General features: G+C 55.3%; 5 protein-coding genes across 5 annotated transcripts; 2 read left to right on the forward strand and 3 right to left on the reverse strand.

Annotated features, from left to right (window-relative positions):
* Positions 1–17,840: 17,840 nt before the first annotated feature.
* Positions 17,841–26,666, reverse strand: STXBP2 (syntaxin binding protein 2). The gene is made up of 19 exons (XM_047777229.1): positions 26,539–26,666; positions 25,168–25,217; positions 24,797–24,878; positions 24,242–24,318; positions 24,014–24,092; positions 23,819–23,922; positions 22,982–23,130; positions 22,689–22,773; positions 22,471–22,601; positions 22,265–22,372; positions 21,937–21,994; positions 21,721–21,786; positions 21,545–21,625; positions 21,074–21,212; positions 20,223–20,332; positions 19,382–19,477; positions 18,568–18,653; positions 18,298–18,455; positions 17,841–17,989 (listed from the first exon to the last, which is right to left on the reverse strand). The coding sequence occupies exons 1-19, from the start codon at positions 26,573–26,575 to the stop codon at positions 17,904–17,906; spliced, it is 1,782 nt and encodes a 593-aa protein (XP_047633185.1). The 5' UTR covers positions 26,576–26,666; the 3' UTR covers positions 17,841–17,903.
* Positions 26,667–30,434: 3,768 nt separating this feature from the next.
* PCP2 (Purkinje cell protein 2) lies at positions 30,435–32,771 on the forward strand. Its single transcript, XM_047777276.1, has 4 exons — positions 30,435–30,889; positions 31,452–31,566; positions 31,823–31,947; positions 32,596–32,771. The coding sequence occupies exons 1-4, from the start codon at positions 30,806–30,808 to the stop codon at positions 32,713–32,715; spliced, it is 444 nt and encodes a 147-aa protein (XP_047633232.1). The 5' UTR covers positions 30,435–30,805; the 3' UTR covers positions 32,716–32,771.
* A 12-nt stretch (positions 32,772–32,783) lies between these two features.
* LOC125125782 (protein PET100 homolog, mitochondrial) lies at positions 32,784–34,312 on the reverse strand. Its single transcript, XM_047777281.1, has 4 exons — positions 34,157–34,312; positions 33,394–33,480; positions 33,209–33,241; positions 32,784–32,928 (listed from the first exon to the last, which is right to left on the reverse strand). The coding sequence occupies exons 1-4, from the start codon at positions 34,181–34,183 to the stop codon at positions 32,845–32,847; spliced, it is 231 nt and encodes a 76-aa protein (XP_047633237.1). The 5' UTR covers positions 34,184–34,312; the 3' UTR covers positions 32,784–32,844.
* A 138-nt stretch (positions 34,313–34,450) lies between these two features.
* On the forward strand, positions 34,451–43,778 carry XAB2 (XPA binding protein 2). The gene is made up of 19 exons (XM_047777199.1): positions 34,451–34,543; positions 35,632–35,780; positions 36,036–36,159; positions 36,385–36,582; positions 37,520–37,654; positions 37,739–37,903; positions 39,134–39,278; positions 39,695–39,846; positions 39,937–40,056; positions 40,145–40,276; positions 40,370–40,501; positions 40,595–40,708; positions 41,989–42,151; positions 42,252–42,442; positions 42,638–42,760; positions 42,856–43,027; positions 43,203–43,332; positions 43,449–43,558; positions 43,662–43,778. Exons 1-19 carry the CDS (start codon positions 34,493–34,495, stop codon positions 43,721–43,723), a joined length of 2,568 nt encoding a protein of 855 aa, XP_047633155.1. The 5' UTR covers positions 34,451–34,492; the 3' UTR covers positions 43,724–43,778.
* Positions 43,779–44,911: 1,133 nt separating this feature from the next.
* Positions 44,912–60,584, reverse strand: CAMSAP3 (calmodulin regulated spectrin associated protein family member 3). The gene is given in 19 exon segments (XM_047777181.1): positions 44,912–45,463; positions 45,544–45,662; positions 45,740–45,852; positions 46,201–46,300; positions 46,636–46,943; positions 47,021–47,160; positions 48,477–49,932; positions 50,030–50,099; positions 50,397–50,470; positions 50,601–50,655; positions 50,735–50,828; positions 50,921–51,060; positions 51,649–51,787; positions 52,044–52,091; positions 53,233–53,328; positions 53,410–53,532; positions 53,821–53,937; positions 53,939–54,075; positions 60,378–60,584. Coding segments are annotated over 19 exon segments (3,783 nt in total). The 5' UTR covers positions 60,526–60,584; the 3' UTR covers positions 44,912–45,157.
* Between the last annotated feature and the right edge of the window lie 364 nt (positions 60,585–60,948).

Genomic DNA, 60,948 nt, shown 5'->3' on the forward strand with positions numbered 1-60,948 from the left:
GTTTTAAGATTCATCCATGGGAGTACCCGTTGTGGCTCAGCAGAAATTAATCTGACTAACATCCATGAGGAAGCAGTTTCGATCCCTGGTCTCGCTCAGTGCGTAGGGATCCGGCATTGGCATGAGCTGTGGTGCAGGTCACAGACATGGCTCAGATCCTGAGTTGCTGTAGCTGTGGGGCAGGCCAGCAGCTACAGCTCTGATTTGACCCCTAGCCTGGGAAGCTTCATATGCCGCAGGGCAGGTACAGCCCCCCCCACACACACAAAAATTCATCCATGTTGTAGCATGGATCAGAACTTCATTCCTTTTTAAGGCAAAATTCAATTTTGTGTACATACCACATTTTGTTTATCCATTCATCTGTTGATGGACTGTTGGGTTGTTTCTACATTTTGGCTGTTGTGAATAACGCTGCTGTGAACACAGGTGCACAAGTTTTCTTTCAAATACCTACTTTGGTCATTTTAGGAGTAAACTCGGGCATGGAATTGCTGGATCATATAGCAACTCTACACTTAACTTTTTGAAGGACTGCTAAATAGTGTTTACATTTTTCAATTTTTAAAAATTTATTGAAGTGAAGTTCCTTTCGTGGCACAGTGGTTAACGAATCTGACTAGGAACCATGAGGTTTTGAGTTCGATCCCTGGCCTTGCTCAGTGGGTTAAGGCTCTGGCATTGCCGTGAGCTGTGGTGTAGGTCGAAGACTCAGCTTGGATCCCGCGTTGCTGTGGCTCTGGTGTAGGCCGGTGGCTACAGCTCCTATTCAACTCCTAGCCTGGTAACCTCCATATGCCACGGGAGTGGCCCAAGAAATGGCGAAAAAAGACCAAAAAAAAAAATTTATTGAAGTATAGGGAATTCCTGTTGTGGCTCAGTGGTGACAAACCCAAGTAGTATCCATGAGGACTCAGGTTTGACCCCTAGCCTCACTCAGTGGGTTAAAGGATCTGGTGTTGCTGTGAGCTGTGAGCTGTGGCCCACAGCTGCAGCTCTGGTTTATCCCCTAGCCTGAGAACTTCCATATGTTGCATGTGCAGCCCTAAAAAAAAAAAAAAATCATTGAAATATAGTTGATTTACAGTGTTGTATTAATTTCTGCTGTTATGTATAGCAAAGTAATTCAGTTAGACATTCTTTTTCCTACTCTTTTCCATTGTGGTTTATTTCTGTATATTGAATATATTTCCCTGTGCTATACAGTAGGACCTTGTTTATCCATCCTATATATACTAGTTTTCATCTCCTAACCCCAGACTCCCAATCCTTCCCTCCCCCACCTGCCTCCCCTTTGGCAACCACAAATCTGTTCTCTAAGTCTGTGAATCTGTTTCTCTTTTGTGGTTAAGTTCTTTGGTGTTATTTAGATTCCACATAAAAGCAATATCATATAGTATTTGTCTTTCTCTTTCTGACTTACTTAGTATAAGAATCTCTAGTTCCATCCATGTTGCCACAAATGGCATTATCTTATTCTTTTTCATGGTTGAGTAATACTCCATTGTATATCCACATATTTTTAGAATTTTATTTTTTCAATTTATCTTTTATTTTATATCAATGTATAGTTGATTTACAGCATTGTGTTAGTTTCAGGTGTACAGCAAAGTGCTTCAGTTATATATATATACATATATCCATTCTTTTTCAGATTCTTTTCCCATATAGGTGATTACAGAATATTGAATATAGTTCCCTATGCTATAAGTAGGTCCTTCTTGATTATTTTATATATAGTAGTATGTGTATGTTAATCTCAACCTCCTAATTTATCCCTCGCCCCCACATTTCCCTTTCGTAACCATAAATTTGTTTTCTAAGTCTTTTTGTAAATAAGTTCATCTGTATCATTTTTTTAGATTTTGCTTATAAGCGATACCATATGGTATTTGTCCTTCTCTGTCTGATTTACTTCACTTCCTATGATAATCTCTAGGTCCATCCATGTTGCTGCAAATGGTATTATTTCATTCTTTTTATGGCTGAATAATATTCCATTGTATATATAAACCACATTTTCTTTATTTATTCATCTGTCAACAGACATTTAAGTTGTTTTCGAGTCTTGGCCATTGTAAATAGTGCTGCAGTAAACACTCGGGTGCATGTATCTTTTTGAATTATAGCTTTGTCTGGATAGACGCCCAGGAGTGGGATTGCTGGATCATATGGTAACTCTATTTTTAGTTTTTTGCAGGCTCCCCATACTGTTTTCATTGGGGCTGCACGAATTTATATTCCTACCAACAATGTAAGAGGGTTCCCTTTACTCCACACCCTCTCCAACACTATTTGTAGACTTTTTTAATGATGGCCATTCTGACTGGCGTGAGTTATAGTTTTAATTTGCATTTCTCTGATAATTAGTGATGATGAGCATGTTTTCACATGCCTCTTAGCTATTTGTATATCTTTGGAGAAATGTCTACTCAGGTCTTCTGCCCATTTTTTTGATTGGGTTGTTTGGGGGGTTCTGTTATTGCATTGTATGAGATGTCTGTATATTTTGGGAATGAAGCCCTCGTTGTTCACATCACTTGCAAATATTTTCTCCCAATCTATAGATGGTCTTTTCATTTTGTTTCTTGTTTCCTTTGCTGTTCAAACGCTTATAAGTTTGATTAGGTCCCATATGTTTCTTTTTGCTTTTATTTCTATTGCCTTGGGAGACTGACCTAAGAAAATGTTGGTATGATTTATGTCAGAGAATGTTTTGCCTGTGTTTTCTTCTAGGAGTTTTATGGTGTCATGTTTTACATTTAAGTCTTTAAACCATTTTGAGTTTTGTGTATGGTGTGAGAGTGCATTCTAACTTTATTTATTTACATGTAGTGTTCCAACTTTTAACACCACTTGCTGAAAAGACTGTCTTTTCCCCATTACATATCCTCGCCTACATTATTTTTTCTGGAGGTGACAGCAGCATGCGGCAGTTCCTGAACCAGGGATCTAACCCAACCCACAGCAGTGACAATGCTGAACCCTTAATCCCTAGGCCACCAGGGAACTCCTTTTTTATTTTTTATTCTTTTTATGGCCGCACTCTTGGCTTGTGTGAGTTTCCGGGGCAGGCATTGTATCCAGACCATAGCTGCAACCTATGCCATAGCTACAGCAACACCAGATCCTTTTTTTTTTTTTTTTTGCTTTTTAGGGCCACGCCTGCAGCATATGAAGTTGCCATGTTGGGAGTCAACTCAGAGCTGCAGGTGAGGCCTATGCCACAGCCACACAACACCAGATCCTTAATCCACTGAGCACAGCCAGAGATCAAACCTGCATCCTCGTGGATACTAATTGAGTTTGTTACCAATGAGCCACACAGGAACTCCCGTCAAACCCTTCAGTCCTAGAACTTTTCAGATAAAACTGTTGAAGGGTGCAAAAGAAGTGGGCAGCCCGAACTACAGGCAGAGTGAAAAGCAAGCAGGAGTGTGTGGAACCCTCTGGGGTTCCTTGGGGACTCAAGTTTGAAAACCCTTCATTCAGTATTAGGAAAGAGCCATACGTGCCCTGATAAAAGAAATGTTCACATTTTGAGGTCTGGGGAAGCCATTCTGGCTTATACTTGAGTCAACGTGAATTTTATGCTAGCTGAAACAGCCTGTTTGTGGCCTATCAAACATACATTGTACATCTGCTTTGATTGTTAAAGAGAAGGACGAATTGACCAGAAGTAAAGAATCTCTATGTTCAAAATAAAGATTAAATGCCTCTCTTCCTGGGATGCTCATGCTGGTCCTCCTTTGATGGTAAGACTCCCTCCCCAGATGCCACGCCCATACCTACTGCCTTGCTGTGCATGTGCTGATCCGGGTGTTTTTTTTTTTTTAAAACCTTGAAGGAATGCCTCCTTGCCTTGTTTAATATTCCAGCAAGACATAAAACTATGCTGAAAACCATGCTTCTCCAGAGTAGTTCCTCAGGGTAATATGAGAGGCTATCTTCCAGACTCTAATCCTATTATAGGTGGTTCATTGATGATTTTCTTCAACAGCTCCTGAAATCTCTTTTTTAAAAAAATCCTTGCAGGAGATCCTGCTGTGGCACAGTGGGTTAAGAATCCAACTGCAGTGGCTCAGGTCACTGCAGAGGTATGGGTTTGATCCCCGGCCTGGTGTAGTGGGTTAAAGTATGCGATGTTGCCACAGCTATGGCGCAGATCGCACCTGCAGCTCAGCTTCAATCCCTGGCCTGAGAACTTCCATGTTTCATGGGTTTGGCTGTAAAAAAAAAAAAAAAAATCCTGGAGTTCCTGAATCCGACTAGGAACCATGAGGTTTCGGGTGTGACCTCTGGCCTCAGTGTGTTAAGGATCCTGCGTTGCCATGAGCTGTGGTATAGGCCACAGACTTGGCTGGGATCTGGCATTGCTGTGGCTGTGGTGTAGGCTGGCAACTGTAGCTCCAATTCGACCCCTAGCCTGGGAACTTCCATATGCCGTATGTGTGGCCCTAAAAACCAAAAAAAAAAAAAAAAAAATCCTTTTGAGAAATTCCCACATGGCACAGGGTGGTTAAGGATCCCACATTGTCACTGCAGCAGCTTGGGTCACATCTGTGGGATGGATTTGATCCCTGGCCTGGGAACTTCCACATGCCACGGGTGTGGCCAAAAAAAAAATTCCTTTCATTCTCTCTCATTTCTACCAGCAAAGTTGAGCTCTAGTGGCCTTAATTTTGCATCTAATACTACCTAATAAAATTCTAGAGCCAGATCTTTAAAAAGTACAATAGGGCAATCAAACAATTACAATTTTTAAAAATTAATTCCATTGAGGTATAATTTCCATACAATAAAATGCATCTAAAGTGTTTGGTGGGATGCATTTTTGCCAGTCTATATATAACCTGCATGCTGCATGAATGTTTTGTTTTTCCCAAGTATTGGTTTGCTGTTGTTTGGCTGTACCTGTGGCATGTGGAAATTTCTGGGCCAGGGATTGAATCCGTGCTACTGCAGTAACCAGAGCTACTGCAGTGATAATGCCAGATCCTTAACCCACTGAGTCACCAGGGTGGAACTCCTCAAGTATTTGTTTAAAAAAAAAAAAATCAGTTGGGGAGTCCCCTGATGGCCTAGTGGTTAAGATTCAGCCCTTTCACCTCTGTGGTTGGGGTTCAATCCCTGGTCTGGGAACTGAGATCCCACGTCAGACCACTGCACACTGTAGCAAAGCAAAAAAAGGAGAGAGTTCCCATTGTTCCATTAGTTGGAAACAAATCCAACTAATACCCATGAGGATGGAGGTTCAATTCCTGGCTGGCTCAGTGGGTCAGGGATCCCTAGTTGCCATGAGCTATGGTGTAGGGCACAGATTCTGAGTTGCTGTGGCTGTGGAGTAGGCCTGCGAACTTCCATATTCTGCAAAAAAAAAAAAAAAAAAAAATCAGGAGTTCCTGTCGTGGTGCAGCAGAAATGAATCTGACCAGGAACCATGAGGTTGCTGGTTCGATCCCTGGCCTCACTCAGTGGGTTGAGGATCTGGTGTTGCCATGAGCTGTGGTGTAGGTCACAGACGTGGCTTGGATCTGGTGTGTCTGTGGCCTAGGCCAATGGCTATATCTCTGATTAGACCCCTGGCGGGGGAACCTTCATATGCCGCATGTTTGGCCGTTAAAAAAAAAAAAAAAAATCAGGTGTAATTTACATACAGTAAAATTCACTCTTTTTACTGAGTTCTATGAGTCCTGACAAATGCATACAGTTGTGTAACCATCACCACCAAATACTCATAAATTTAAATTATAATTGGGGGGGGGGAGAGTTTCCCAAAGATCTGAAGGCAATCTGTGTCCTGAAGCCCCAAAGAGAAAAGATTTTCCTGCCGAGATACAACCGGTTGTCCTGTGCGCCGCAGACCTTGTGAATATTCATAAGTGTTACCAGCCCGTTCTCGCCTCTGTTAACATACATCTGTCCTTGAAGCTATTTTGAACAAAGGGGCTCCTATCCCTTCCTAAGACCTAACTTCCTGTGAAACTGACTGGCAGAGGCAACCTGCGCTTCTGATTGGTTGCCTTGCCCCATCTCTTGCCTGGTGATGATGTCCCATTGACAGGTGGCTCTCCAAATCAGAAGAGAAGCATTGACATTTGCTTCCTGTTCCCCATGAATGTGAGAACATAAAAGTCAAAGTCTCAGAGCATTACCAGATTTCTCTAGCAAGAGCTGGAGAGCCGGGCTTCTTTTCCATAAACACTTCCGACCTGGGAGGCGGGGTGCACCTTGCAGAATGGGAGACGGAGCGGCTGCGGGCAGCACAGTCTGGAAGAGGCTCTGGCAGAAACTGCTGGGGCCAGACTGAGCCTTGAGACTGGGTAGTGAGAATCCTGGTGATGCCCAATGTTAACTACTCAGAGATTTTCCTCTGCAAGGACCCATTCTGGCCTCTCAATTTTTCCATGGCTCTTTGAGCCTCTTGCCTTTTTTTTTTTTTTTTTTTTGTCTTTTTACTATTTCTTGGGCCGCTCCCACGGCATATGGAGGTTCCCAGGCTAGGGGTTGAATTGGAGCTGTAGCCACCGGCCTACGCCAGAGCCGCAGCAACGCGGGATCCGAGCCGTGTCTGCAACACCTACACCACAGCTCACGGCAACGCCGGATCGTTAACCCACTGAGCAAGGGCAGGGATTGAACCCGAAACCTCATGGTTCCTAGTCGGATTCGTTAACCACTGCGCCATGATGGGAACTCCCCTCTTGCCTTCTTAAAAAATAGGATCCATCTTTTACTTTGGGGCTCTCTGATGAGTTCTGAGATGGTCACATCTACCACTTGTTGAATACTTAATCCTGTGTGTTGAGCAATTTACGCATATCACCTTGTTTAATCACCACATCCACTCAGATAGTTATGATTGTTATTGATATTATTGTTTTTGGCTGCACCCACAGCACAGGGAAGTCCCAGGGCCAGGGATCAAACCCATGCAACTGCAGCAATCAGAGCAGCAGCAGTGACAATGCTGGATTCTTAACCTGCTGAGCCACCAATGAGCTCTTGGACAGTTATGATTATTATCTCTATTCCACAAAAGGGGATGATAAGGTCCAGAGAGGCCAAGTGACTTACCTGGGGTCACACAGGCAGTTGGCTGAGAAGCTGGAATTTGAACCCAGGCAGTGTGGCTCCAAGGTCTGCACATTTTAGCCCTAAGAAGTGGAATGGCTGGGTTCCCTGGATGGCCATAGCCACTGTCCCAGCTTTTCTTTAAAAAAAAAAAGGGGAGGGGAGTTCCCGTCGTGGCACAGTGGTTAACGAATCCGACTAGGAACCATGAGGTTGAGGGTTCAATCCCTGCCCTTGCTCAGTGGGTTAACGATCCGGCGTTGCCGTGAGCTGTGGTGTAGGTGGCAGATGCGGCTCGGGTCCCGCGTTGCTATGGCTCTGGCATAGGCTGGTGGCTACAGCTCCGATTCAACCCCTAGCCTGGGAACCTCCATATGCCGCGGGAGCGGCCCAAGAAATAACAACAACAACAACAAAAAAGACAAAAGACAAAAAAAAAAAAAAAAGGGGGGAGTTCCCGTCGTGGCACAGTGGTTTACGAATCCGACTAGGAACCATGAGGTTGCGGGTTCGGTTCCTGCCCTTGCTCAGTGGGTTAACGATCCGGCGTTGCCGTGAGCTGTGGTGTAGGTGGCAGATGCGGCTTGGGTCCCGCGTTGCTGTGGCTGTGGTGTAGGCCGGTGGCTACAGCTTCGATTCGACCCCTAGCCTGGGAACCTCCATATGCCGCGGGAGCAGCCCAAAGAAATAGCAAAAAAAAAAAAAAAAAAAGGAAAAAGAAAAAAAAACAGTGCTCTTTTGAGACTATTCCTACAGCTTTTTTTTTTTTCTTTGAAAGAAAAAGAAATAAAATGTAGCTATTTAAAAGGAAACTCAGAGAGTTCCCTGGTGGCCTAGCAGTTAAAGATATGACTTTGTGACTGCTGTGGTTCTGGTCATTGCTTTGGCTTAGGTTCGATTCCTGGCCTGTGAACATCTGCATGCCCAGGGCGTGGCCAAAAAATAAATAAATACAAAGGAATTCAAAGAATATAGAAGTTTAAAGTTCCTTCATATTCCTACTCACCCAGAGTGATAAAGAAATGGGGGGGAGCAGTTCCCATTGTGGCTCAGCAGAAACAAACCCAACTAATATCCATGAGGATGCAGGTTCGATCCCTGGCCTCACTCAGTGGGTTAATGATCTGACATTGCTGCAAGCTGTGGCATTAAAAAAAAATTGGGTGGGGGGGTTTAGGAAGTACCATGCACACACACACACACACCATTGAGGAACTGTGAATACAAGGGAATGGTGGGAGTTCCCCCATTGTGGCACAGTGGTAACAAACCCACTAGTATCCATGAGGATGTGGGTTCCATCCCTGGCCTTGCTCAGTAGGTTAAGGATCCAGCGTTGTCTTGAGCTGTGGTATAGGTCACAGACAAGGCTCAGATCCTGTGTTGCTGTGGCTGGCAGATGCAGCTCTGATTAGACCCCTAGCCTGGGAACTTCCATATACCGCAGGTGTGGCCCTAAAAAGACCAAAAAAAGGTGTGGGAGGGGGAATGGTGTAGGGATGGAAAGAGGAGTCTGGCTGCAGCTTTCTTACAGCCTCCACATCAGTCCCCATTTCACAGGTGGGAAAACTGATTGTGGGTGAAGTTGAATCACTTTCTTTTTTGTTGTTGTTGGGTCATTTTCAAAGTGGAGATTTCAGATTTGTCAGATACCAAAGTCCTTACTTTTTTTTTTTTTTTTGGCTGCACCCACAGCCTATGGAATTTTCTGGGCCAGGGATTGAACCGTGGCCACAGCAGTGACCCGAGCCACTGCAGAGACATCAGCAGATCCTTAACCCACTGAGCTACAGTGGGAACTCTCAAGGCAAGAACAGTCTTCTGAAATTCCCTCTGCTCAGCCTGGTGCTTGGGGCCCTGGCCACCCAGGATGAGCTGTCTCCCCAGCCCCTTCCTGCCATACCCGCCTCCCTCCCCTGCAAACAACAAAAGCAGATGCCAGGGAGGTTCAAGGATGCTGTACGGGTTATGCCTGAGGAGGCTGCAGCCCCATTTCTGGGAGAACCAGCTCAGCCACTTACTAGCTGTATGGTTTTGAGCAAGTGGCTGAGCACCTCTGGGCCTCAATTTCCCCATCAGTAAAATGGGATTATTCATATTGGCAACTTCACAGGGTCTGGGTGAAAATCAAGTATTTTTTCCCCCTCAGATTTATTGAGATACAACTGACATAAAATGTTGAGTGAGTTTAAGGTGTACAATGTGATGATGTGATACCCGCATCTATTGCAAAGTGATTACCACATAAAGTTAGTGACCATCTCTGTCATCTCACACAATTACCATTTTGCATTTGTGTGGTGAGAGCATTTAAGATCTACTCTTTCAACTTAAATGTCCATCAACCGATGAAAGGATAAAACAAACGTATATGTACACAATAGAATATTACTCAGCCATAAAAAAGGACAAAATAATGCCATTTGCAGCAACACAGATGGACCTAGAGATTATCATGAGACACCCCCCCACTTCCCCGTCCCTCAGCTCCTGGTCACCACCATTCTACTGTCTGTTTCTATGGCTCAGTTTTATTAGATTCTACGTATAAATCTTAAACAACCAAACTCACAGAAACAGAGAACAGATTGGCAGTTGCCAGGGCCTGGGAGGTGGGGGAAATGGGCGAAGGTGGTCAAAAGGTACAAGCTTCCTCTTATAAGGAAAATAGAGTTCCCGTCTTGGCTCAGTGGTTAATGAACCTGACAAGTATCCATGAGGACATGGGTTCGATCCCTGGCCTTGCTCAGGGATCTGGCGCTGCCGAGAGCTATGGTGTAGGTTGTAGACGCAGCTCCCATCTGGTGTGGCTGTGGCTGTGGTGTAGGCCAGCGGCTACAGCTCTGATTCAACCCCTAGCCTGGGAACCTCCATATGCTGCGGGAGTGGCCCTAAAAAATAAATAAATAAATTCTGGGGGTGTAATGTACAACATGATGGTGGTTAACAATATCGCATGTTGTATATTAAAATTTGCTAAGAGAGGAGTTCCCACTGTGGCTCAGAGGGTTAAGAACCTGGCGTATCCATGAGGATGCAGGTTCCATTCCTGGCCTCACTCAGTGGGTTAAGAATCCAGCGTCACCATAAGCTGCAGCGTAGGTTGAAGATTCAGCTTAGCTGTGGCTGTAGTGTAGGCTGGTGGCTGCAGCTCCAACTCGACCCCCAGCCTGGAAACTTCTATATGCTGCAGGTGTAGCCCTAAAAAGAAAAAAAAAAGTTGCTGGAGTTCCTGTTGTGGCTCAGTAGTTAATGAATTCGACTAGGAACCATGAGGTTGAGGGTTCGATCCCTGGCCTCGCTCAGTGGGTTAAGGATCCTACACAACTGTGGTGTGTGTAGGTCTCGGACGAAGCTCGGATCTGGCATTGCTGTGGCTGTGGTGTATGCTGGCAGCTGTGATTCCGATTGGACCCCTAGCCTGGGAACCTCCATATGCCATGGGTGCGGCCCTAGAAAAAAAAAAAATGTTGCTAAGAGAGGAGAATTTTAAAGTTCTCACCATGTATGCACAGTAACTCTGTGAGGGGATGGATATACTATCTAAACTGATTGTGGTTATCATTTTGCAATGTATTGTCAACAAAAGTAAGCAATAAACTGGAGTTCCTTAGTGGCTCAGCAGGTTAAGTATCTGGCATGTTCACTGCTGTGGCTTAGGTCACTGCCATGGTTTGGGTTCTGTCCCCGGCCTGGGAACTTCTCTGTGCCTCAGGTGTGGCTCAAATTAATTAATTTAAATTTTTTTGAAAAATAAAAGCAATAAACAGCTAAGACAGCCTTTCAGATAACTCTGAGGAACTGCTCCAGACAAGTGTGGTTTTCAGCACAGTGTTATGTCAGAACAAAGAACCTAAAACAAGGCAGGGAGACATTCCCTCAAGCTTTCCCAAAAAACCAGATCAGCATGTACACAGCAAGTCAGTATGGCCTTGGTGCCAGGGAGGGAGTCTTATCATCAAAGGAGGAGCAGCATGGACATCTTAGGAAGGAAAGCGTATAATTTTTTTTTTCTTTTTTCTTTGGTCTTTTTAGGGCTGCACCTGCATCACATAGAGGTTCCCAGGCTGGGGGTCGAATCGGACCTGTAACTACGCCACAGCCACAGCAACACAGGATCTGAGCCAAATCTGTGACCTACACCACAGCTCACGACAACGCCAGATCCTTAACCCGCTGAGCAAGGCCAGGGATTGAACCTGTGTCCTCATGGGTGCTAGTTAGATTCGTTCTCCATAAGCCAGGACAGGAACTCCTAATCTTGTTCTTTTTTGAACATGGACAGTCTTTACTTCTGGTCAGTGCACCCTTTTCATTAAGACCTTTTTCTGGGAATTCCTTTGTGGTGCAGCAGGTTAAGGATCATTGTCACTGCAGCAGTTGGGCACAGGTTCAATCCCTGGCCCCAAGAACTTTCACGTGCCATGGGCCCAAAAGAAAAAAAAAAATGTTTTTGTCCTTTTTTAAATTATAATATAGTTTTTTATGATGTGCTAATTTCTACTATACAGCAAAACTTTTCTTTAAAAATCAAAGCTGATGTACATTGTATGTTTGATAGGCCACAGACAGGCTATTGTAGCTAGCCTAAAATTCAAATTAACTCATGTGTAAGCCACAGTAACTTCCCCAGATCTCACTATGTGGACATTTCAGAGTTCCTTGGTGGCCTAGTGGGTTGGGGATCGGGGGTTGTCACTGCTGTGGCATGGGTTCAGTCTCTGACCCAGGAACTTCCACAGGCCTTGGGCATGGCCAAAAAAGTAAAAACAAACCCAAAAAAGGGCATATTTCATTTATCAGTGTGTATGTATTAAATCATTAACTTGTACACCTTACATTTAACAATGCCGGAGTTTCTGCAGTGGGGCAATGGGCTCGGCAACATCTCTGGAGCGCTGGGACGAAGGTTCGATCCCTGACCTAGCACAGTGGGTTAAGGATCTGATGTTGCTGCAGCTGTGGCTTAAGTCTCGACTGTGGCTAGGATCTGAATCCTGGCCCAGGGAACTCCATACGCTTCGAGGTGGCCAAAAAAAAAAAAAAAGAAAAGAAAAAAAAACTTAAAGCTGCAGAGGAAATATAGATTCCACATATAAATGAGATCATACAGTTTTTCTTTCTCCATCTGACTTATTTCATCCAACGAGTAATTTATGGGAATCTGCATAGATGCAGAACGGAACACAACACATAGTGAATGCCTCATAAATGTGTCCCCCCCCCCCTTTTTTTTGGTTATGGTTTTTCTCAGGATTTCCCCAGCTACTAACACTGAGTGGTCTCCAAAGGGAACTGTCGTCACCCAAGGTCCAAAGGGCCCCCAGCCAGGACTTCCTGTCCAGTACCTACTGCACCTCAGCCCTGGAAGCTTCCCACTCACGGGGCTATTTCCTCACCCCCAGATCCCTTTTCACAATATTCTTGGCAGTAGCTGTTGGTTAACTTGTGTTTTCAGATTTTGAGCAACTTTTCAAAAAAAAAAAAAAATAGGGAAGCTTGCCTTGCTTGCTCCACAATGGGGCTCCCCGGGGACCCTGGCTTCCCTTCTCCGGGGTCCTCACTGTCACAGCTTTCCTTGAGTCACAGTCATTTCCTTTTCCTGCTACTCAGCCCCTCCCCCTGAGACCTGGGGCACTTCTTGCTCTGCCAGAGTCCCAAGGGTTTCACCAGATCCTTAACCCACTGATCAAGGCCAGGGATCCCACCGGCATCCTCACAGAGGCAGTGTTGGGTTCTTAACCCACTGAGCCACCACAGGAACGCCTCCCTCTTTTGTTCCTTTTCAAAGCAGCTTTATTGAAGTATAATTTACATACCAGCGTTCCCACTGTGGTACAGTAGGTTAAGAACCTGACTGCAGCGGCTCCAGTCGCTATGGAGGTACAAGTTTGAACCCTGGCCAGAAACAGTGGGTTAAAGCAGTGAGGTAGGTCGCAGTTGTGGCTCAGATTCAGTCCCTGGCCGGGGAACTCATATGCCATGGGTGTGACCATAAAAAATAAAATAAAAACAAAACAATAAAACAGTAGTTCCCATCGTGCCTCAGTGGTACTGAACCCAACTAGTATCCATGAAGATGCAGGTTCAATCCTTGGCCTCGATCAGTGGGTTAAGGACCTGGGGTTGCTATGAGCTGTGGTGTAGACTGCAGATATGGCTGGGATCTGGTATTGCTGTGGCTGTGGCATAGGCTGGCAGCTACAGCTCGAATTTTACCCCTAGCCTGGGGACTTCCATGTTCGGCCCTAAAAAGACAAAAAAACTTCCCGTTGTGGCTCAGTGGAAACAAATCTGACTAGCATCCATGAGGACACGGGTTCGATCCCTGGCCTTGCTCAGTGGATTAAGAATCTGGTGTTGCTGTGAGCTGTGGTGTAGGTAGCAGACATGGCTCAGATCTGGCGTTGCTGTGGCTCTGGCGGAGGAGAGCAGCTACAACTCCAATTCGACCCTTAGCCTGGGAAACTGCATATGCTGCAGGTGCAGCCCTAAACAACAAAAGGATCCTCCCCCCCAAAAAAATACATACAACAAAATGCATCCATTTACTACTCAAGGATCTGTAGTAAATTTTATCAGGTTGCACAGCCATCACATGATCCAATTCTGTGGCATAGGCTGGCAGCTGCAACTCCAATTCGACCCCTAGCCTGGGAACCTCCATATGCTGCAGGTGTGGCCCTATAAAGCAAAAATAAATAAATGGAGTGATACAATATTGTAATCTTTTTGCATCAAGCTGCTTTCACTTAACGTAGCATGTTTTTTACTTGTTTTTTTGTTTGTTTTGGGTTTTTTTTTTTTCTTTGGCTGCCTTGGTGGATATGGAGTTCTGAGGCCAGGAATCAGACCCAAGCTGCAAGTGTGGCAACACCAGATCCTCAACCCACTGTGCCGGGCTGGAATTCGAACCTGCATCCGAGAGCTTCCAAGATGCAGCCGACCCCACTGCGACACAGTGGTAACTCCAGCAGAGTGTTTTTTAAAGGTTCATTCATTCATGCCCTAACATATATTTTGGTCCTTGACTGAGCAGTGTTCCATTGCATGGATATACCCTATTGATTTCTATTCACCAGTTTTTATTTTCAGCCATGCCCTCCAACATGCTGAAGTTCCCAGACCAGGGAACGAACCCTCACCACAGTAGCGACAGGAACCACTGCCGTGACAAGCCAGGTCCTTAACCTACTGAGCCACCAGGGAACTCCTCCATTCACCGTTCAATGGGCTTTTGGATTGTTTGAACCTTTTGGCTATTATGAATAATACTATGAACAGCCCTGGGCAAGTCTTTGTGTGAATGTATATTTTCCTTCCCCTTGGATGGAGGGTTAGTTCCTATTGTCTGATGTACCATAAATATTTAAATTTTGACTTTTTTTAACGTGTTTTTTCTTTTTTCTTTTTAAGGTCCCACTCCCTACCTTTTTTAAAAATTGAGGTATTTTTGTTTGTTTGTTTTTAGGGGCACACCTGCGGCATATGGGAGTTCCTATGCTAGGGGTTAAATCGGAGTTGCAGCTGCTGGTCTATGCCACAGTCACAGCAACTTGGAATCCAAGCCGTGTCTGTGACCTACACTGCAGCTCATGGCAACAAGGGATCCTTAACCCACTGAGTGAGGCCAAGGATTGAACCCATATCCTGGTGGATATTAGTTGGGTTTATTACTACTGAGCCACAACAGAAGTATAGTAAATTTAAGATGTGTTAATTTCAAGGGTACAGCAAAGTGATTCAGTTATACATGTATATTCTTTTTTGATTCTTTCTCCTTATAGGTTATTATGAAATATTGAGTATAGTGCTATAGAGTAGGTCCTCATTGTTTACCTATGTTATATACTGTGCATATGTTAATCCCAAACTCCTCATTTATCTCCCCTCCTCACATTTTTTTCAATTTTATTTTTAGTTTATATGGAGTATAGTTAATTTACAATGTGTTAGTTTCAAGGGTACAACAAAGTGACTCAATTATACTAACCCACACCCACAAATAATATGTAAGAAAAGGCATCAGGTTGTTACTCTCCGTACAAAGCAACAGCAGTAGTTGCAGAGGGACAGTCCTTTCAAAAAGGATCTCAGCTAATTCCAATGGGAGGAAAGACAAGATTAAAATAATCCTCAAGAGATATAACAGACGGAAGTTCCCATCCTGGTGCAGCAGAAACGAATCCGATTAGGAACCATGAGGTTTTGGGTTCCATCCCTGGCCTCACTCAGTATGTTAAGGATTGGCGTTGCCCTGAGCTGTGGTGTATAGGTAGCAGCCGAGGCTTGGATCCGAGTTGCTGTGACCAAGCCTGGCAGCTACAGCTCCAATTGGATCCCTAGCCTGGGAACTTCCATATGCCACGGATGCAGCCCTAAAAAAAAGGAAAAAAAAAAAAGATAAAACAAAATTTTTTAATTACCCCCCCAAAGGAAAAAAAAAACATTAAAAAAAAAGAGATACTGGCAGGAAGAGATGGCTGCTAATACCTTTTAGTAGAGAATTGTTGGGAAACCGGGGACACCACCCCGCCCCCACTCCACCTCCTCCCTAAAACCCACCCATCAATCCTGGAAACATGACATCTTGGAGCCCCCAGGTGATGCATCGTAGAACGCAGAGATTTTATTCTCATAGGAGGGTTTTGAGAATTCTGTGTAACGCGTGTGGAGGCCTTGACGTGATGCCTGGGATGTGATCAGGGTCTGACACCACCGGCTGTTGCGGCCCATGGAGAGGGGGAAGGGGGTGGTTCATGAGTATTTGTGGGATCAAAACGTCCTTAGATGGGAGACTTTACGACATCATCTAGGTACAGGGCAGGGGCTGAGGCAATTTAAGCAACGCAGTTCCGTTGGCTGTGAGAACTACCGAGTAACTCTTGACCTACTTCCCCCTCCGCCGGCTCTAATTAGAGTGGCCCAAGTCAGACGTGGAAGATCAAAGGGACCAGCGAATTGAACCACAGTGCCCCCCGGCGCTCACAGCGCTTACCTACCTAAGCAAGCCCTCGAGGAAAACCGTGGCTTCGCAGGGAGGCGAGTTTTTTATTTTGATGATTTAAAAAACATGTATTGGAGTATAGTTGACTTACAATGTAATGTTAGTTGTGGCGGGTCCAAGTCCAGGACCCTCTTTCCCAGGGCCTTCCTTCCCCATCCACTGAAGACTTAGCTCTGATTTTGAGGTCACCTATCCTTTTGAGAATGTTAGTTTCTGTGTACAGCAAAGCGACTCAGTTACACACATAAATATATCCTTTCTTTTTCAAATTCTTTTCCTATATAGGTTATTACAGAATATTGGTTTAAACGCTGAACTGTAAAACCATCTCCCTCCCACTCGGTCTCCCGCCGGTTGAAAGGCTTCCCTGCGGAGGCCATGAGGGGCGCTGTGCTTCCAGGGCAGGCTATCTCAAGGGTCTGAGATGACCCACTTTCTCTCCTGCACCCCATCTCCTCGAGGACTGCACGTCCATCTTTCTGCCCTGTTAAGAGTTTCATTTAACTCTTAGAATTGCTGAATAGGAGGGATTTTTGCTTTTCCAAGGCCCAAACTGCAAAACTGTGCATGCGACATTTCTGGTAAGAGTGTGTTTTGATTTCTCTGAATTCTCAAAAGGATAGGTGACCTCAAAATCAGGGCCAAGTCTTCAGTGGATGGGGAAGGAGGGCCCTGGAAAAGAGGGTCCCAGACTTGGACCCGCCACAACTGCAGAGGTGACAGGATGGAAATGAGTAGCGCTCCACTGGGGGGGCACTATACTCAGTTTACCCACCAACCAGGACTTGCTCCCCAGACACCCATCCCAGCTGAGCCACATGGCCAATATTAGATTTGAGCCCCCATCTGACCCTGCTCATATCCCTCCTCAGCAGGGGGTCAAATGCTCACTGAGGCCCCAGGTGGCTCTCAGATCTTGTCCTCCCTCAAGACCCTTTCCCTCCCGCTCCATTCCACTCTCTTACTTTGACCTCCCTTCCCAATTTTCATTCTCTGCAACTTCACCTCCTCCAGGAAGCCTTCCCTGACTTCCCCCCAGCTAAGTGGATTAGAGCGTCCTCAGGGCTCCCATGGCCCCCTGTGCTGTAGATTGCCAGTCAATGTGTGTCTGTGCCCCAGAGAGAAGGGGCTTCATCTCTGTTATTCACCCGGTGAGATTCACATCTCATTTTAGCTGAGTGTTATGGGCTGAACTGTGTCCCCAGAAAATTCATATGCTGAAGTCCTAACCCCCATGCCTCAGAATGTGACTGTATGTGGAGATGAGACTTTCAAAAGATAATTAAGTTAAAATGAGGTCATTAGAGTAGACTGTAAGCCAGTATGACTGGTGTCCTTATAAGAAGAGATTAGGGCACAGACACACCCAAAAGGGAAAAAACGTGTGAGGACACAGGGAGAAGATAGCCATCTACAAGCCAAGGAGAGTGGCCTCAGAAGAAATCAACTCTGCCAACACCTTGGTCTTGGACTCCCAGTCTCCAGAACTGTGAGTCTCTAATCTCTGTTGTTTTGGTCACCCTGTATGTGGTACTTTGTTATGGCAGCACTAGCAAACTAATATACCCAGTAAAGGCTCTGATAAGTCCTGCAGTTAGGAGCCCCTGTGAACACCCTGGGGGAAGGAGGTGGGGGAGGAGAAGCAGGAAGGGGGTCTAACTCTCTGGGGGTGGGAATCAGGCATCATTTTCTGGGTGCCTGTCCTCACACAAATGCCCCTGATCCTGTTGTGCCACAGTGGGAACTCCTGGAGCCAGTATTCAAAAGGAGGAGTTTATTTCTCCAAAAAGGGAGAGGGGCAGGTCAGATGGGGGTGAGAGGGTCAAGGCAGGGAAATGTCCTCCAGCTTCTGGTCCAGCATCTTGAGGTCATCCAGGAAGCGGGTTGGTGTGAGAATGTGGGAGGAGCCTGGTGGGCATGAGGGCAGAGCTGGGTGTGCTGCCTTGGACCCTGATGCTGCACTCCACAGCCCCCCTCCATGTCCCCAGCCTGAGGTCTCAGGAAACCAGGTCCTGACTCTGAGGACTCAGAAGTCTCACCCCCTGGAAACAGAGGGGTCCACTCTGACCCCTTCCCTGGGAAGCCAAGCCCTAGCCCCTCGGGAGTCCAGCTACTACTTCTCACCCAGGGCTCCCAGAAGCTACCCCTCCAGAGGCCCCTGATCAGTCCCCCAGGGAACCCCCTCCAGCCCAGGGACCCCAGTCTCCGCCACTCACCAATGAGCACCTCCCACTTGCCATCAGTGGCCCTGGTCACCTCGTAGGCAGCCCTCATCTCTGACATCGACACACCGCCCACAATGTAGATGATAAGCCGGGGCCCAGCTCGTGCCTCCACGCCGGCCTTGTTCTTGTGCCAGTGGCCAAAGCGGGCGCTGTGTGGGGAAAGCAGGCAGAGGTCAGTCTGAGAAGAAGGACCCCCACCCCACCACCAAGCGTCACCCCCCACAGGCCTGGGCATGGGTGGGGGGTGGCCCTGGGCCTCACCTGACAGCAGCCTGGGAGCTGGGCATGGGGGCGGGGTCAGACACAAAGGGCCACAGCTTTCGATCCAGCCGGTCCTCCATGGCATCCTGGGGCCAGAGTGGGGAACTGAGGAGAGCAGCCCAGGGTCTGGAACCCCCTCTGTGTGTTCATGAGCCAAGGTCCTGGCAGAAGCCCTACCCTCTGCATTTCCAACCCCTTGGTGACCCAGAACCTGGGGCCCCTAGCCCCTTAAGGACCTTGCTCCTGCCCAGCTCCTCAGGTACCAAGGAGTGTGGACACCCATTCCCTTGGGAACCCAGCAGTCTGAGCTCCCTGCCCCTCAGGGACCCAGAAGTCTAGGCATCCAGGATCCACCGGGATAAGAGGTCCAAGGTCACAGGCCTCCAAGCAGGCAGAGGTGCCAGGACTCCACACAGATTCCGGGAAGCCAGAAAGCCTGGTCCCTGGCCTGGTCCTTTTTGCTGCTGTTGCTCTTGGCTCCCAGAATGGGCAGGGGCTGGCATGGGGAGGACAAAGGGGACCCAGGGGGCTTTCTAGGGGCAGGAGAGACTAGAGAGGAACAGAGAAGGAGACCAGCGGATGGAGAGGAAATGAGGATCCCCTACGAAGGACCCCTCTGGCGCCCCAGTTCCTCTCGTGTGGACTTGGGACATCCCCCTGGCAGCGCAAATCGGATGCCATGGGGATGCCCATAATGAGGGATTTTCCCTTAAGCCCCGGGGCTTAGGCCTATGATCATGGAGGAGGCTGAGCACTGCCTGGATGGCGGAGCAGTGGGGGGAGAGGGTGAAGTCAGGCCCCACCCCCCATGTACCTCCATCACATCCTTGACGACCGGGGTCCAGCGAGACAGCTGATAGGTGGGTTCCAAGCGCTCCCTCCGCTCCAGCCGGCTTGAGGTCCCAGAGCCCTACAGGCAGAGCGTGGCAGGGCCAGTGGGGGAATTGGGGAGAAGGAGGCAGGTCACAGATGGTGCTGGGGACTTGTCTGGCTTGGGGAGATTGCAGACAAAGATGAAGAAAGGGAACAGAGAACCAGAAAGAGACAGAAAGGAGTGAGGGAGACAGAGAGCAAGCGTGAGGAAGAGAAAATAAGAGGAAATACAGAGCCAGTGAGACAGAGGTGTGACAAAGGGAAAGGCCAGGATTAAGAGAGAGATGGGGACAGACGTGGGAGGATTCAGGGGAACTGAGAGGTGGGGGACAGGGCGACAACGGGAGCCTAGGAAAGAGAGGACAGGCAAGGGGAGAACGAGAGAGGGGCCCACAGCCCAACGGCGGAGGCAGGGTTGGGGGAGGTGGGACATGAGAGCCAAGCACAGAGGAAGCTGCTGTGTGTGTTCTGGCAGAGTGGGTGGCCCTCCAGGAGCCCAGGGTCAATCATGTGCCCCATGCTGGTGACCTGGCTGCCTGCCCCAGGGACTCAGACCACATGCACCCTGTGGGCACCACCACCAAGACTGGGGTTCTGATTACACCCAACCCCCCTGCAGCTGGGGACAGCTCTGGTGTCCCCAGGTCCTCAGACCCCACTCAGGGCTCTCTGTCCCCCAAGAACCACATCGCACCCCATGTATGCCCGCCCTGGTGGTGCCCTCCAACCCTGAGGCACCCCACACCCACTTCTGCCCTATCTCTGATGACACTATGGCATACCCCCGCATTGGTGATAGTGGCCCCCAGCTGCTCCAGGTTCCGGATGAGGCTGCTGTGTGCCTGGACATTGGCATGCTGGATCAGCTTGGCCAGGTTTTCCTCACTCACACCTAGAGGAGGTGGGGGATGGGATGCTCATGGGGGGGGTGGGGGGGTACAGAGGTGGTCACCCTGTGCTGGGTTGAGGCAGTTGGGGTGGTGTGAGGAGGTGCTGGGGCCAGGATGGGGGCATCCTGCAGTTGGGAGGCCCTCAGGACCAGGGGAGCCACCAGTGTGGTGCAAGGGGATAGTCTTTTTTTTTTTGTCTTTTTGCCATGTCTAGGGCTGCTCCCATGGCACATGGAGGTTCCCAGGCTAGGAGTCGAATCGGAGCTGTAGCCGCCAGCCTACACCAGGGACACAGCAAGGCGGGATCCGAGCCGCGTCTGCAACCTACACCACAGCTCACGGCAACGCCGGATCCTTAACCCACTGAGCAAGGGCAGGGATCGAACCCACAACCTCACGGTTCCTAGTCGGATTCATTAACCACTGTGCCACGATGGGAACTCTGTAAGGGGATATTCTTGATGGGGATCCCAGAGGGGGCGGTAGATTGGAGGATCCTGTGGAATCATCTGAGGGGGGCCATTTGGAGGCGTCATAGATTTGGGGGTCTCCATGCCAATAGAAGACAATGGAGGGGGTCCAGGGTCCAGAGGAGTAGCTGTGGGGTTTGGAGTATCTGGCATGCAGGGACATCCCAAGGACAGGAGAACTGTGAGGCTGAGGGATTCCCAGGACCACTGGAGGCTGCGCGGAGTGGCGGTATACCAGCCCCCCGCCCCCGCCCCCACCCCATCCCCACCCACCATTCCTCAGGAGGATGTAGAGCAAGAGAATCCGGATCTTGTCATAGGCTGGCACTGCTGCGTCCAGCAGCACCGGCACAATCAGCTTCATGGCGTCCTTGATCTTTTCACCCTCTGCGTCGGAGCCCATGGCTAAGTCCTGCGGGGCAAGGTGGGGGGGGCAAGGTCAGCCACTACGTTGGGGGGACCAGGTAGGGCAGGGACATCCCCACGGACCTTGGCAAGACCTTTGTATTTCATTTCACCCTAGTACCAAGTCTCTGAAGGTTCTATACCTGTCCACATAGGCCCCACCTCTCCACAGGCTCCACCCTCTCGCTGCCCCAGCCTCCTCCCCCTACATACCTCTCCATAGGCCCCGCCCCTTGCCCAAGTCCTAGCTGCCCACTCCCGGACCACACTCCGCCCCAAAACGCCTTTCCACAGGCCCCGCCCCTCACAAGGCCACACCCCTGCCCCAGCCCACCCCACCTGCTCCACACTGCACAGCTTCTCCACGCAACCTTTGAAGCGCTTCATGCAGTCGTCGGCTAAATGCAGATGCGTAGAATACTGCGGGGTAGGAGTGGGAGTCGGGGTAACAGAGACGAGTCAAGGTGGAGATGCAGTGGCAGCTGGAGGGAGGAAGCTTCCGCGCCCCCGCTCACCTTGTTCAGCTCCTTCTGATACTGCGGCATCTTTTTCAGGATATGGGACAGGTCTTTGATATTGGCCTGGGGAGGGGGCCGAACGTGAGCAGACCCTGCCTACCAGACGCCCCTACTCCAGGCGCCGGATCCAGACTGAGGCCCCGCCCCCTCCGTGAGGAGGGGGGGCGTTCCTCCCAAACTGCCCACGCTGACGCAGGCAGACCTGCGCCCTACCTTGTCTGTGGTCAGCCTCTTGCTCTCACAGAATGTCTTCAGGAGCTCTGTGACCTTCCTGACGGTGAGAATAAGCAGGAGTGAGGTTGACGACTGTTATTTGGGGGCAGAGTTGGGAGTTGCACGGCCAGGGGAAAGGGAGCTAGGGGACACAGGCCAAGTGCAAGACCGGGGACGCTAACTGGGGAGGCCAGCGGAGGAGTGTGTCTTGTGGAGCGAAGCTCAACCAGAGCAGGAGGCATGTACCCACCCAGTCCACAATGGGGGCCCGGGGGTGGGGACCGCATGCGGAAGGGCCCACACCGGGGCGCCCACCGCGTGCACGCACTTGGACACGTCCGCGATGTGCATGTGCCGAAGCTCCACCCACAGGTCGTCGTCCTCATCCAGCAGCACAGCCTTCTCCCGGGCCTCGCTGAGCCCAGTGGTCTCGTACCTGGGGGATTGGGAGACCTGAGGGTTAGGAGCACTGGCTGAGGACCCGGGCCCCGGGTCTGCAGTGATCGCAGAGGGCGAGTTCCGGGGTCCGCCCACCTGTACGTGTCCTGCTCGATGGCCAGCAGGTCATAAGCCATGGCCTGGAAAGTGAGCTCATGCAGCAGTGGAGACACGGGATCGGCTGCTCGGTCCATGATGAGTAGCTGTGAGCGAGTTTTCTCAGGGCCCTGGGGTGCATGGGGTGGGCAAGGATGAGAACATTGACCCCGATCCTGGCTGGGGCCTCTCCCCTCCTCCCCAGAGAGCCCCCTCACCTCGCCCAGACTGGGAGTGTCGGCCTTGAAGGCGTTCAGCTTGGCTAGGACAGCGTGGGCCAGCTGGGCCGTATCCTCTGGGCCCCTGAGGGTGGGGTGGGCAGAAGCGGGGAGGGGGGGGCTCAGGGCATGAGGTGAGGGAGGGATGGGCAGAGACTGGGACTCAAGGATGGGGTTAGGGGTGGGAGTCAAGGACCAGGATGAGGCTGGGGGCTGGGGTCAGAAGACAGGTTAAAGTCTGGAAGCAGGAGGGGGGGCAAAGTCAGGAGTCATCCTCGGGAGGGGGTGCCCACTTGCGGTAGCGGATGGCTGGGTACTCTTGCAGTGTGGCGCAAAGGGTGGCGATTTGTTGAGCCAGCACCTCAAGCTGCCGTGCCCGCTCACCTGCCCGGAAGGGGCAGTAGAGGTTGTAGGTGCTGTGGGGCGCATCCAGGGAGAACACCTGGGAGGACACAGTGCCAGAGCCCCTGCTGGAGGTGCGCCCCTCCGGACCCCAGCCGCCACCAGCTGCCACTCCTGGGGGCTTCCTGTGGTCTCTAGAGCCTCTTTGCCATCCAGGGGCCACATCTAGGACAGCCCCCAACAATTGCCTAGAGGAGAAGGTGACTTTCCCCCTGTCCCCTGCGGTGTGGGCGGGAACTGAGATGTGCTCTACACTGCCCCCTGCCCTTTCCCAGGAGGACAGAACTCCAGGTGCCCACAGTAGTAAGAGCTCATTCTGGGAGTTCCGGAAACTAGTCTGACTAGTATCCATGAGGACATAGGTTCAATCCCTTGCCTCACTCAGTGGGTTAAAGATCTGGCGTTGCTGTGAGCTGTGGTGTCGCGGTCCCAGATGCGGTTCGGATCTGGAGTTGCTGGAGTTGCTGTGGCTCTGGCATAGGCTGGCAGCTGTAGCTCGATTCGACCCCTAGCCTAGGAACCTCCATATGCTGTGGGCACAGCCATAAAAAGCCAAAAAAAAAAGAAAAGAAAGAAAAAAAAGAAAGCTCATTCTGCCCGGCGTTGGCCCCTTTCCTTTCCGGTTCAGTGTCCCCTTTAACTTGTCTCAGTGCCTGTTTCCGAAGGAACCTGGGATGTTCAGTGACAGACCCCACCCCCACCCCTCCCAGGACTAGGCTGGACTGTACCTGGGCCTCATATGGGAGGAAAGCAAGGTGGATCTCTTTCAGCGTCTTCACCATCTTTGCCAGACGGGAGCGGCCCAGCTCACTGAACAGGGGCTCCGGGCAGGCTGTGCCACATGGGTAATAGGGGGCATCAGGCCAGAGAAGCCCCAACACCCCCTGGCCCAGACCCCCAGAGCCCTGGCTTTCCTCACTCACTATCGGTGAAGAAGACATGTGCTGCTTTGTAGGTGAAGGTCGGTGTCCCCCGGAAGTCTGCGATCAGGGCCTGCACTGACTGGGGAAGGCAGATCACTTTCCGGGGTTGGCCACTACCCCTAGCCTGACCATCCCCTGCCCGTGTCTCCCAGCTGCTGCCTGTCCCCTGTACACACGCAGACATGCACGCATGTGCACGCATGCACACACACCCATTCACATAAGCACCTTCTCTGTGGGGCTCAGCAGATAAATGGCCTCCAGGCTGGGGATGGGTTCGCGCCGTTTGTTGATGTCCTCAACAACTAGTAGGAAGAGAGAATGGGGCCAAGGCCCATAAGGAGTCTCAGACTCAGGAAGTTGGACACTTGGGAAGGAGGCTTAGATGCTTGGGCACGTGAAAGGGTGACCTCCCTCAGGGTCCAAGGCAGGTGATGGGTCACACAGCTAAGAGCTACAGAGGCAGGGTTCTCCACATTTGGGGGTCACACAGTCATACCCCCTGGGGATGTCCCATAGAAAGTTGCACACTCTGGGGGTCACACACTGAGTTCACCCTGGGAGTCCTATATGGGGTTCCACACACAGGGGTTGCACAGCTGGGGAGGCTGCCCCCTTAAGGGTCGCAGTCAGGGAGCCCTGTGTGGGAAGCCTGCCTATTATGGGCTAGCGAATCAGGGCTGTCTATGCAGGAAGTTGCATACTTTGGGAGTTCTGGACAATTTGAGGGGATCCCACACTCTGGACCCATCTGGGCAGCTTGGGGTGGGGGTGTCCACTCACTGGTGATGCCCTCAGCCAGGATGTCTGACATCTTACAGCAGGATGACAAAATGCGCATGCTCGGGTGGTCCATGATGAGCACCTGCCCAGAGGGATGGACAGATGGACCAGTGGACCAACAGAGGGCGGGAGAGGCTGAAGCTCTTCTTGAGGAGGGGCTGGAGTGGTGGACAGGCCTGACAGCTTCAAGAGCTGGTTGAACAGGAGGACCCAGGACCCCATTCCCCACATGACTCTATCCCAGATCTGCCCATCTGATCCCATCTCTGTGGACTAGCAGCCTCCTCAGGGAGCTGGAGGGAACCCCACATTCAGGGCCTGCCCCCCGTCCCCACCATGGGTTTGGACAAGGCATTCTGTCTTGCTCCTACCTTCCACTCCCCATCCTTCTTGACGCTCCGAATGACTCCACTCAAAATTTCTGCAGGGAAGTGAGGGCCAGGCTCAGAATGCCGGGTCCTCTGGGCCCACCACACCACAAAACCTTTTGGGTCCAGGGCAGCACCTCCATCTGAACTCCCAGTAACTTCTCCCCCTAGTCCTGTGAGGTAGTTCCTGGTCACCCTCGATTTATAGACAAGGACATTGAGTTTCAGAGAGAAGTTAAGTTGCCTAAGCACCCTGGGCATCTAAGTGGCCAAATGCCTACAGCATAAGTAGCCACTGGATAAATGCTTTTAGATAAACAAATAACTGGAAAGCCAGGACTCACATAACAGGTCTACCTGCCTCCAGAGCTGGCCTCAGCTATTTGAGAGAACTCTTGCTATTTGAGTTCTCTTGGTGAGATTTCAGCCACGCCCTCATTCCACCTCCATCAGTTTCCCCTGGACCAGAACTCAGGATCCCTAGATCCTTGCTCTGAGGGGTGCCTGGCTGTGGTCATCCCATTACTCAACTTCCAGCCTCAGTTGTCTCATCTGTAAAATGGAAGCAGTGGCTTTCCTGCCTCCCCTTTAACCCCTGTATAAGAAGCTCCTTTTTCAGTTGGGTTGCTGGGCATTTGAGCCACACTCCGTGCTGCCTAGTGAAGGGAGTGGGTAGAAGGGACAGGGCAGCTCCGCCCAGCAAGACTGTCATGTACAGTGTTATCAAGGCAGCCTGGGCCAGGGCGGAAGGAGCTGCTGAGGCCGGAACTACCGGAGGTGGGGGAGGGAGCGACCTCCACCCCCCCTCCAAGAACCCGGCCCGTGAGGCCTGGACGCCTGGTCCCCCCCCCCCCGCGCCCCGCTGCATGGAGCTCCTGGGGACTGGAGAAGGAGGAAGGCGTCCCCTACTCTTGGACCTGGATAGCGGCCTGGACACGCCCCCTGGGCATTCTCACCACCTGGGGTCACTCATCAGCGCACCCAGCCCGGCCCCAGTCCACATCACCGGGCCTCAGGGGTCCAGCCTGTCGGACTTTGCCTGACTCAGAGACCCTGGTCTCTGGATGTCTAGCTGTGCCATAACCCCTCGCTGTCATCCCAGCGGGTCCCAGAGTCCAGGCTTGGCACCTGGCTGCGCCCCGCTTAGTCTGATCCCCTTGGGTTCGCGGAGTCCAGTCGCCCAACTTTGTTCCGCTCTCTCACGGTGGAGCTGGGACGTCCAGCTAGGGCCAAGTCCCCGCCCGCCCCTTCGAAGGTCCTGTGCTCGACGCCCAGACTGGCCCCCGACTCCCCACCGCCTGGGTCCCAAGGTCCGTGCGCCCCCAGCCCCCGCCCCCAGGGGACGCAAGAGCCCGTCCCCGGAGCGGCACTCACTTTCCCCCACCACCGCCTTCAGCCCCGAGGGCGCCATCTTCCCCTAGGGGCGCCGCCGCTTCCGGGTCTGTCCCAAGGTGGGGGCGTGGCCCTTCGCGTCATCCACGTGGACCCCGCCCAGCGGGACCTGGCCCCGCCCCTGCGCACCTGGCCCCGCCCCGCCGTCTGTTCTCGGAAAGAAGGGTTCTTCGCGGAACTAGACCACGGATGTGTCCACGTAGACGTGCACCTAGTCCCTGAAGGGGCATATCCCGAGGACACGCTCACAGACGTGAGCTCAGACACACTTCCCTCGCTTGTGTCCAGCGGGAAAGTGGGATTGCAAGGCAAAAATCCCTTAATCTTCCCCAGGCAGAGCTCCACTCTGCCAGAAGTTTCTCTGTGTCTCAAGGACACTGTGTGCCCACTCAGAGCCGCGGGGCCACTGTGAGTCACTTCTGTACCCGAGTTTAGCAGCAATAGCGGGCTTGGGCAACAACTGATGAAACTGGAGAGGAGGCTTGTAGCGATGGCTGGAGCTAAGCCAGCGCCTACTGTGTGCTAGGGACTGGTGCCAGATTCTCCATGGATCCTGACAGGAGGAGGATAGACAATGAAACCACGGCTCAGACCCTTGTTGAAGGCCACGTGAGGAGTAGGCCTATTGCAATGGGAAACACCAGTCTGTCCCAGGAAGTATGCTTGTCACAATCTTGCTGATACACACAGGGATTCAGTGGCATGTTCAACTGCTTGCACACTCACATACACCTCAATTCACACTCAACTCCAAATTTCAGGGCCTTCGCCTGCTGTGCACCAACTAAGGGCTGACACCTTGTCAGGCAGAGGGCACAGTCCAACAGCACCCAGACAAATGGGGTCCTGGATTTAAAGTGTGACACATTGTGTAAATAAAGACACCTGAACTGGTTCAGTTCCAGATCGGTGCTTTTATCTGATCATGTTTAAGAGTCAACCAGGTGCTGGTCCCTCTGCCACTTACATGGGACAGGTGTAGAGTCCCAGCAGTGAATAAGATCAGAAAGGCTGGAGTTTCCATCATGGCACAGTGGAAATGAATCCGACTAGGAACCACAAGGTTTCGGGTTCAATCCCTGGCCTCGCTCACTGGGTTAAGGATCTGGCATTGCCATGAGCTGTGGTTAGGTCACACACATGGCTCAGATCCTGTGTTGCTGTGACTCTGATGTAGGCCGGCAGCTGTAGTTCCGATTGGACCCCTAGCCTGGGAACCTCCATATACTGTGAGTGCAGCCATAAAAAGCAAAAAAGGAAAAAAAAATCAGAAAGCCTGCCAGGTGGCACTTAAAGTTGAACAGAGCCCATTGACAGAGGAGTGGATTAAAAAAAGATGTGGTACATATACATGTTAGAATATTACTCAGACATTAAAAGGAAAGAAGTAATGGCATTTGCAGCAACATGGATGGACCCAGAAATTATCATGCCAAGTGAAGTTAGTGAGACACTAGTGTCATATGCTATCACTTATATGTGGAATCTAAAAAAGGACACAGTGAACTTCTTTTCGTAACAGATACTGGCTCACAGACTTTGAAAAACTTAGTTTCCAAAGGAGACACGTTGGGGGTGACAGGATGGGCTGGGGGTTTGGGATGGAAATGCTATAAAATTGGGTTGCGATGATTGTTGTACAACTATAAATGCAACAAAATCCATTGAGTTAAAAAGTTGAACAGAGGAAGAGCAGGAGACAGAAAACAATCAATTATGCCTTCAGGAAATAAACAGTGATAAGATAACAAGTGCCAAGGGTTGGGGGATGCTTAATTTAGGTGGTGCCAGAGGGCCACCCTGAGGGGGTGGCTTTTAAGCATAACCCTGAAGGACATCAAGAAGTAACCATGCAGAGAGCAGTGGCTGGAATGAGGTGAGAGTGGGGTTGAGTGTTCCCTTATAGGAAGTGAGGTTGGAGGGGCTGCAGAGGCCAGATCTCTTTAGAACATTGTGGGACTAATCCAGACCAATTTGTCTGCAATTGAGAGGTTCCCGGAACCCAGGACATTTAATGCTAAAACTGGGACAGTCCTGCGCAAACCAGGATGTCTGGCTGTCCCCTCTCTGTAGGAGTTAGTTTGAGGTTTTCTTTCCTTTTTCCTTTTCTATTTGTTTCTTTTTCACCTTCTCTTTCTCTCCCTCACTCCCTCTCTCCCTTCCTTTATTTTTTAAATGGCTGCACCAGCAGCAACACTAGATCCTTTAAGGCACTGTGCCAGGCTTGGGATTGAACCCTCACCTCTGCAGCGACCAGAACCACTACATTCAGATTCTTAACCCATTGTGCCACAATGAGAACCCCCTCTTCCTCTTTCTTCCATAGCTTTATTGAGATATAATTCACATACCATACATTCGCCCACTGAGAGTGTACCATTGGATGGCTTTTAGTATATTCACAGTCGTGCATCCATTACATAAATTTTTAGAACAGTCCCATCACCCCCCGGGTGTTTGGGTTTTCTCCTGAGGACAATGGGGTCAAGGGAGAATTCTGAGCAGGGGAAGTAGGGGAGCCCTGAAGCTCCTGGGAGGAAGGATGGGTTGCAGGGGCAAAGCAAGGAGCTAGGAGACCCCCAAGGAAGCCAGGATCCTCTCTAACTCCTCAGCCTGCCCCCTGGTGGTGAGAATCTAGGTTCTGCCACCCCAAACTCTACTCAGTGAAGGGGACCAGGGTCTTCTGCTGTAATGGGCTCGAGGGTGTGTTGCCCACCCCTGGGGTTGGGGGGAACAACTATGTTGAAGTTCTAACCCTCAGTACATTAGAACGTGCCCTTCTCTGGAAATAGGGTTGTTGCAGTGCAATTAGTAAAGATGAGGTCGCGCCGTAGCAGGGCAAGTCCCTGATACAATGTGACTGGTATCTGTGTCTTTGGACAGCTATGTGAAGACAAGGACAAAAAAGGGCCATGTGCAATAACAGAAGCAGAGACTGAAGGACCGCAGCTACAAGCCAAGCCACACCAAGGGCTGCCGGCAGCCACTGGAACCCAGAGAGACAGGGAAGGATCCTCCCTCTATGTGCTGCAGGAGCAGAGCCCTGCCAACACCTCGACTTCAGACCTCTGGCCTCCAGAACTGTCTGGCGATAAATGTCTGTTGCTCTAAGCTACCCTGCTTGTTGAGGCAGCCCAGGAAACTAATGTGTCCATGGAGGAGCAGGACATCACGTTGCCATTGGCATCTTGGGGCTGTGGAGAGGGTGTGAATGTGGGCTCTGCATGGCAGAGGGCTGGCTGGGGAGGAGGACAAGCTTCTTCACTCGGGCAGAGGTGGTGACTGTGTGACCCATGTTTCCTGAGAAGGAACTTCAGCAGGCTTCCAGAAAGGCATCTTGAGGAGGGCATGGGGGGCAGATGGGGTCTTCCCAGCAGCAACCTCTCTGGGGGCACCAGGGGCTTTCCCCCTTGCCTACTGTCCCCAGGTTGGGCTGGGGTGACAGGTCAGGAAGGGAGAGCAACCTGGAATTGGTGGGGGGGAGTTAGGGGCCCCTGGACCTTCCTGTCTTGGGGCCTGGGGGTGGGGATGAGACAACTAGACCCCTTTTGGGTCCCTGGTCCCAGCTTCCTCTTCTCCCACCACCTGCAGGTGGCAACTGCCTTTCCAGCAGATAAGGTGGGCCGCAGACCTCACCTGAGCTGTCCTGTTGGGCTCTTTTTTTTTTTTCTTTTTAGGGAAGCACCTGCAACACATGGAAGTTCCCAGGCTAGGCGTTGAATCGGAGCTGCAGCTCCAGCCACAGCCACAGCCACAGCCATTCTAGATCCAAGCCACATCGGCAACCTACCTTGCAGCTTGCAGCAATGCTGAATCCTTAACCCACTGAGCAAGGTAAGGGATTGAACATGAATCCTCATGGATACTAGTCAGGTTCTTCACCCACTGAGCCACAAAGGGAACTCTTCAGCCTGTCCTCTCCAGATAGGGCCCAGCCAGCCCAAGCTCCCCACTGTGGGGATGCTGATTTGGCAGGCTGTTGCTGCAACCCACTAGTGTGCTTGGGACCCCGCGAGTCTTGCTGGGCCAGCAAGGTCCAAACCCAGGTCACCCTGCCTCCTACCATCACGGCAGTCCCCACATCACACTGCAAAAGCAATTATCTGGATCATCTTTATGGGGTTTAAGCTTGGGTAGGAGCAGATGGGGTGTGAGCTGGGGATTTGGGGCTGGGTACCCACTCCACCCACGTCTCAATCTCTTAAAAAGCCTTCTCTGGCACAGGGTTGGGGCAGAGGCCAGCAGAGAAATGGACGGGACCCAGGAGAGGGAAGCAGGGACAATGATGGACCAAGAGGAGAAGGAAGATGGGGGCTCGGCCTCATGCATCGAAGTAAGTCCCCCCTCCACAGCCCCCAACTCCAGGGCTCCTGATTGACAGAACTAATTAGTTTGTAGGGCACCTAATTAGTAAGCCTGTCTCCTGGGACCCCTGACCCAGTTACTGCCCAAGAAGGTGCTGGTGGGCAGGAGGGTCTGAGTGTCTAACCCAGCCTGGGGGCAGAGGTTAGGGCTCTCGGTGCTGACCCTGGTGAGATGGGGGGATGCAGGGACTGAGGAGGGGCCCCTAGGACATTCCCCAGGCTGGTGTCCCAGCCCCCAGGCTGCCCTGCCGTCAGGTCCCAATCTAGGACGGAGGGACGCTGGCACCAGCAGCCTCTCCCTTGAGGCAGTACCACGTGAAGTGGGCCCCCTGAGGCGGGGGAAGGATTGGGAAGGAGACTCATGTCTCATTTGGAGCAGCTCTGCAGGGCAGCACATCGGCGGGGACCATGGTGAGAGCCACGGAGGAGGGCGGAACAGGCCCTGGGGTTGGGGTGGAAGCTGGCCGGCCAGGAGGGGAGTCGAGGGGTCCCCCAGCTAAGGGGCCGACTGAACTGTGTCTGTGCCCTCAGGCGGGCTCTCCAGACCAGGAGGGCTTCTTCAACCTGCTGAGCCACGTGCAGAGCGGCCGGATGGAGGAGCAGCGCTGCTCACTGCAGGCAGGGCCAGGTCCAGCCTCCGAGAACCGTGAGAGTGGGCAAGGGGGGAGTCCTGATGGGGGGAGCACAAACAGGGCATTTCATAGGGGTACGGGACAAGGGGCCATTTGGGGGACCTGTGGAAAGAGTGAGAAACTGAGTAGGCAAGTGGGGAGAGAGATGCCTGTGGGTCTTGGGGTGAGAACGTGAGGAGGGGTCTTGGGGTGAGAATGTGAGGAGGGGTGGAGGGGTGAGCTGGGTTTCCTAGAGCCTGAGGTCCTCCTCTCAGCCTCTGCTCCACACAGAGAGCAGCCCTGCACCCGAGATGGACAGTCTCATGGACATGCTGGCCAGTACCCAGGGCCGCCGCATGGATGACCAGCGTGTGATGGTCAGCGCCCTGCCTGGCTTCCAGCCTCTGGGCCCCAAGGTAGGTGACATTCTCCCAGGGCTGAGGAGAGAGGAGCCGGGCTGAGCCCACGAGCCCTGCCTTCCCACCCCCACCTCTGTCCATCATCTGGACAGGGGAATGAGTGCCTGGTCGGTCGGAGAGCCCACCTTGTGTCCCTGCCAGTCACAAGACCCTGGCCACTCCAACACCTCAGTTCAGAAGGAGGACAAACGCCCAGACAGGGCTGGGGAGGGATCAAGGTCATGCAGGAGGCATGTTAAAGTCAGAACCATGGCTGGAACTCATGGCTCCTGCTCCTGAGTTTGAGAGCTTGGAGGAGGTGAAAGAGAACAGACCCCCTTCCTGGGAAAGCACCCTGAGGGTGGAGGGCCCATGAGCTCGTGCACAGGACACATCCATACACTCACATCCATTTCACACGTACCCACCCACAGCTGGCATTCTGATCAAGACCTTGGTGAGATCCCCAAGATCCATTAGCTCCTAAATAGCACTCTAAATGTTGAGTAACTGAGGAAAGCAGGAGCTCAGGGATGGTGGGACGGGTGGGGGGTCGGGGGAGGCAGGATGTTGGCTGCCACCTCCGCCCTCCCTCCAATGTCTGTGTCACTTCTGGCCAGCACTGCCCCGGGTCCCTCCCTCTGGCTGACCCTTCCTCATCCACAGGACGGAGGGCAGAAACGAGCCGGGACCCTCAGCCCCCAACCCCTCCTCACCCCTCAGGACCCGTCTGCTCTCAGCTTCCGTCGGAACAGCAGCCCCCAGCCCCAGACACAAGCCCCCTGAGGGCCTGAGGCATCCTGGGCCCCACTTGGCCCCCAAAAGCAGACAATAAAACACTTCCACAGGCAACAAAGAATTACGTGTGTGTTATTTCATGGGTGGAGGGGCTGGGACTCAGGCACTTGCAAGGCCTCAGGGGCTCTGCTGGGCTGCACGGAGAAGCCTTTCCTCCCGCTGCTTCCGTATCCTCTCCTTGAATTCTTCTAGCTCTTGGCGCTGGGGGAGGGGGTGGGATGGGAAGGAAGGAGTGGTATAAACACCTCAAGGCCAGGACCTCTTTCCCACCACCCTTCCCCTGGCCTCCCAGACTGTAGCTTCAGAGTCCAGCCTCTATACTGGAAGCCTGTGCCAATTACAACCAGGGTCTAAGTGGGATTAGGTTCAACCTTCAGGGAGAGGGCAGTAAGGAAACCACATGTCCCTCCACTCTCGGTCCCACCATGGCAATGGGGAGCCAGGCCCCTCTGTCCTCTGGCAGAAAGAATATGTCTCTTACCTGATCCTCCTTCTCAGGGGGCCACAGCTCCCTCTGTAGGGACAACAACACAGTTGGAGCCACAAGCCAGGAGCCTCCAGAGCCCCACACCCAGGGCTGGGTCGGCTCAGGGGAGGCAGACACTGGTGCCCAGCAGATTGGTGCCCCCTACCCTCCCCCACCCCCTGGAATGAACCTGTGCCCACCTTGCGCTGTATGACATAGTCCTCAAACCACTCGGCCTGATTGGCAATCCAGAACATAGCCACAGGGAAGGTGAGGTAGATGGTCATCTGGAAGGGCAGGAGTTGGGTGAGCAGGGCAAGGAATTACTACCTCTGCCCCACTGTGTGGGGGCTGCTCAGGGCCTGGAGGACCATTCTCTGGCAGAGACCAGGGATACCCCTGCAGCCCCAGAACCCCCCAAAAATTCCCACCAAGGGTACAGAAGCCACACACCTTAAAGTCTAGCCCCATAATTCAAGAGTCCTTACTGCTGAAAGCCCCCTTTGAGGCTGGGAGAGTCCCTTTCAAAGAAAGACATGCACACACACACAGGCCCCAGGAGCAGAAGAGCTCATAGAGCATAAAGGTATCTCTTTGAGACCTCATTATCCCACCCCCCGTCAGATCCCGGAGAACCCCCAACCCCAAAAGGTCTCACGCTTCAGTCTACACCCCTAAATCTAAGAGTGCCTGCCGCACACGCACCATGAGCCCGAGATCTGCTCCAGAGCCTGGAGCGTTTCTTCCTAGAGCCCCCTCCCTATATCCCCCCACTCAGAGGGCCTTCCTCACATGAGCCCTCCCAGAGCCCCCAGCCCAGGGCCCCCTCTTCAGGGTTTCAACTGTAAAGGTTGAAAGGCTTTCGCCCCCAGAGCGCCATCTCTCGGAGGCCCCCCTTTTCAGAGCCTCCTCATCCAGAAAGACCCGGCGCCCAGCGGTCCAACCGCTCCACTGCTCACTGACCCGAAACACCTCCAGCTTCACGCCCATCTCGCTCCTCTTGGGCTTCAAAGCCGCTTCCGCCCAAAACCAACCTTCCAGCAAGACCGCCGCTCATTAGGGGTCGGCGGTCTCTAGTGCTGAAACTGATTGGCCTGAGAAACTCTCTGGATGACGTCATCTTCGGACGCTTCTTCCTGTTTCCGGTACCTGGCGCTGTCTAAGAGAAAGTCAACAACTCAGGCCGCGCGATTGGGAAGGGTTCAACCAATAGGAAAACGGATCTGGCCAGAGAGGGCGGCCTTCAGTCCGAGACATCATTATAGCGCGACTCCTGCCAGTACCTGGAGCGCCGGGAAAATGGTGGTGATGGCGCGGCTCTCGAGAACCGAGCGGCCGGACCTCGTCTTTGTGAGTTCGCGGCGGGGCCGAGGATGGCTTGCGTGGGCACTCTGAGGCTTAGATGCCTCAGGGCATTGGGGCCTAGCCGCCCGAGGGATCTAAGCTAGAGCTTTGTCGGCCCGAGGGTAGGAAGAGCATTACGGGCCGGAAACGGGGACCAGGCTAGTCAAGAGCAAGGGGCTGGTGCTGGAGACCAAGTGGTCTGAGTAAAGAGCAGGTGGTCTAAGTTAAGGGCTTGGCGTCCTGGTCCTGCGGCGGAAATGGGAACGCTCAGAGAAGGGGAAGGAAGGGAGACGAGCTAAATCTTGGGAGGCCTGATATTTGAAATAAAGGCATAGTGACCAGTCTAGGGTTCTGGTTTCAGTGGTAAAGTCTTGGTGTCCTGGGTAGTGGTCTAGGTCATGAGCATTATAGTTTCTGGGATAAAGGCTTGGCATCTGAGAGAGAACCCTGGAATTGGAAGTAAAGACCTAGTGAGGTGAAGCTGCTCAGGCGATGGCCAGTGGAATCCTGAAGACTCAAAGACTTGGTGTTTGGAGTGGAAGTCTGGCATCTCCATGAGATTCCTGGTGTCTGAGTTAAAGGCTAGGCATCCTGTCCAAACTTTTCTCTCTGAGATAAGGGTCTAGCTTCCAGCTTCTGGAGGCAGAATTGAGCTAGACTCTGACTAGCGGGAGCCTGAGGTGCCAAAGGTCTGGTGTCTGAGAAGAGGTATATTGTGAAGAGGTAAGACATGGTGTCAAAAAAAAAAAAAAAAAAACCAAAAAACTTGTTGTCTAGGGCAGAGGCTTGGTGTCTAAGGAGCCTGCTGATCTGGGCCAGAGACTGGGTACCAGAAGAGTGATGTCTGGGTGGCAGTCTCGTGTCTAGCCTAGAACCCCGTGACCAAGGAGTCTGATGGTCTGGCTCAGATTGTAGGCAGCAGAATTCTGAGGGGTGAAAGGATAGATCAGAGTCCTGGGATATGGGCATCTGGTGACCAGGCTCTGATGGTGGGAACTGGGACCTGGGTAGGGGTCCGGAGCTTGGAGTGGAGTGGTGCTGCCCTCAGGCTCTGAGGGTAGGGTTGTCTTCTCCCTGTTCATCGGCCCTGGCAGGAGGAAGAGGACCTCCCTTATGAGGAGGAGATCATGCGGAACCAGTTCTCTGTCAAATGCTGGCTCCGCTACATTGAGTTCAAACAGGGTGCCCCGAAGCCCAGGCTCAATCAGCTGTACGAGCGGGCGCTGAAGCTGCTGCCCTGCAGGTGAGGTTGGATGCAACTGCTCTGCCTGCCTCAGCCCCACCCCACTTGTCCCATCACACCAGAGCTGGCTAGTAGGTCCCAGGTGATTGCTATGTGTGGCACCTTTGATTGGTGAGCACACGTTCCCTGCCCATCCCCCCATGGGAGACTTGTCACACCTCCTCAGACCCCTTCTCCCAACACTTGTCTCCTGGGGCAGGGGGAGGGTTTTAGGATCTGTAAAGCTGACCAATCACTGCCTTCCCCCCTCCCCAGCTACAAACTCTGGTACCGCTACCTGAAGGCACGCCGGGCACAGGTGAAGCACCGTTGCGTGACCGACCCAGCCTATGAAGATGTCAACAACTGCCACGAGAGGGCCTTTGTATTCATGCACAAGGTGGGGAGAGGGCATGGCTGGGCCAGGGGATGAGTAGAGAGGCAGGGCTCAGAGTCCAGGGAGGTGGACAGGGCCGGGGGTTGGAGTCCTGTGCCTCTGCCTCTATACACTCAGGGTTGAGCTAGACTTAGTTCCAGGGGGACGGGGCTTCTGGGTCCTGCTGCACTGAACGTTTGGTGTCTTTGTGGCTCAGCTGAGGTGCCGGCTTCTCCCCTCTGCTTCCAGATGCCACGGCTGTGGCTAGATTATTGCCAATTCCTGATGGACCAGGGGCGTGTCACACACACACGCCGCACTTTTGACCGCGCGCTCCGGGCATTGCCCATCACACAGCACTCTCGTATTTGGCCCCTGTACCTGCGCTTCCTGCGCTCACACCCCCTGCCTGAGACAGCCGTGCGGGGCTACCGACGCTTCCTCAAGGTAAGCCCCTTGCAGATGGGGGGTGGGCCAGTTCCCCAAGTCAAGACTTTCCAAAAACTGGGACACTATGCTAACAGACAGGCTCCTTGAGACAGACAGGCTTCTGTCTGTGGGTCCTGTGTTTACTCTCCAAATAGTTTCCTAGCATCTCCTCTTTGTCAGGAGTTGAGACAGGTTCTGGGGATAGCATGGCCAAGACAGTCTCTGCCTGCCCCCAGCTTTTAGTCTAAGTTGGTAGCAGACATAACCCGACTGTGTAAAGCAGAGGAAAACTGCCTGCGTGGGAGGGCAGGGAATGGGAGATAAATGGGGATGCATGATAGGCAGGGCTGAGAGTCAAGGTGCAAGCAGTGTGGGGCTGGTGCGCAGTTTTCCTGAACTTATTAGTCTGTTATGCATCATGAAATCCTTAGCATGGTGCTGTTTAGGTAGAGGGCTTATGAAGAAAGCAAGATCTGGGTGTTCCCACTGTGGCTCAGCAGGTTATGAGGTGCCGGCAGCTCATAGTATCCGTGAGGATGCGGGTTCGATCCTTGGCCTCCCTCAGTAGGGTAAGGCTCTGGCATTGCTGTGAGCTGCAGTGTAGGTCGCAGATGTGGCTCAGATCTAGCGTTGCTGTGGCTGTGGTGTAGGCTGGCAGCTGTAGCTCTGATTCGACCCCCTAGCCTGGGGAACTTTCATATGCCACGAGTGTGGCCCTAAAAAAGAAAGAAAGAAAGGGAAACAAGGCCTGACCTGTTCAAGCTGGACCACCGATGCCTAAGCCAGACCATTCGGGGCTGAAGCTGGGTAAGGTGTGTCTCTGGCTGGACAGATGTGGCTAAGGCTAGCCCTTGACTGGGACTGTGGCGGGTGGCTTTTGGGAGGCCTGGCGTGGGAGGGGGTGTGACCAGGGGGCATGGCCCCACTGATAGCCTGCGGATGGGTGGGTGCCCAGCTGAGCCCCGAGAGCGCCGAGGAGTACATCGAGTACCTCAAGTCGAGTGACCGGCTGGACGAGGCTGCACAGCGCCTGGCCACTGTGGTGAATGACGAGCGCTTCGTGTCCAAGGCCGGCAAGTCCAACTACCAGGTGGGCCCTGGGTGGTGGCGGCAGCCAGGCAGGAGGGCTTGCCCCCTTGGGGCCACAGCTGATGCCCCTTCCTGCGCCCCGCAGCTGTGGCACGAGCTCTGCGACCTCATCTCCCAGAACCCAGACAAGGTGCAGTCTCTCAACGTGGACGCCATCATCCGCGGGGGCCTCACCCGCTTTACCGACCAGCTGGGCAAGCTGTGGTGCTCGCTGGCCGACTACTACATCCGAAGCGGTCACTTTGAGAAGGTGCGGGGCTGGGGGGGCAGGGGGCAGACGCGGTCCCCCTCTGGTGCACAGCACCATGGGACACCCATGGATGCGTATGTGAGCAGAAAACATGTGCAAATGCGCCACTTATGTATGTGTGCGTGTGCCGCACCCACTTGCCCTCCTGAAAGTGGGGAGAGGCAGGCGGCATGGCCCTGGCAGCAAGCGCAGCGATCTTGGCTCAGCCAGACCTGGGATCTCTGGCTGTGGCTTTGGACCCATCGCAGCTTGGGTGTCCTCATTTGCAAAATGAGCATGACAGTCGCTCCCTCTCCTATTGGAATCCAGGCACTGGGTGTCTGATGTCAAGGTCCCGTTCCCCCACCAAGGCCTTGGTGGCATTACTGTCAGTGTGGCAAGCCTGGGGACAGGGGTAGTGTGAGGGAGCTCTGAGAGGTTCCCAGAGGGCCTGGCTGGAGCTGTTGCAGCCACAGAGAGGGTAGGGCGGTGAGGGGCAGAGGAGAGCAGAGGGGAGTGGGGCTGGAGCAGAGTGAGAGGGAAGGGCTGGAGTGGGACTCGGGGAGGAAGCCCAGCCAGCCATGAGCAGGACACAGGAATGACCAGTCATGCATTTTCCAAAGGCCCTTCAGGCCTCTTCTGAGCAGAATGTGCAGGCTAAGACCAGCAGCAGAAGACCAGCCAGGAGGCTGCTGGAGCCAAGCAGCCAGGCAGAGGCAGAGGGATAGGACCAGCCAGGGACAGGCACAGAGTGATGGGGCCCGCCGTGGTGGGGATGCCCCTCACCCCTGCTACTAGCATTTTCCATCCATACTGCCCGTCCCCTAGGTTGTTTGGGAGGGGGTGTGACTAGAAGAATGTGAGCTGAAGAAGGGGGGTCGGGCAGGAGTGAGGAGTGCTTTGTAGCAGTGATTGCAGACTCCGAGGCAAGCTGAGGTTAGGGTTTCTGCAGGGTGATTTGTCACCTATTGGGTCTCATTCAAGCCTCATACTGACTCTGCATAGTGACAGGGGCTGTCACTCGGTTTACTGATGAGCTGAGGGCCCCCCCCCCCGATCACTCTGGTGGGGCCAGGGTTCCAACCATGGAGCTCTGTGCTGACAGCTGGGTGGCCCCAGGGAAGAACCCACAGGGGTCTGATGTGAGACTCATGCCAAGGGTGGTGCTGCCAGGTGCCCTGTGTCCAGGCGGTGGGCACATGGGTCATTCCCCTGACAGCCCCCTCCTTACCCCTGTCCCTGACCCCTCAGGCTCGGGATGTGTATGAGGAGGCCATCCGGACTGTGATGACCGTGCGGGACTTCACGCAGGTGTTTGACAGCTATGCCCAGTTCGAGGAGAGCATGATTGCAGCAAAGATGGAGACGGCCTCGGAGCTGGGGCGGGAGGAGGAGGGTGAGCAGGAGGAGGGGCTCGCAGGGGTTGGGGAGTCCTGGGTGCTGAGTGGCTTGGGCAGTGGGCATATGTGGGTCTTGGGGTCAGTCAGAGGCCATCAGAGAGGGAGATTGAGTAGGCGGTGTGCTTAGGGTCTTGGTAAGCAGCTAAGGCTGGGGACACAGCTGGACACTAGTGGAGAGGGAGGACCGGGGGGCACGATGAGGTCTGGAGGGGTTTCCAGAGTAGCCTGGACCCTGGGCACGTTGTGGGGTCTGGGTGGCCCTGGGACAGCTCAGGCTGGGGTCAGCAGGGAGGGAGTGCCCTGATGGCCAGTGGGGGAGCCAGAAGGGAGAGAGGGCTGAGAGATGGAGAGAGCCAGGGGGCCATTTGCTGAGGCTCTCCGCGCTGTTCCCGGCTCTCCCCTTGGGTCCCAGACGACGTGGACCTAGAGCTGCGCCTGGCCCGCTTCGAGCAGCTCATCAGCCGGCGGCCCCTGCTCCTCAACAGCGTCCTGCTCCGCCAAAACCCGCACCACGTACACGAGTGGCACAAGCGTGTGGCCCTGCACCAGGGCCGCCCCCGGGAGGTGGGTGAGGGCCCCACCCCCAGAGCTGCATTCCCCTGCCCACCCCCCACTCCCCGGCCCACCCAGCCTGACCCAGCCCCTCCTGTCTAGATCATCAACACATACACTGAGGCTGTGCAGACGGTGGACCCCTTCAAGGCCACCGGCAAGCCCCACACACTGTGGGTCGCATTCGCCAAGTTTTACGAAGACAACGGGCAGCTGGACGATGTGAGTGTTATGTTGCGTGTCCACATCCTCGGCCCGCACGCCCACAGGCGAGCAGGGCCTCAGGCTTGGCTTCTGCCCACTCCGGCAGGCCCGCGTCATCCTGGAGAAAGCCACCAAGGTGAGCTTCAAGCAGGTGGACGACCTGGCCAGCGTGTGGTGTGAGTGTGGCGAACTGGAGCTCCGGCATGAGAACTATGACCAGGCTCTGCGGCTGCTGCGGGTGAGCACCAGCCCAACTTGGGGGAAGGGAAGGGCGGGAGGGGCCCCAAGGGCTTCCCCTCAGCGCCTCCCCATGCTGTCCCTGCACCTGCAGAAGGCGACCGCACTGCCTGCCCGCCGGGCCGAGTACTTTGATGGCTCAGAGCCCGTGCAGAACCGAGTGTACAAGTCTCTGAAGGTGTGGTCGATGTTGGCCGACCTGGAGGAAAGCCTCGGCACCTTCCAGGTGAGCTGCCAGGACTGGGTGGGACGTGCACCCGCACCAGGGGGGCTGCTGACTCCACCCCTGACATGCTTCCGCATCCCCCTTCGCCCGCAGTCCACCAAGGCTGTGTACGACCGCATCCTGGACCTGCGCATCGCCACGCCCCAGATCGTCATCAACTACGCCATGTTTCTGGAGGAGCACAAGTACTTTGAGGAGAGCTTCAAGGTGAGGAGGTCCCTGCCTGGGTGCCTGGGGCACTGTGTTCGTCTGCTGGGGCTAATGGGGTGCTGCCCACCTGGCAGCTTGAACAACAAATGTATTTTGCCAGTTCCACTGGCGGGAAGTGTGAGGTCAAGGTGTTGGCAGGGTTGGTTTCTTCTGAGGTCTCTTTCCTTGGCTTGTAGAGGCCACCTTCTCACTGCGCTCTCATGTGGTCATCTCTCTGCATCCTTTTAGTGTCCCATTCTCCTCTTAGGAGAATGCTAGCTGTACTGGAACCAGGTTTATCCTAATGGTCTCTCTCTCTCTTTTTTTTTTTTTTGCTTTTTTTGCATTTTAGGGCCGAGCCCATGGCGTATGGAGGTTCCTAGGCTAGGGGTCGAATCGGAGCTACAGCTGTTGGCCCTCACCAGAGTCACAGCAATGCAGGATGCGAGCCGCATCTGTGACCTACACCACAGCTCATGGCAACACCAGATCCTTAACCCACTGAGCGAGGCCAGGGATCAAACCCGCAAGTTCATGGTTCCTAGTAGGATTCGTTTCCACTGCGCCACCATGAGAACTCCCCTAGTGGTCTCATTTTAACTTACTTATGTCTTAAAGACCTCGTCTCCAAGTACAGCACCTCATGAGGTGCTGGGAGCTGGGGCTTCAGTTGGAATTTGGGGGACACAGGTCAGCCTGTCACAGACACAGGGTCCTGTGGGGGGGGCGGGGGAGGGGGGAGTGAGGGGGTGGGAGGAGGGTGTAAGTACAGGTGTGTGCAGTTCCTGCTGCTCAGGCCAGGGGTCGTAGGCACGTGGGGTGTTTTACACGTGTATGTATACACGTGAAGGGGCCCTGCCCCACTGCCGAGGGTTTGGTTGTATACACGTGGGGACCGTGCATGTACACGGATGGGGAGGTGGTACCTATACAAGGTGCCACCGCTGCCTGAGTGGCGGGCCCCACCCCTTTGCCTGAGTAGGTGAACCTTCTCCCAGGGCACTGGGCGCCAGTGTCTGAAGAGCAGAGGAGCCACCCGCCTCTTCAGCTATAAAGTCGCTGGCTGGTCTCAGTGGGTCCTCGTCCAGCTCTGTCTTTGGGGGCCTTGCTGTCTGTTGAGGGAGACAGGCAGCGGACAGGCCCTCCTGGCTGGGCCGTGCTTGCACAATGGCAGGGAGAAGCAGGACCAGAAGGGGTGGACAGGCCAGGCGCCCACTTGCCGATCCTGAAGGAGACTTGGGGGTTTTGGTTGTGGGGAGTCTCCCCCTGTGGACTCAGACGATTCCCCCTTGGGACAGGCATATGAGCGCGGCATCTCGCTGTTCAAGTGGCCCAACGTGTCCGACATCTGGAGCACCTACCTGACCAAGTTCATTGCCCGCTACGGGGGCCGAAAGCTAGAGCGGGCACGGGACCTCTTTGAGCAGGCGCTGGATGGCTGCCCTCCCAAATATGCAAAGAGTGAGGCGGGCTCATTGGAGGGCGTGGGGAGGGGGGCATCCGGGCCGCAGCCACGGACCTCTGACAGCCTCTCCCCCACCCCTTTTTGTTCCTGTCACAGCGCTGTACTTGCTGTACGCGCAGCTGGAGGAGGAGTGGGGCCTGGCCAGGCACGCCATGGCCGTGTACGAGCGGGCCACCCGGGCTGTGGAGCCCTCCCAGCAATACGACATGTTCAACATCTACATCAAGCGGGCAGCTGAGATCTACGGGGTCACCCACACCCGGGGCATCTACCAGAAGGCCATTGAGGTGCCCACCGCAGGGAGTGGGGCAGGGGGCTGCGGTCGGGAAGAGAAGGGCAAGAAGGGGTGCTGCAGGCCCAGGATCCAAGCAGGCCTGCCAGCCCGGGGGCCAGCCTGGGAACCGCCTGGGTTCCCCCAGAGGGGGGGCACCCCCCTCCCATCCCACATGGCGCGCTCCCTGACCTCTCCTGACCCCGCTCAGGTGCTGTCGGATGAGCACGCCCGGGAGATGTGCCTGCGGTTTGCCGATATGGAGTGTAAGCTTGGGGAGATCGACCGCGCCCGGGCTATCTACAGCTTCTGCTCGCAGATCTGCGACCCCCGGGTAGGGACGGGTCCTGGACCAGGATGGGTCTGGAGCCGGCAGGTGTGGGAGGCTGCGGCCGAGCCAGCCAGCTCATGTCCCCGGCCCCTCCACAGACGACCGGGGCGTTCTGGCAGACGTGGAAGGACTTCGAGGTCCGGCACGGCAACGAGGACACCATCCGGGAGATGCTTCGCATCCGCCGTAGCGTGCAGGCCACCTACAACACACAGGTCAACTTCATGGCCTCCCAGATGCTCAAGGTGTCGGGCAGCGCCACGGGTACCGGTGAGCAGCTGTGACCTAGCACTGGTCTCCTGGTCTGGGAGCGCAAGGGTCCACTCTGCTTCCCATTCCCTGGGCCCAGGTTGGGGGCGCCCGGACACCCACAGCAAGGCAGGCACAGAAGGCTGAGGACAGCCCAGTGTCTGACCCCCACGCGTCATCCCTGCCCGCCCCGCAGTGTCCGACCTTGCCCCTGGGCAGAGTGGCATGGATGACATGAAGCTGTTAGAGCAGCGGGCGGAGCAGCTGGCAGCTGAGGCCGAGCGGGACCAGCCTTCACGGGCCCAGAGCAAGATCCTGTTTGTGAGGTGAGGGCAGGCCCTGGAGCTGGGAGCCAGCCAGCTCTCCTTCCGGAGGGGAGGTGCAGGGAGGCTGGGGGGCTGCTGGGCCAAGCTGAGCAGTGCAACCCCCTCCCCCGCCCCAGGAGCGATGCCTCGCGAGAGGAGCTGGCTGAGCTGGCGCAGCAGGCCAACCCGGAGGAGATTGAGTTGGGCGAGGACGAGGACGAGGACGAGATGGACCTGGAACCCAATGGTAAGAGGCCAGCCAGCCAGCCAGCCAGCCAGGCAGGGTGACGGGCAGAGGCAGGGCAGGACCCCCGCCTGGAGAGTGACCTTGTTCTCCTTGCCTCCCCCAGAGGTGCGGCTAGAGCAGCAGAGCGTGCCGGCTGCCGTGTTTGGGAGCCTGAAGGAAGACTGACTCCCACTCCCACCCCCCACCTCCCCCACTCCCCCAATGAAGCTCGTGTTTGTAAGTTCTGGTCTGATCCTCCTTCCTGCCCGCCCTCTCCTGCCTACCGACCAGGGACCAGGTGCCCGCAGGGATTGCCAGCTCAGTAGCGCCCTGCCCCCCATCCCCAGATTGGCTGGTGTGGGAGGTGGGGCAGCTGGGCTCCAGGCCAGGGCCCATGCCCCACCCTCACCCGGCAGAGCCAGTTCTGGACTCTGCGAGGCCAGTCTCTGCTGCCTGAGGCCCTGAGCCTGGAGGGGGCCCCTGCCCCACCCCCGACCCCATCACAAACCGCTTCTCCCTGGGTGAGGGCACCTGCCTCCTTTTGGGAAGAGGCTGATCTGAGAGCTTGGGAGGCACCTCTTGCCCTGGACACGGGCCAGGAGCCAGACCTCCCTCAGCCATGGGCCACGGCCAGGGTGTGGTCCTTAGTCCTAAGCCCTGGGAAGCCATTAGTGGGCTCTAAGCTATTAAAGGATTTTAAGCATTCAGGGACTTAATCAGATTTGTGCCCTGAACAGGCCAGGCAGGCTGCCATGGGGACCAGCCCATGGCAGGTGACTGGAGACGTGAGGAGGCCCAGCCTAGTGGCCTGACTGGGGGGCAGTCAAAGGGACAGAGAGGTGAGTGAGACAGAGACGCCTTCAGTAGGCGCGACTGGGTTACACTGGGGAGGCTGGTTCCCCACCCAAGCTGCAGGGGGATGGGAACTCAGTCAGGTTCCAGCGTGTGGTGGAGCTTATGCACCTGAGACTCCAGTGGCCTCGCCAAGGAGGCAACCAGAGCCTTCGATGTGGTACTCAGAGAGACAGAGGAATCCCTGGCCCAGGACCAAAGGCCGGGAAGGGCCAATAATAATAGCCACATTGAGGAAAATGAAGCGAGTGGGGGCAGGAAGGGCTGGCCAGAGGCCTCATGTGCCCAGGAAGTCAGTTAAGAGGCAGCTGGAGAGCAGCCGCGGGGCCCTGGCAGGGAAGTCATGCCGGACCTTTGCAGGAGCTGCGCCCAGGCCTCAAGAGGGCAGAGGAGAGGCTGGAGCAGGGTCAGGAGGGAACTGGAGGAAACAGCGAGTGTGGGAAACCCTCTTAGGCAGAGACGTTGCGGCGGGGAGGGGTGAGGAGTGCCCAGCCAGCCTCCAGGCCATGCCATCAGTCACACTCTCTTTAAATTACTTTATTCAAGAAGGTAGGGAGGACAGACAGGGGACTGAGCTGAGCCCTGAGTCCCTGAACCTCCCAGCTCAGCCCCCACAGCAGGACGGGACAAAAGTTAGGGGGTGGGGACTCCAGCCCCACCCAGACAAGGTTGGGGACGGACAGGACCCAGGAATACCAATAGACTGTCCTCCAGGAGGGTGGCGGCCGGAGCCCCCGGGGCCCGGCCTGCGGACCACCTGAGACAGGGCTATTTAGGGGTGCTGCCCCCCTTCTTGGGAGTAGTGGGCTTCTTGCTCTGCCAGAGGTGTCCCTGGATGGTGAAGGCATCCACGCTCATGGACATGGTCTTGGCGGGGATCTGGGTAAAGCGCTTGCGGTCTGAGTTGTACTTGTAAATGCCCTCGACCATGGCGGGCGTGACCGTTCGGGGGCCATAGCCTGCCAGCCGAGACAGCTCCTCCGTCTCCCCGGAGAGTGTGTACAGGGCCCGGAACTGGCAGCTTGAGTCTCGGAAGAGGATCAGGAAGTGGTTGGCCTTGCTCTTCTCGATCTCCTACCGGGTGGCAAAAGCAGTGAGCAGCCCAGCCAGGGCCCCCCGACCCGTCAGCCCCCAGGCCCCCCACACGGGCCCACCTCGAGGATGCGGTTCTTCTGTGGCTCGTTCACCTTGCCTGCCAGGCAGCAGTGTGACAGGGCATTGTGGATGATGAACTTGTTGGACTTGGCGCTGGGCTCCTTGTACAGGCGTGGACCTAGGGGACAGGGCAGTCAGCAGGGAGGACCAGGAGATGGGCAGGGCCTGGCGCTTGCTACCCGAAGTCCCACCTACCTGTGTACTCGGGCACTGAGGCTGGGGAGGAGGCATTGCTGCCGTTCTCCCATTCACGTTCGCGACTACCAGGCAGGCGGCTTGGAGACATGAGGCCGGATGGAGATGGAGCCCTACAGGGGAAGGGGTGCAGTGGGCATGCGGTCACTGGGGGCCCAAGCTTCCCAACCAGTGCAGTAGGACCAGGGAAGAGCAAGCCCAGGACACTGCAGAGCGGGTCACGTCCAAGGACGTCGTGTGTGCCCCTGAGCCCACGCAGCACCCTCTCCTAGCCCCCGGCACAGTGAACCCCAGCACAGAGAGGCCCGTCCTTGTGTCCTGTCAAGTGTGCGTCCTTTGATCCCTCTGGCGGCAGATACACACGCTGGTGCCCGTCACACTTCTAGGCTCGCTGTCCCTCACACACATACTCTGAAAGGCCACCTGGAACACAGGCGCCTGCCCACTCAGGCCAAACTCACCGAGACGTGGGCCTCTTCACGCCAAGGTTATTGGGGGCCTCGTTGGCCACGGTGGACAGTGACAGAGTGGACTGTGAGTAGATTTTGCTGAGCCGAGAGCCTGGGAGCAGAGGGTGTCAGTCAGGCCCCACTCGAAGCTCCCTCACCTCCACAAACACCCAAGGGGGCCTTACCTGGCCAGCTGGGTAGGGAATGTGGGGTCGGACCCTCACCCTGTGCAGCCCCCCTGGCGGCTAACCTCCCCCCACCCCTGGGCGGGAGGGGGCTTCTTTGTCTAGCAGCACCTCACCTCTTAGGCTGTAGAGAGACCTCCGGGCCAGCTCCACCCACACCCCTCACCCTGCTGCAGCCTCCACATCCTTCTGGAAGCCTTGACCCCTATGAGTGTACTGTGAATGTACCCCCTACCTCCCCACATTCCCCCAGGGGCCTCACCTAGCAGGCCACGGGCTGGGCTTCGCGCCAGGGCAGAGTCATCACAGCAACCAGAGCGCGGCCGGGGGGCCCTCCGACCTCCCCGGCCTGGCCCCCCACTCCCCGTGGCCCGGGGCCGCAGCACCTTGTCAAGGTCATCCATCAGCTTCAGCTGGGCCCGGCGTTCATACTCAAGCCGCGTAAATTCCCCCCGCCGGGGGCCCACCTCCTCCTCGGCTGGGGCTCGGGCAGCAGGGGCTGGGATTGCAGCTGGGGCTGCAGGAGCTGGTGGGGCTTGGGGGCTGGAGGCTGCCTCCTCCTGGGCCAGCCTGCAGATGAGGGGATTGAAGCAGTCAGGTCATGGGGTCGCCAGTGGCAGGGGTCCCCGGGCTGGGCCCAGCCTTACCGTGCAGCCTCCTCCTTCCGCTGCTCCTTCTCCGCCTCCTGCCACTGTTTCCGCCGCCGTGCCTCCTCTGCCCGTCGCTGCTGCCGCTCCAGCAGGCTGGCCCGCTTTTGGGCCATCTCGTCCTCAGGCTTATCTTCATTCTGGGGGCAGGCACCAAATCCAGCTGGGTGTCCCTCCCCTGCTTCATTGGGGGTCTGATCTTCTGTTGACCTAACCTGCCAGCCACTCACCTGTCCTTGAATTTTTATAATTGGTCTGAAGGCATTTAATGGGCACCTGTTTGTGCACAGGCCCATACTGGCTTCTGGGCACACAAAGCAATCATTACCTCAGTGTGGGTGAATAGCAGCAGAGGCTGTTAGTCTACACTGTGGAGGGGAACCTATCTAGCCTGGGGACACCAAGAGGAAGTAACCTTGGACGAGGAGGAGAACTGAACTGAGGATGAGTGGTGAGGAGCGTGTTCTGGGTGGAAAGAACAGCAGGTGCAAAGGCCCTGAGGCCAGAACAAGCCTAGCAGGTGTGGAACAGCAGGGAGGCCAGTGTGGCTGGGATGCAGAGCTGGGGAGGATGGCACAGGATGAGGTCAGGGGCGAGCAGAAGGTTTTAAAGAGGGGAGCGACGAGGTCCCATTTACATTTTTGAAAAAAATCTTGCTGGCCAGGGACGGAGTTCCTGTGGTGGTGCAGTGGAAACGAATCCGACAAGGAACCATGAGGTTGTGGGTTCGATCCCTGGCCTTGCTCAGTGGTTTAAGGATCTGGCGTTGTCGTAGGCTGTGGTGTAGGTCACAGATGCGGCTCAGATCTGGCATTGCTGTGGCTGGGGCGTAGGCCAGCAGCTGTAGCTCCGATTCAGCCCCTAGCCTGGGAACCTTCACGTACCTCAGGTGCAGCCCTAAAACGACCAAAAAAAAAAAAAAAAAGAAAAGAAAATGGCCAGGGACTGATATGTGGAGACCAATTAGGATGTGACTGCAGGTGTCCAGGTTAGAGGTGGTGGCCCAGGATGGGGATGCCAAGAGGAAGAATGCCAAGACATGGAAGTGTCAGGAAGGGAAACTGGTAGGGAGATGCTGTCGGGGGCTCGGGGGGAGGGAGAGCAGGAGAGAGGAGACCCCTTGGAGGACCCTAGCCCCATTTGACCATATACCCAGTCCTGTCCATCTGTCCGTCACCTCCCCCATCCATCTATGTGCCTATCCCTGTCCATCTATCTACCCACCCCATCTATGTGTCCACCTGGCCACATACACCTTGTCCATCTGCCCACTTGCAGCTGGCTAACCATCTACCTTGTCCCCTTACCAGCTCCATCTGTCTGTCCATCCTTTGGGAAAGTCCTATCCATGTGCCCACCTGTCCGCCTGCCGGTCTATCCATCCACCCATCCTTTTCCCCCCTCCATGACCATCTATCCATCCACCTGCCTCCCCACCTACTCAGGTGACTCTCACCTTATAGAAGAACCCCAGCCCGGCCCGGGGCTCTCCCTCTGAAGATGCCTCTTCTTCTAAGGAATCCTCAGCACCAGGGGGACTTCCGTCCCCCTCATCCTCAGCCGTGGGCTCTCCCAGGCTGCCCAGCGGGATCTCGATGAGGCCAGGCCGGGCTGCTGGCTCCTCGGGAGATGGCCCCTCCGCCAGGAGGATGGAGGAGCGCGTCTGCACAGGCACCTGGCTTGGCGAGAACTTGCGCAGGTGGGGGAGGCTGTCCACGTCGTGGGGAGGCGTGAGCACCCTCGTCAGGGGTGCCAGCCGCAGCTCCGCTGGCCGTGCATGTTTCGGGCTGCGGGGTGTTGGGCTGGGGCCAGGCCCAGGGCTGCGCCGGGCAGCTGGGGCACGCCGGGCAGGGCTGGGGGATGCAGCTTTGGGGCCCGTCGTGGGACCAGGAATGACCCAGGCAGCAGGAGGAGGGGCAGGCCCAGAGGCCTCGGGCGGGGCCAGGAGCCGCTGCTGCTGGTCCGTGAGCCTCTGCATGTCCCGTTGCAGCGAGTTTAGCGCTGCGCTCAGCTTGCTGACCGCCCGGTTATAGTCCCCCAGCCCCTCGGAGGGTACCGGGCCCAGTTCTGGAGAGAAGGTCACAGCCTTTGGCCGTGGGGACGGCTCACCCTGGCCCTCACCTGCCGGCCGCTCCCCACCAGGGGCCAGGCCCGGCTCTGCCTCCGCTTCCCCACCAGCCTCCCGTGGCTGCACCTGCAGGAAAGCGCTCTTGCCCAGCCGCTGGCGATGCTTGGCAAAGATGGCCTCTATCCGTCGCTTCTGAGCCTCTATGGCCCGGCGTTTCTCCTCTAGCCGGGCTCCAAGCTCGCTCATCTCTGAGCTCAGGGCCTCCGGTGCCACAGGGGTGGCCATGGGGGACCCTGCCTCAGCCTCGGCCTTCACCAGCTGCTTCTTGCGTTCAGCAAAGCTGGTCATCTTCACTTCAGAGTTGCTGGCTGCCGGGGACGAAGCTGCAGCCTTGGGGGAGCCCTCGGTCAGAGCTGGCGGTTTTGATACCTCCCCCACCAAGCAGGGAGACGGTTTCGAGGGGCCCTCGGGGTGGGGCAGGTAGGCAGGTGCTTTGGTGGGCCCGTCGGGCAGTGGTTTTGAGGCCCCCTCGGGTGGATAGGGGGAAGCCAGCGGCAGTTTGGAGGACCCCTCAGGGGAGTGGAGGTAGAAGCTGCCATCGGCAGCCCCATCCGGGAGCAGCCGGGGCTCGGCACTGTGGATGATCTGCAGGGCCTCCTCGATGGTGGGCAGGTCACCGGTCTCCAGGGGTGGCTGGGCGGGAGTCCGGGCTGGCACGGAGCGCGGAGGACCCAGGCTGTCTGAGCTGACAGAGCGGAGGAGGACTGGGTCTCCCATGACAACATCCACGTCGCTGTCCAGGCCAAAGGGGGTGCTGAACGACACGGCCTGGGAAAGGGGACGGCTGGGCGGCCGGAGGGAGGGGTCAGCCCCTGGGACAAGCCCGAGCCCTACCCTAGCCCCACCTGTCCCACTGCCTGGGCCCTCGTGGATATACTCACCTAAGCTGACGGTTCCAGGCTTTGCCAAGGGCCTCCATGTGGGACATGGACGGGGAGGACTTCAGAGAGCCTGTGGAGGGTCAGGGAGTGGTCATTATGGAGTCACTGGGGACCCTGAGTGGGGTCAGCCACAGGATGTCAAAGGATGAGTCACTGATGGATCATTGTGTGGATGGATAGCTGGGGGCCATGTGGTGCCACTAGGGGGTCCTGTTGAGCCACAGGGGGAGGTCACTGGGGGGGGTCAATCAGGGTCACCGGGAGTCATTCAGGTGCCAGAGGAACCCAATGGAGCAGTCACATGGGACAACATGGGGCAGTCTTTGGGTGGGGGATCTCCAGTGACAAGCCATCCCCCTGCCCTCACCTGTGGATCCACGGAGTGGGGACTGGGGGCCACCAGGTGACAGGAGTGGATGGCGGAAGCTGAAGACAGGGGAACTGCCAAGAGATGCGTGTCAGCCGAGGGGCCCCCTCCCCGCTCCTGGGAGTGGAGCATCCCCCTGCCCCATCCCAGCAGGAGGAGGGCCTATCATGGCCGTGGAGTCTTAACCCAGCAGGGGAACCATACCTGCTGCCGCTGTTGTTCTGAGGGGGAGAGGCCTCTGTGGCCCGGGGGGAGGCGGCTGCAGCACAGAGGAGAGGGTAAGGCAGGGCCTGGCCTCCCCACCCGTCCTCCACCCCAGACGCAAGGCCAGGCCTCACCATGACCATCGGGCAGATCCTTGACCTGTACGAAGTCAGGCTTCAGCACCTCAAAGCACATGAACAACTCAGCTAGCAGCACCATCAGGTTGACCTGGAGGCAGAAGACAGGGTCGGCCAATGGGACCCACGGCCCTGGACCCATAGCCCTGGACACCTGCCCACAAGGCCCCAAGATGGCGCTACCTTGAGGGGCGGTGGGACATAGAGCAGGTCCTCAAGAGACAGCGGGCAGCCACGAGGAAGGCGAGAGGCGCAGAAATCCTGCACCAGCTGGAGGTTGTACAGGCTGTCCGCCACAGACATGGGGTCCTTGAGGCACACCTCTGTAGGGACAGGATGTCTGGGTCCCTGGCTCTAAGGCAAGAAGGGCAAGGCCCCAGGAAAGCAGGGGGCCTCCTATGACCCAGGCTTGGCCCCATTCACAAGGGGTACCTGTGGAAGGCTATTCCTCAGGCCTTTGCTTTGGCTGTTCCTACCACCTGGAGAGCTTGGTCCCCCCAAACTCAATTCAAAAAGCTTTTCCTGACCACCCAGTGCTCTGCAGAGCACTGAACCTCCAGAACATTCTTCTAGATGAACTTCCTGTCTTTCTCTCCCAACTAGGATGTGAGCCGCCAAGGTCAGGCGTGTGTCTGTACAATATTCTGCCTGGATCTCTGATGCCTAAAAACAGGGTCTGGCACACAGCTTGCACTCTGTTGATACATGCTGTGGGAATGAACTGTATGAACCGCAGAGCAGTTCAGACACTTGTACAAGATCACACAGCTGATTAGGGGAAGAGAGGTTCAAACCCAGGTCTCCCAATTTTGGGAGCTGCACTCATAATCTCTGCACTACTCCAGGGACAGATGCCAACACCAGGTGCCAGGCTCCCAAGGACAGGGTCTGGCTCAGGCCCATTCACTCACCTTCAAGTCGCAAGAGCTGAGGACAATAGCAGTGGATGGTGGCAGCCAGCGCGGCCCCACTTGCCAGGTCCTGGAGGCTGGTCACGGTAGGAAAGCAGGGGGCGCGTCGGGCCACGGCGCGGTCCTTGCGATAGCGGATCTGTGGGTGGGAGCCAGGTCAGGTCAGAGGTCAGGGTGGCCCCCAGGTCAGCAGTCATGCAGGCTGGGCGGGGAGGCCTAGGGGTTCCGCCACGACGGGGGCGTGAAGCCAAGGGTCCCAGAGCCAGAGTGGGGGGCAGCCTGGAGCAGGGGAAGGGCAGCAGCAAGAGGCAGAGGAGGTGTCTGCGAGCAGCCAGGCCAGCAGCGGGGGGCTGGGGGCAGGGACTCCTGGGACCCTGGGGCGGGGGATACATTACCATGGGGGGTTTGCTCCCCGACTCCTTCAAACAGAAGGCAATTGCGTGCTGGGGGGGGAGAGGAGCAGCCGTCAGCGGGGCGGGAGGGGTGCTGACTTGCTGGGCCCCCAAGCACACCTCTGGGGGGAGTTGGGGGAGACAGCCCTGATCCCTGTCCTGAGCCCTGGCTGTCCAGCTCCCTGATGGTGCTCTGGCCGGCTTTGGGGACCCCAGCTCCTCCCAGCCCGGAGGGACCCCACGGAGCAGCCTCTCATGCAGGGAACCCTCTTCCCTCACCCCCAAAAGACCCAGGCTTCAGCTGGGGGAGGGGATGCAAGGGAAGCAGGTAGGCAGGAGAGGAACCCCCAACCCAGGCCCTAGGGTGGGGGGGAAGGAGGCCCTGAAGTGAGCAAAGGCAAGGACTTTAGCCCAAAGCCTCCCCTGCCCCCCTCCCCACCCCCCGCAGGGGTCACTTTTCTTTTCCCCTTGTGACACTTCAAGGAGGGACACCCCACTGCCCCCAAAGCTGGGAGCAGGGAGCTGTCCTTAGGGAAGCTGGAATCTCAGGAAAGTTCTTCTACCCTCTTTTGGGTTGGAGGATCTTCCTCTTGGCTAGAGGAGTCATCTCCAGGTGCCCTGCCTGTTGGGGTCAGGATCCATGTGTCTGATGGGCTGCGGTCTCCCATCTCAGCTCAGGCGGCCAAGCCCAGGGAGCTCCGCCCTCTTGGCTGCTGGGAGGGGAGGTTCATCCCCAGCAGGAAAAAATTCTGCCCTCTCAATTAGCCGCAGAGATTCTCCCCTTCCCTGGGTTCCAAGGGGTTTCCCTCTGTTCCTTCCCCTCCCTCCTGGGGCTGGGGTCCCACTTCCTTTGCTCATATCTGGGGGGAGATCAGAGAGGGAGCAGGACAGGCAGGCAGACACAGACACACGGACAGAGCGACAAGCGGGGCAGGCAGACGGGGCAGAGAGACAAGCCCCACTTACAGGAACCAGCTTCCAGTACCAGCGTGTGGGGCACTGATGCCAGAGAGGCAGAGAGGGGAGTGGCAGGAGCAGGCACAGGAGGGAGGGGAGAGGGCAGAGAAAGAGAGAGTCACCTCCAGCCCTCCCCCCACCAGTGCAGGAATGGCCTTGAGGCACAGCCCTGCCCTGTCCACCCAGCCCTCGAGGGTCCGCCCTTCTTTCAGTCCATCCATCACCCCAGCCTCACCGAAGGTTGCGCTGGGGCCACCCCATCTGCAGGGGCCGCAGGAGATGCTCTCTGGGCAGCTTCTTGCTCCGTCTTCTCCTGCAGCCGCCGGATGGTCTGGGGAGTAGGGAGGTGTCAGTCCTCTGGTCACTGGGTGATCCTGGCCCTCCAGCCCATCTTGACCCAACCCCCACCTACCGTGTCCACCCAGAAAAGGAGCTTGTGCTCCAAGCTGGCCAGGGCCAAGGGACCAGGCAGTGTCTTTGTCCACTCGAAGGCGAATGCAACCATGAGGGCATCAATGACAGCTAAATGGGCTCCCTGTGGGGGCAGAGGCTGAAGGGTGAGACTAGAGCCGGGGTCGAAGGCTCCCCTCAGCCTTCCAGGGAGTAAAAAGAGGAAGACCCTGGAGGTGGGAGGGGATCGAAGAGGGAGGGGCTTGGGAGGCGGGCCTGGCTTTGAGGTCACAAACTAGGCCTCAGGATCCAGGATCCAGTGGGACATGCCCTGGGGTGGGGGGTGGGGCGCACTAGAGTAGCAAAAGGCGCCAGACCTGGTAGGAGGAGCCAACCGGTGGGCGGGGCCTAAGGGGGCGGGGGCGGGGCCTACCATGAGGATGGGCTGGTGCCTCAGGTCGGCTTCCTGGACTGGGCGCTCGGGCAGCGCAGGCACCGTGCCCCTCCGCGCAAGCAGGGCCAGTAGCGCAGAGGGGCTCGGGGGCGTCTCCGAGCTGCGGCAGGGCCTGGCGCCAGGCCCGGCAGTAGAGCTCAGCGGAGAGCAGCAGCCGCGTCACCGGGGGCTTCACATGCTCCTGCGCATACTGGTCAGTGTAGAAGGGCTCCCACAGCTCCGAGGGCACATGCTCTGCGGGGCGAGGGGCGCAGCGGGGGAGAATGGCGGGTCAGAGCCACCGGGCACTGGCCCCCATACATGCAATTACATGACCCCAATTAAGGGAGGTGGGGGATCTGGACCAGGGAGGATGACACTAGGACGAGAGTAAGGGATCTGGGCTGAGACGGGAGGCGCAAGTGTGGGGGATTTTGCCAGAGGAAAAGGTGACAGCTTCTAGGCAGAGGGGTCCGCATACAAAGGCGGGGAGGTGGGAGAGAGCACAGTGCCTCCAGGGAGATGGCGAGAGGGCGGGCTCTTCGACGTGGAGGGGAGGTGGCCCGGAAGCCAGATGGGCGGGGTCTTGTAGCCACGCCCCTCTCGCCCTCACCTAAGGACTACAGCAGTGACGTCATTACTTAACTGATATCACTTAATCCTGCTCCCTGGGTGCCCCACCCCATCCCAGTGGACTCCCTTTGCCTTACAGCAGCCCTAGGAAGAAGCAGCCGAGACACGAGTGGTCACTTGGCTTTACAGATGAGGAAACCTCAAGAAGGCCACACAGCTCTTCAAAGTGGGAGGCAAACCCAGTCCTTAGACCCTACACCCTCTCAGAGCGGATGGAGGCTGGGGTGGGATGAGCTGCGGTTCGTGAGCTGGCAGGCAGGGCATGGAATGGGAAGGGGGGACAAGGTGCAGACACTTTGATTTGCGGCTGGTGAGTGGCCCGAACTTGGTGACTGAAGTGGGGGGAGAGGCACCCACGGCCCCATGGGGAATGAGGGGGGAGGTGGGGGAAAAAGAGTGGTGGCTGAGAGGGGTACAGGAAGGGCTGGGGCTCAGAGGCAAACACAAAAACCCTTAAAGAAAGGAGCTGGGAAGGAAGAGGCTTGAGGAAACCCCATATGGAGGTGGCAGAGGCCCAAGCAAGGAGGACCCAAGGGTGGGGAGGAGAAAGATCAAAAGGAGTCGCCAGGAAGATCTAGGAGGTAGAGGAGGTGACCCAGGCCAGTATGGGAGGGTCCTTTCTCATGGGTCTTCCGGGGCCCCCAACTCTTATCCCGATTAGAGCTGCTGCTTTGTATACTGGGGTTCGGTGTGTGTTTGAAAGAATGGGGTGGAGGCAGGATTCTACTGCTTACAAACATTTGAACGTGACGTTCCAGGCTTTCCCCAGGTGCCAGCCTTCACAGCAATGTTCCCCAGAGGCCCCTGCCCTCACCTACCGGGACCCAGGCATCCTTGCCTCCAGCCCTCCCCACCCCCACTCTTCCCCCACCCCGGAGAAAGTCACGTTTGACCTTCCTATGTAACACCAACCCCTGAGCCAAGCTGGGCTGTCTCTCTCTGCCCCTCTCAGCTCAGCTCCTGGAAAGAGCTCTCCAGACCTGGAGATGATTGTATTAAGTGAAGTCAGTCAGACAGACAAAGACAGATATCCTATGACATCACTTCTATGTGGAATCTAAAAAGATGATACAAATGAACTTATTAACAAAACAGAAATAGACCCACAGACATAGAAGACAAACTTCCCGTCACCGAAGGGGGTGGGGGAGGGGCGGATAAATTAGGAGGTTTGAGATTAACACATAGACGCCACTATATATAAAATAAAATAGGTAATCAACAAGGACCTATTGCATAGCACCGGCCAGTAAACTCTATATCTTGTAATAACCTATAAGGGAAAGAATCTGAAAAAAGAATACATATAAAATATATATGAAAGAATATATATAAAATTGAATCAATTTTCTACATGCATTTGAAACTAACACAACACTGTAAATTAACTATACATCAATAAAATTTTAAAAAAGAAGAGGTAAAAAAATAATATTAATTAAAAAAAGAAGAGTCCTCCTGGTTCCCTTTCCTGCCACCCCAACCTCCCAGATCTGCCCCTGCCCTCCTTGCTCCCGGCCTCCCCAAGGCCAGCAGTGGCCTTCCAATGCCCACTATCTCTCCTGGGCTCTCTGCCGAGCACCTCCTTCTTCCTGAAGCCTTCCTCCCCACTGGCATCTCCCAACATCAGTTTTTTTCTCCCTCTCCCACCACTCAAACCATGCTAGCTCCCCCCACCCGATGCTGGGCTCTAGGCAGCTGTGTCTCCAGCTGCCTTTATGGACCTGCCTCCCCACCCCCACACCCATCTCACACTAGGATGGCTCCTATGGCCCTCTGAGCTCTGCCACCTGCTGCAGCCCAGGCTTGCCCATAAACCTCAGCATCTTACACCAAACCTGCTCCTGCTCTCTGTCTCCATCTCAGTGAGAGATCACCATCCCTCCCTCTCTCTGGCTCCAACATCCAATGAGTCATTTGGTTTGAACTCCTTGCATTCCCTGGACCCAGACCCTCCTCCTCTCTCCAGCCTCAGCAAAATGAAACAAGTTTCTTTCCTGCAGGACTTGTCAGGGCCTTGAAGATGACAACTTGAGCTAGAGCTACAGATAGCCAATGTTTACCAGGTATCTGCTTTGTACCAGTGTGTCTCCACCCTGGCACACTTGGCATATGGGGCTGGATAATTTTGTGTTCAGTGGAACTGGGGGTGTAGGGAATTGGGTGTGTGGGGAGTGCTGTCTTGTGCGCTGTAAGTTGTTTTTTTTTTTTGTCTTTTTGCCATTTCTTGGGCCGCTCCTGCGGCACATGGAGGTTCCCGGGCTAGGGGTTGAATCGGAGCTGTAGCTGCCAGCCTACACCAGAGCCACAGCAATGCAGGATCTGAGCCACGTCTGCGACCTACACCACAGCTCACGGCAACTCCGGAACCTTGACCCACCGAGCAAGGGCAGGGATCGAACCCGCAACCTCATGGTTCCTAGTAGGATTTGTTAACCACTGCGCCACGACGGGAACTCCTGTAAGATGTTTAACAGAATCCTTGGTCTGTCCTCACTAGATGCCAGGAGCTTCCTCCTCTCAAGTAGCCACAACCAAAAATGTATCAAGACACTGCCAAATGTCCCCTAAGCGACAAACTTGTCCTTGGTTGATACCCACTACTCTATACTATAAAATGTTTATCGAGCAGTTACAGTAGAGCAGCACTGTTGGACAGAAATATAATGCGAGCCATAAAGGTAGTTTAAAATTTTCTAGAAGCCACGTTAAAGTAGCAACAAGTGACATTACTTTAGAAATACATTTAACCCAATAGACGTCCAAAGTATTATCATTCCAACATGTCATCATTAAATATCTAATGAAATATTTCACATTCTTTGTTGTGTACCAAATCTTCTTTTATTACCAATTTTTTTTTTTTTTTTTTTGTTTTTTTTTTGCTTTTTAGGGCCACATCCACAGCATATGGAGATCCCCGGGCTAGGGGTTGAATCGGAGCTACAGCTGCCGGCCTACGCCAGAGCCACAGCAACGCCACATCCGAGCTGCATCTGCGACCTACACCACAGCTCATGGCAAAGCTGGATCCTTTAACCCACTGAGCAAGGCCAGGGATTGAACCTGCAACCTCATGGTTCCTAGTCAGATTTGTTAACCACTGAGCCACGACGGGAACTCCTGAGATTTATTCTTATCCATTGTACAGATGGCAAAATCAAGGCCCAGAGAGCTAAGATGACTACATCACACAGCTAGTCAAGGGCAGAGCCGATGGGACCCTAGTTTCCTATGCATCACACAGAGGGTTCTGGAGGCCAAAGGGACGACATCTGGTCATTTCCCCAACTTGTATCAAGATGGCATCCTTCCTAATCTTATCTCTAAGCTGGAGCTCTGCTGGAGCAGAGGAGCAGAGCCCAGTCGCCTGCATTCCGGCCCAGCCTCCTCACACTTGTGCCCCCGGGCCACCAGAACTATCCCTTCCCCCAGCCGCTATTCCCCCTGGGCGACTGAATATCTCAGTCCCCAGACACCTTCCCCAGCTCCCCGGGGCCCTCAGATCCCCACCCATGGCCTGAGAGGCCGTCCTCAAATCTTACCAGCCTCCTCCCTGGCTACCATCGGGACCTGCACACTTTTCTTGTAGAATTCCCTGTTGATCCATAAACCAGGCCTCTGCACACGGGGTGTCCTCCCCCTGGCAAACTCCTACACACCCTACAAGGTTCAAATGCTCCCTTCTCTTAGGAGCTTTCCCATCTCCTCCCCTCCCTAGAAGACTTCAGGGATTTCCTCCCCTGGCCCGCTGCGCGCCTCTCCATCACAGACTTTATCACTCTGAGCAGCAGTGATCTGGTTTCAAGTCCCATCCCCCTCTCTCCGGAGTCCATCTCAGTTGTCTCTTTCCAGGGCCCAGCACTGGCCTGGCACCCAACAGGCATCAGTAAAGAGTCCCAGAGTTTGTGAATCAAGCAGAACTGGGCCCCCCACTTCCCTCTCAGAGCCTGGTGTCCCACCTCCTCCAGTCCCTCTGTTTGGAGAGGTGGGTAGGTGGAGGAGGGGTGGAGATTGAATTTGCCCCTCAGGGAGGATGTCACACAACGTAGGGAGTTGGGTCAGTGAGAATAGAACTGGGTGAGTCAGGGCATCTCCCCAGAGACCTGACTTTTCTTTCTGCAAAATGGAATTTCTGTTCTGTCCTCTGGCCAGATGATGAATAATTTTTTTTTTTTTTGCCTTTTTCTAGGGCCGCTCCCGCAGCATATGGAGGTTCCCAAGCTAGGGGTCTAATAGGAGCTGTAGCCACCGACCTACGCCAGAGCCACAGCAACGCGGGATCCGAGCCGATTCTGCAACCTACACCACAGCTCACGGCAACACTGGATCCTTAACCCACTGAGCAAGGTAAGGGATCGAACCTGCAACCTCATGGTTCCTAGTCGGATTCGTTAATCACTGTGCCATGATGGGAACTCCAAGTAATAATATTAATAAAAATACCACCGGTCACAGTGGCAGCAAAAGTGATATCCACTGAACACATACTGTGTGCCAGACACAGTGCCAAGAATTCTACAGTGAGAAACCTTGTGAGGAAGATACTGGGACCCCAATCACCCCAGCACCACCCTGGCACTTGGCGGGTGCCCCACAGACATTTGTGAAATGGATAAATAAGTGAATGAATGCTCTTTTTTTTTTGGCTTTGGTGTGCAGTGGCTTGATATGGGATCTCAATTCCCAGACCAGGTTTTGAACCCCGGTCACAGCAGTGAAAGAGCCCAATCCTAACCTCTAGATCACCAGGGAACTGCCACCAATGAATGCCCTCTTTAACAGGAGTAAAGGGTACACTTAGAGAAGTGGGATAGTTCATCCATATTCTAGTGGAACATAGGACTCAGATCCAACTCTGATTCCCAAAGTTGAGTTCTTAGCGGCCTCATAATGTGGGACATGAGGGGCTAAGGTAGAGCTGGGTGTCTCCCCGCCCGCCCCCCTCTTCCTCAAGCAGATTCTTGGGGGGTAGGTGGGCCCTGCGTGGGAGGATGCAGGAAAAGACACTGGGAGAAAAGGACAGGCTTGGGCAGAACCAGGAGACGGACACCTGTCACCAAGACCCACACCCAGAACAGGTTGATCTGGGAAGGCCACTGAAGGGGGGATGGGCTGTGCCCAGCTGGTGCCAAGACCAGTGGGCAGGACCAGTGGGAGGCAGGGCGTCCCCCCAGAAGGCCCAGACCTTAATTAACTCATCTTCCCCAGCGCCAGGCCCTGGTTGCCCAGCTCTGGCACGGGGCCATGACTGAGCCTGCCCAGGGCCTCAAATCCTAGGGACCCACCCGCATCCCGCCGCCGTGGGGCGGCTGGAGTTCTTCACACATGTGGGCCTGGGGGAGGAAGTGGGAGAAGGCCCTACACCTGGGCCCCCACCCGCAGAGATCCTGGATTAGCCATTTCGCATCTGCTGAGCTCGCCCGCCTCTTAGGCAAAATGGGGCAATAAGTCACAGTTGCGAGCCGCCGACCGGGAACAGGGAGGCGAAAGAGGGGGTTCCCGGGGCTCTCCTCGCCGCCCGCAGCGCGGCCAGGGCCGACTCCGGGTGTGTGTCCGGGCCGGACGGGGGCGGGGGTCCTCGCGGGCGCGTGATGTGAGTGTGTAAAGGGGGGAAGGGTGTGCCAAGCCAGGCCCGCGCCGGGAGACACCACTCGGCCTGCAGCCCCCTGCCCAGCTCACCTGGGGGTCAGGACGCCCGGGTCCCGGCGAGGAGCTGGGCCGCCGGCCCCACCCCCACCCTGCTCCCGCAGCCGGGCGGGCAAAGTCCATGGCCCCGGCGGAGCAGGAAGCCCAGAGGCCCGGCGCAGAGGGGCCCGGGCCCGAGACCCCCGGCAGCCGGCGCTATTGTTCCCACGGCCCCGGCCTCTCCGGCGCGGCGCCCCGCCCCCCGCACCTGCCGTCCCCCTCCCCCGGCCGGGTACCTGCGCCCCCGAACGCGGCCCGCAGCACCCACGCCAGGCTGGCCGCCGCCTTGGCCCGCGAGAAATCGTACTGGTCCAGCGACTTGATCTCGGGCACCAGGAAGGTCCTCCGCAGCGGCCCGGGCCCGGGGGGCGCCGCCTCCACCATGGCGGCGCCGGGGCTGCGGGCGCCGGTTCCGCGCTCGCTTGGACTGGGCTGCGCCGCGCTCGCACCCGGGCCGGGCCCGCCGCCGCCGCCGCCACCACCACAGCTGCCGCCGGGGCCGCAGCCGAGCCAGGTGCGGCCGCTCGCGCTCACGACGCTGCGTCGGCCCCGCCCCGGGGCGGAGCCCAGGTGCGCCCCGCCCCCGGCCCTGGCCCGGGACCCTGTCCCCTCGCCTCGACCAGCCCCTCGCCGCAGGGTGGGGCGGGCCCAGACTGCGGTGGTGGCGGGGAGGCTGCGGAGGAGTGTGTGTGCGCGCGCGCGCGCACTGTGTGTGCGCGCTCACTGGGGAGGATGAGCGATCCTCTGTTTGCGGGTGTGTGTGCCTGCCCAAGTGTATTTCCTTAGACGTGAGTGTGAACTTGTCAT

Source organism: Phacochoerus africanus, chromosome 4 (assembly GCF_016906955.1).
Source record: "Phacochoerus africanus isolate WHEZ1 chromosome 4, ROS_Pafr_v1, whole genome shotgun sequence".
Classification (NCBI taxonomy): domain Eukaryota; kingdom Metazoa; phylum Chordata; class Mammalia; order Artiodactyla; family Suidae; genus Phacochoerus; species Phacochoerus africanus.

Excerpts from the sequence above, each read along its gene's own strand:
- STXBP2 (XM_047777229.1), bottom strand. The coding sequence starts at position 26,575 with ATGGCGCCCTCGGGGCTGAAGGCGGTGGTGGGGGAAA. Across the intron at positions 22,373-22,470 it reads ATCGAGCAGGACACGTACAG|GTACGAGACCACTGGGCTCA; the intron begins GTGGGCGGACCC and ends CCAATCCCCCAG. Across the intron at positions 21,626-21,720 it reads ATCAGAAGGAGCTGAACAAG|TATTCTACGCATCTGCATTT; the intron begins GTGAGCGGGGGC and ends CCTACCCCGCAG.
- PCP2 (XM_047777276.1), top strand. The coding sequence starts at position 30,806 with ATGGACGGGACCCAGGAGAGGGAAGCAGGGACAATGATGGACCAAGAG. Across the intron at positions 30,890-31,451 it reads GCTCGGCCTCATGCATCGAA|GCGGGCTCTCCAGACCAGGA; the intron begins GTAAGTCCCCCC and ends CTGTGCCCTCAG. Across the intron at positions 31,567-31,822 it reads AGGTCCAGCCTCCGAGAACC|AGAGCAGCCCTGCACCCGAG; the intron begins GTGAGAGTGGGC and ends TGCTCCACACAG.
- LOC125125782 (XM_047777281.1), bottom strand. The coding sequence starts at position 34,183 with ATGGGCGTGAAGCTGGAGGTGTTTCGG. Across the intron at positions 33,242-33,393 it reads ACTATGTCATACAGCGCAAG|AGGGAGCTGTGGCCCCCTGA; the intron begins GTGGGCACAGGT and ends TTGTCCCTACAG. Across the intron at positions 32,929-33,208 it reads CCCCTGAGAAGGAGGATCAG|CGCCAAGAGCTAGAAGAATT; the intron begins GTAAGAGACATA and ends CCCCTCCCCCAG.
- XAB2 (XM_047777199.1), top strand. The coding sequence starts at position 34,493 with ATGGTGGTGATGGCGCGGCTCTCGAGAACCGAGCGGCCGGACCTCGTC. Across the intron at positions 34,544-35,631 it reads AGCGGCCGGACCTCGTCTTT|GAGGAAGAGGACCTCCCTTA; the intron begins GTGAGTTCGCGG and ends CGGCCCTGGCAG. Across the intron at positions 43,333-43,448 it reads AGCAAGATCCTGTTTGTGAG|GAGCGATGCCTCGCGAGAGG; the intron begins GTGAGGGCAGGC and ends CCCCCGCCCCAG.